General features: G+C 40.1%; 1 protein-coding gene across 2 annotated transcripts; it reads right to left on the bottom strand.

Annotated features, from left to right (window-relative positions):
- Positions 1–26,513: 26,513 nt before the first annotated feature.
- Positions 26,514–69,271, bottom strand: LOC103826618 (cytochrome c oxidase assembly protein COX16 homolog, mitochondrial). Of its 2 annotated transcripts, XM_009102009.4 has the most exons (4): positions 69,170–69,271; positions 56,722–56,799; positions 40,896–40,958; positions 26,514–26,885 (listed from the first exon to the last, which is right to left on the bottom strand). In XM_009102009.4, the coding sequence occupies exons 1-4, from the start codon at positions 69,227–69,229 to the stop codon at positions 26,769–26,771; spliced, it is 318 nt and encodes a 105-aa protein (XP_009100257.1). In that variant the 5' UTR covers positions 69,230–69,271; the 3' UTR covers positions 26,514–26,768. The 2 variants fall into 2 exon arrangements, with proteins under 2 accessions (XP_009100257.1, XP_018763115.1); XM_018907570.3 differs by lacking the exon at positions 40,896–40,958.
- Between the last annotated feature and the right edge of the window lie 2,818 nt (positions 69,272–72,089).

Raw genomic sequence — 72,089 nt, 5'->3', positions numbered from 1 at the left:
CTGCTTCCTGCACCACATGCTGGCTAATAGCATGAAAAGAAAAAAAATACAATATGTGTTTCTTAAACTAAGCCAGTGCTTCATGGAGAGGACGATTCACAATGATTCTAGAGCAGTAGCTGGTGCTTCAGCCATGCACTGCACACAGGCTGGTTTTCTTACACCTCTTTCAAACCCTTCCTTCTGCATCCTGTGCCTTCACATTCTGGGTAAATTACTCCTGGGCCAGCATGTTTGCTAACAGGTTAAAACTGTGCTGTAATGAAATACATTTGGGGTTATGTTATATTGTGGATAGCACATCAGTAGCAGGAGCATGTAAACCCTGTATTGGCTTTCAGTTCCTAAGGGTCTTCCACAGCAATTCAGACTCTCCCATAGCCACCCTGTAGCTGCCCACTTTCACATGCAGTGGGGTTGTGGGTGCTCAGCTCATGGGCTGCAAGTGCTGGTGTGGCTGAGGGTGCCTCTCCCTTCACCTCACAAACAGCTTCTGTCAGGCTGGCAAACAAGGCTTCACACTCATCATTTGTCTCCACTTTTGAGTATGCAACATGGCAGAGATGAAGGTCCCGAACTTCGGGGGATGTTACCTGACAGCACTGTCCAGTGGGGATAACAATAACTGCTGGGTGAAGATTGAATAAAATTTTACAATCCCCCTAAGGTCAGTGTAATAATTTTCTTAGCAAAACAGCTGAGACCTACTTAAAAAAAAAGTCTCCTATGGAATGGTGTCTCTTCCTTTACAAATCTGGGACAAAGTGAAGAATGCCAGATTGTCCCTTCCCCCTGAGCAGTTAGAAGAAAGACGTGCTTCCCTCCAGGAGAATCTGATCCAGGTTTATAAAAACTTTGGGGGGGGGAGGTGTATGTGTAAAAGAGCTATGAAGTAAATTAAGATTAGCTGTTAATGAAAGTTAGCAGCTTAATTAAAAGAGTGAGCAGCTTGTGCACTGAGAGACCCATCCATCTCTAGGATATGTGGCTTCTGTCCAGATTGGCAGGATCAAGGAGACACTTATGGGATGAGTGCTTCTGGTGCAAAGTCTGACCCCAGACTGCTCTGATGATGGTGGTAAGACAGAGTTTCTCTGGGAAGAGGCTTGTCATCATGACACCACACAAGGCCTGCTACCTCCCTCAGCAATGAAGACTTGACTTTAAATATCTAGTTGAGTTGCAAAATCATGCTTCTGATAATGTGTCATGTTTTGGGATTAAGTGGATGATAAAACACTAGTTATCCCTTTAAATATTAATTTTTTCAGGTTCTCCTGAAAGTTGAACTTACAAGAATACTATCTCTTGTTTTAAAAAAAAGTGCACAGCCAGAAAAGCACTTTGGCACATGCAACATATACCTACCCCAGAATGGGTCAGATTGGAAGGGACCACACTGGGTCATTGGGTCTAACCTCCCTGCTCAAGCAGGGTCACTCTAGAGCACCTATATACCCATACATGCTTAGATCCGGCTGAACACAGTCCACATGCCCTAGACATGCCATCACAACCTGAAGCAGTCCCACAGGATTGCTCCAACAACAGGATCCCACCCTCAGAGCAGTCAAAATAATTCAGATAGAAGTTAATTTGTGGAGAAAGACACACCTGTGTGCAAAAAAATAGGGTGATCTTTCATAGCCTGGAATTTCTTTCTAAAGGGGTTTCTTCTACGCACAATGTGTATTTTGTGTGTACAGAGTCCTACATTCATCCTCTGCCCTCTCCTCTGTCCCATTCTGTGCGCTGTCTCCCACCTACATGTATTTCTTGCTCTTGCTCCTCTCATCACACACCCTCTTTAAGACCCTCTTCATGTCATTCCTGTGGGGACATGAGTTTAGCTCTTGCTCTTCTCAACACTTCGCATAAACTCCAAACTTGGATTAACTCTCCCTGAGAACTGATTGTATCCCAGAATGTGCAGAACAAGTTTTTCTCTGGAGATAACAGGGGGAATAATTTGGAATGGCTGAAGCACTTCAGCGAGGAGAGTCTTGGGCTGCCTACCTGGCTCCCTCCTGGCAGAGGGATGCTATGGCCATTTTGCACAGGCTCTGGTCTGTGTGGTTTCTGACATTCATTTTTGCACTGCTGACCATCTTGCAGCTACAGAGCAGTAGCTTCCAGAAATCCTAGTCACACAAGTTGCTCACAGCATTGTTTACCAAATACACCAACCTCACCCCAAAGGCCAAGAGCAGAAACAATGTAGAAAAAACCTCATCTCCACATGTCACTAAGAGATTTGCCAGGGCTCACCACTGTACCAGCCACCTGAGCCACACACACAGGAGTGACCCAGCATCACTCAGCAAAGCTGACAGCAGACAAGACCCAGCTGGCAGCACTGTCTTACAGCAGAGCTCTAATATCCCACATACTTCCCACAGACTGGGAATTCCAAGCCTCTCCTTCCACCTGCCTAACTGCTCACAACTGGGAAATTAGGATTTTGGAAACTGCTACCTGGCTACCAAATTTCCCTGCAGTAGGTTAGCAAGTCCCAGAGCAATGGGAGGGACAGACGTGCTGGTCCCAGCCCTGCCCTGGCTTACTCCAGGAGCTTCAGCAGCGCCAGGCAACTCCTCAAGTGCAAGGGGGGCATTACTAATGTTCTCCTAAAGCCACTACAAGGGCTAATTGCTTGACTTTTGTTGTAATGCTGCCCACAAGATGAAGGTGCAATTCAGCACACTCATTATGCAGCTTATTCCAGAAGCAGTATTTACTGAGCAAGGGAAATGGCATCCCAGGAGTGGCAGCATTACCAAGCAGCCTCCTCCCCCAGCATCATGTGGTTTTGCTCACACTGAAAGAGCAGTAAACCCTACAGTGATTCCCTTTCAGTTGGTTCTGCTATGAACCACTGCACTCCCCTTTCAGCTGCTGACCCTACTGCCATCATCTCACTGGTTTCAGCTGCATCTAGAAGTGGACTGAGCCCTCACTTACTCTATATGGTTACATCCATATGGTATTCTATTTAACATCTTTCTAGCCCCTCCCCCCCCCCCCCCAAGTACTTTCTTGAGAAGGAGAGTGTAGGGATGGCTCCATGTCCAACAGGGTACAGACAGCACTGTGACTGCAGCTGGGGATCTAGGGAAAGAAAAGCCATCAGCTGCCACAGTAATCCCTGGGAAAAGACCACTGCTCCCCTCTTCTCCACTGGCTGGGAGAGCATCTTCCTCTTGGCATCTGGATCACCATACCTCTAGGCATCCAGGCTGCCACCTGTCACCTGCTACCCTCAGAAGCCTGGCAGGATCTCCCTGGCTCAGGTCAGTGACAGACTCACTGTGCTCCCACAGGAGGTGAAGGGCATAGCCTCCACTTCCCATGCTGTAAGGATTCTAATCCCCTCCTTGTAATGGCAAGCAGTGACAAAAACATGCAACAGAGCCATGAGATGAGGCTTATTTCATCATGCCTTCAGAAAGGCAAAAACCAGAAGACACCTTTTTTCTAGCCCCTGAATAGAAAACTTCTTTCATATCTCTTTATTAGTGCTTTTACGGTTTTTTATACTGCTTTGATGAGACAGTGCTGTTGCCATGTGGTTTGGACAGGCTGCAAGAGCAGCTCCCTTGTTGGACTTGTTTTGTAGGTATATTGTGATTGAGTCAGTTTCCATGAACAATGAATGTGTGTTCAGAAAAAGGGAAAAAAATAAAAGATAAGAGAAGATATTATTAGAAGGAGCAAAGCATCAATGAGTCCCATCACTTCCCCAGCTGCTGCTGTGTCTAATCATTTTCATAGTATATCAGGAAGTGTGAAATCACCGATTAATTTCATGACAGAGGTTTTCATCGCAGAAGGTGGGGATGTAAAACCACCTTCTGAATGCAATTGCAGCTGTGGGTTCATTCTCAGCTACTGAGTCTTCCCCTTTACCCTGGGTACCACTGGGGAAGGATGAGACACAGCTGTCCAAACCAGGTCACCGTTTTTCTTTGATGAAAACAGGCAGACAAGTGCCAGTCTTTGCTATAGAAACGTCTCAGAGTGCTTGAGATACTGAGATGGGGATGTTTCCTTCATAGATTTCTCAACAGCATGGAGTAAATAAGACACATTCACATTTCCTCTGGCTCTTGCACCTCTCAGCAGCAGTGAGGGCAGAGCTCTGAGCCCGGGTGCTCCAGCTGCAGAGCAATAAGCACCCAGACTCAGCCTCCAAGCATTGTCTGAATTGTCTGAGCATTCACTGCTCTTGGCTAGGTCAAGGGTCCCCACATCTTGTAAGACCAATTCAGGAAATGCAAACTCATGAACTTTGGACAGCCAGAGGACCTGCAGATAATCTTTCCTCACCCACATCCACAGCTGCCAATGTGAGATCTCCCTGTCACCCTCTGCATTCACAGGGATGAGTGCAACAAGGTTACAACCAGCTTGGTGCTACTGCGCTGCATGGAGGATGGTGCTGGGAGTTTCCAGACCCTGGAGTAGAGTACATGGGATCAAGCCAAATCCTGAACCCATGGAAATCAGCTGGAACTTTTCACTGTGAGAAATATAGTCCAAACCACTCTATGAGAGCTGATGAAGAGCCAGGAGAAACAGTGCAGAACATTGAAGGGCAGAAAGGAAAGCATGCTGCATCCAACTCCTTCCAAGAGAAACTTGCAGAAGCAGAATGAAATCTGTACTCTGATCAGAATGTCACAGCTACCAGTTCCCTCATGGAGCACAACAGACCTTTAATAACAACTGCTTACTTGATACCTACTACTAAAAGGCAAGATGACAGACAAAAAGGTCATTGGTTTGCTGCTGGCCTTGAAGTGGACTGGAAGCTACTGCAGTCCCACTAGCACTGCCTGACCATCTCAGCAAGGAGAGGGCAACATACATGGACACTTACTGACACAGCCTGTATCCCCCTTGTATGCTGCAGGTCCTTCTCCTTCACACACCAGCCTGGCACAAGGTCACCATCCTCCCTGGCATTACCCTCTGACAGTTTGTTATTTAATAAACCTGGAGGGGAAGGGGCACAAACCTGGGGCAGCACCAATGAACATGCTTCCCTGGCATGCAATGGTGTTAGTGTTAGCCAGCATGAGTCAAGTGACAGTCCCCCAGGGCACTTGCATTGGGCCAGGCTTACACACACCAGTACAGGTACTGCTTGGTTTTCACCAGAGTCCAAATCAGACTGATTAGATCAGAACACTGGGACAGACAGAAACCCTTGAGCCAGGATACAAAACTAAATCAAAGTTTTATGGGCTAGGATGAAAGGGGAAGTACTTCAAAGTCTGTAACACATTAATTTTCCTTTCTGCTGTGGTTTTTCCTTCCCCCTTGTTTTAATATGATGGATCACTTGATAATGGCAGGAGGTCGCTCTGACTGACATGTTCACCCAGGATAAAGGGGACCAGGAAATTGGATCTGAGGCTCTGTGCTGTATTTCTGTGAGTTCTGGAGCCACCAGAAGGAGACCCTTGGTTGGGCTGCTAATGCCATCACATTCCCCACAGCTGCAGACATGCAGTCCTGTGTTCAATTTCCTGCAATCACTCCTTGTGTCTAGTGCACAGCCAAAGAACAGAAGTATAAAGTGTATCTGATTTTAAGATGTGCACTCATCAGGCACAAGCTCTGACTACAGTAGGAAATTGAACTCTTGATGAAAATGGTTTTCACCAGGGAGCCTCCTTGTCTCTCATGGCCTTCCCTATTCTGTATTGTCTGGGGCTTAAGGTCACAACTATTGCCTCTTTCACCAAGAGAACTGCTCTAGTATTTGCTTTTCTAGCCCCAGTTTTTCAGTCATCTATGAGCAAAGCTCTTTCAGTGCACTGAGCCCTTTTCCCTCCTGTCCCAGCTGCTTTGGGCCACCATGGAGGTAATACACCAAGCACACCACCTCAGCCACCTTTCCTCTGCTGCCTCCTGCATCCTTCAGCAAAAGCTGGTTTATCTGCTGAAGGCAGTGGACCACAACAGAGCAGGGGAAGATCTTGCAATACAAGAAAAAAAAATCTCCTTTGGATTCAGATCTGGCTTTGGAGGAGATATCAGAACACTGGGAATCTGTTCCTGTTGTGGGCTTTGCTGGATCCTCACAGTTAAATCCCCTCCCTTGCTTCCTCAGTTGTTGGGCAGTCAGGAGGACACTTTTCTACAAGGACCACGAGACTCGCCGGTGCAAAGACAGCCATGACATGGCACTGGGCACCAAGTTCTGGATGCTGCCCTACTGGTACTTCGAAGGAGATAAAGCCTGTGAATCCCACACTGGGGAAAGGCATTGCTACTGATGCATGTTTCTGAACTGGATTCAAACAGCTTCACATTCTAGAGGCTTTAAACTGCAAAGCTGGACTCACAGCCTTCACTCATCCCTTGCTATGGACAGTTTTTTGTACTTCTAGACCACAGCTGAACAAAGACAGCTGTAGTAAAATACTTAGGCAAGGGTTTTGCTCGAGTACAGCCAGGCAGTCCTAAGCAAAACAATCCAAATATTTCATTAAAACACTGCATTTTTATTTTATGTCTATGAGCTGGACAAGCATAGGAACATGCCTGAGTTTAAATTGCTTCCCAGCTTTGGGTGATCAGCCCTACATCCCCCAGGAGAGCTACTTTAATTGCCACACCACCTGGAAAACTACCCAGCAACAATATTCTTTGCCTTGCTGCCCCACCAGGCTGGACTGTACAGACAAGATATTGATGCAGCAACCTGATGTAATCAAAAGCTATAAAAGGCAAAGCAGTAAATCATTTTGGATGAAACAGTCTGTCTGTGCACTTAGTTGTTTTTATGTTTTCCAAGACATCCACTAAACAAAATTGCATTTAACCATTAACAGCCACACAGCAATATTCCTTGCAAAGTTTGTGCTCTCACAGTGGGTGGTGGTGGGGAAGGAACATGGCTTGGAAGTAGGTCAAGAAGTGTCCAGAATTAGGAATTACTTTACTTTTTTTTCTTTCCAGCAGGTGAGTCATCTGAAACTTCTCACTGTTGAGCACAGCTTTTGGAAAAGGTGGCTCTCACTTCTCCTAGCATTAAAGAGACAACCATATTCTTTACTGATCTTTCCCACAGTGCTCTTATGAGTGACCATCAAGCCCACTTAAAAGACCTAAAATGAGAGATACAGCTCTGAGGGAAGCTTGTGCAAAACTAACTTTGCAGAAGGAAAGAGAGTGAAGGGTTAGGTCTGTCTCCTACACCACAGAACCATCAACCCTAAAGGGCAAGAGCTGCCTGGGCAGAGGCAGAAATGCTGCTGCAACCTTCCACCTTTTCTCCTAGCAGAAAATGCCATTCCCCAGAGATGCAGGTTCAGGGAAGATGAGGAAAAGCACACAGGGGCAGTAGCAAAAGAGCCTCTGTCTAGAGGACCAGGAGGCCAGAATCCTCTCCACAGCACAGTAGTAGGTCATGGTCCCCTTGCTTCTTGGGACTCGGTATTTCAACAAAACCCACAGAAACACAAAGCCACCTGACTGATTTCAGATACTCTAAAGTGCATTTTTGTTCCAGTCCACGAGATGAGCTTTGCTTTTTATTTGTATCTCAAGACTCCAGTTTTCAAATAAAGAATCAGTCAAGCTATAAGGAGAGCAAATGAGATCAATAATTCCTATCAGCTTTTAAAGGGACTAAAATACAGCTGAGAACCCGGAAAGAAGCATACATTAGGCAAAAACAGAAGCATTTTCTCATTTTACCTTTGTCCACCTTCCTGAGGAGGGGAAAAGGCAGCCTCTTTCTTAACCTACCTGGCCTCAAAAATAAGACAAACTGTTGCTTCAGGAGAGAGATAACCATAGCTGCATCTCAGACTTTCCTTAAAAATTGTGGCCCACCTGGACCAGCCTCCTCCCAGCAGATTCATGGCTGAGGAGTGCTATTGAACCAGCCACATCTACAGGTTGGTGGTTGGTGGCCAAGCGTCCCTCACAGCTGCAGAGCTAGTTTAACTTACCCCAGCTGAATTTCCCCCCATTGGCTGACATTTAACTGCCCTGTTTTTCCCAGGATTTATCAAGAAGTCAGGCACTCAAGGTGACTCATCGCCAGCTAAGCCGGAGCCAGCAAGAGCAGTCACACTGCGCAGAGCTCCGGCTGCCCAGGGGGGCTGTCAGTAAAGCAGTGACCGGATCGGATCCTCCCCTGCCTTAACAACTCGGGCATCGGCGGCAGCGTGTGGCAGGGCATCGCTCGGCTTGGATAAACTCCTCCTGTGCACTACAAGTGTGGATGATGAGGAGCTTCTCCCTCTGTATTGCAATGGGGCAATACAGCAAAATTCCGTTTCGCCAGGGCACGTAGTGAACATTCCAACTGGCTTGCATGCAGCTACATCCGGATAAATAGGAAGAAAATCCCTAACCATAATCACCTGTCAAATAGCTTGCCCCTTCCCCCACTCCCTGATTTTCAAAGGGTTTGCAGTGTGTTTAGCCCGAGGATAAAGCTGAGCAGGTGACCCGGAGGCAGCAGTGCCCACAAAGCCTGGGGCAGGAGGCGGCAGGTTCACCCAAAGGAGCCGGGCGGCAGGAGGCCCCTCCGCAGCCACCTGCGGCCCCACGGGCCCTGCTCCTCCCGGGCCCGGCCCGCGGGCAGCCCTCTCCAGAGGGCAGCCGGATGCATTGATGGGTGCGTGCTGCAGAGCCAGCTGGGCCAAAAGGCGCCCGGGCCTGCGGGTGCCCGAGAGCAACAAACGGGGCAACACATTGGCCGTGTGTGGGACGGTGGCACCGCTACAGCCCACACAGGGACCTGGGGAGCAGCCGGCCCACCGAAACTCTGGCCGTGAGGGCAAAGGGAGGGCTTTGCATTTGGAATTGTGCCGAGGGATCCAGGACAGCTCTGCCTGGCATTAATATGTTTGGCACGGCATTAAAAAAGAGGAGCAAATGGAATAGGAGGCCAAAGTAGCAGCCTTGATGTAGGACATGAAAGGAGACATTTGCTATCAGATCAGAGACAAGGAGGCGCCTCTGGAAAAAAAAAAAAAAAAAAAAAAAAAAACACAACAAAAAACAGCTTGAATGGCTGCTGAACAGCTGTGTGATGGGCAGGAATTTGGAAAGAGCTGCTTCTCATTCAAAGACACAAAAACCTGCCTTTCCTGGCTTATTGCACGGAGGAGTTGTGCAGGAAGGAGATGTGGGGTGAAGCAGTGTTCAAACAGTGCTGCTAAGAGCTGTGGAAGACTGAATTGAGTGCATAGGATGAACAATAACAATGAAGCAACACAAAACTTGTCACCCTGTATTGAAAAAAAAGTGGATATTACTCAGCATGGGCAGGTAATCCTCTATTTGAATAGTGGAAACTGCATTTTTAGGTTTACTTTGAGAACCAGATTAGTCATTTTTGTGGGACAGGATCTTTCCTTCCAGTTTAGGCTGTAGCAAGAGCCTGCTTCAAAGACATTCTTAGATACATGGTTTGATTCTCCTTAGATACTAGACATACTGTAAATGACACCATTTAATTATTGTTCAAGCTGGTTAGCACTTTAGTACAGAGAAAATAAACTGTAAACAGCTTGTTGCTGCAGAAACGAGGATATGTACCAGCCATGATGCAGTCCAAGAATCAAAAATCTTCATAAAACTACACCAACCACCACAATCAGACCTTGCAGCACGGAAATGAAAAGCTTTGAAAGAGCAACAAAATAGCAAAGCAAAGATTTCATTAGCCATAGCCATGCCACCATGGAGAAGGCAGCATCCAAATGCCATGGGGGAATACATTTCTGCAGATAAAGGGAAGTCACCAGCACTGGAGTTACCTAGGGGAAAACTCCTAGGGGACATGGGATTTTAAACCTGGAAGCACCTGCATAGACAAGTGACATTTGACAGCAAGAACTGGATGGAGCCAGGTCCCAAATGTTGAGTTATGGGAGCAACCAGCCTGTGGTACAATGCATTCTGGAACACAGCTAGCTTTCAGTAACTTAAGATGTTAAAATTAATATCTTATATTTTTAACTGATCTACAGTATTTCAAGCAGAAGTTTTTGAGCCTGAGGCAGGGATTACTCAATGTGTTTAGACAGTGTGGCTTGTGTAAGAAGGCAGCCTGGAGGAGGTACAACACTTTTCCAAGGTTTTGTGACAATGCCAATATCAGAAGAGAGGACTTCTGACAACCACTGCTATTTGTTTGCACAGCACATACACAGGAAGATCTCTCAGCTCTGCTCAGGTGGCTGCACATCTTTCTGCCCCTGTAATGTGGGCAGAGGAAGAACTGCCCCCAGGAACCAGTCCTTGCCTACCACCACATCCCACCTGCAGTAACACCTTGAGGAGCCCAAAGGGGAAGATGGTGGTGCAAGAGGCACCACAAAGCATCAGGTCCAGTCTGGGCAAGGAAGAAAAAAGCAGAGAGCAAGCAAATATAATTAAAGGGGTTTAAAACCCAAAACCAAATCTACAAACAAACAAAAACAAAGTGCAAAGCAGACTTTTTGAGCTGTGGCAAATTGTTCCTGGAAAAGCAGTGCAAATGATTAGAAAATAAGGAAAACTACTCCCCAAACTGCCTCTTGTATTTAAAAATCACGTAAACACTAGATGGGTTTTCACTCCATCTTTACAAATACAGATCATGCAAATAAAACAACGAAGGAGAGTGGTGGGCATCGCCAAAGTACATTCCTTTCTTTTGGAGGCAATACAGCTTTCTTCTGACTGCTCTCATGCCATACCCAAAGCTTTCCAAAATCAGAGGGACTAGGGAACCTCTCCCTCTGAATAGCACTATTGGGAGACACCAGCATGTAGGAGCTGATGGATACAGGGCATTGCATGTGACTGTTACTGGTTCAGACCTATTCCTTGCTTGCTGCTGTCTGGATATCCAAGCAAAATGGCCTTCCTGGGCTCATTCTGCAGATGGGTGTCTCCAGGAGGAGGCTGTGCTCACACTGTGCAGTCAGCCCTCTTTGTTCTGAGCCTTCAGTGCTGGTTTAACCACAAGGGAGGCGCAGCTTGCCCTGCCCTAGTGCTGTCCCCTGGGATAAACCACTGGCAGGGGAGGTGCACAAGGGCTTTGGTCTGCAAAGCTGAGTTTGCTGAACACCACGGAGTCCTTGGCCAGGTGGCAGTTCTGGGATACAACCCTGCCAGCAGCTTGGCTGAGGACAACCATGGCCACCAGTTCCTTCCCAACCCACCCACAGAGGGAAAGATGCCTCAAATAAAGACTTTGAGTTGGAGGACAGCCAGGATTTGGCTCTGTGCAACATTTAAATAAACTTCTTCAGCTATATTTGAACCTCTGAAATACTCCTATGGTTTAAGGTGGTTTCCCAGAACAGTGAAGTGTTCCTATGGGTCTGTATGTTCTGTCTTTCCTCCTGTCTCCCTAACACTGATCCCAGCTAGAAATATTGCCCAAGCAGAAAAAGACAAGAACACAAGTAACTTGCCTGTGGTTTTAGGGAAGTGGAAGCAGGACAGCAAGCCCCAACCCTACAAATGGTTATCTTTGAGTGCATAATTCTTAATTATATACTTAAGCAAAACCTAGAGTAATTTAGTAAGCTAAGCATGTAATTCCACTTTAACTGATGGGTGAGTCCCTAAAGCAAATGCTTATGTGTACACAGGGCTTCTCCCTAACTCAGCCAAGACTCATTGGGGAGCCAGAGAGGCCTCGTTTGCGTGGCACTGGGGATGCTTTAGCAAGGCACCATACTGATGTGCACACAAGTGGATGACAAAGACATGCCCCAGATTTGTACTATGAGTGCAAGTCACCAAGAGAGCAACTCTGAGTGAAAATAACCCACGTTTACGGGAAGAAGAGAGGTGGGTAGACAGATGCAGGCTGAGGAAGGCTGTCCAGTCCCATTCATACACTGCAGTGGGCAGCCCTAAAGCCTCCCCAACAACTCTGCACCTCTCTACCTGATAGCATGGCTCCAGCAGCAGCTCCGGGGGCAGCACAGAGATTGGGGGACCATGCTGCTGCCCAGCCCAGCTTCCTCCACTGGTGCCTGCTTGCTGGATTCACATCCTGGCTGCTCTCAGGGAGTCTCATACTCTTAGCATGAAGTTTCCATTTCTACCTTCAGTCAAGTCATGAAGCAGTATATCAAGTGAAAAAAAGAGGATAAAGCCAGCACCATGGCTTCATTAATCTTATGGGTGGCTGCCATGCAGCAGGAGGGTAAACATGAGACCAACGTCCTGGCACACTGCAGAAACAACACGCTTCTGCTGCCAGTATAGTGGAGAAGGGATTTAATACAATACACAAGGGAAGAAGTAGAGTGAGGAAGGGGAAGAGATGAGGATTGCCTGACACTTTTGGGCACCTAAAGGAAGCTCTGTGAAAACGGAGCCTGTTAAAAAGGATTACAGCACTAATTGCACATCCACATTGTTCAGTAAGGAAGGTCACCTGAGCCCAGATAACATCTCCACCGAAGGTCAGAGAAGTGCAGTGAACGGATACATCCCTGGGCATGTGGCAGCCACCCTCCTCAAGCACTTATATCCCTCACGCTTCTTTACCTTGCAGGGGCAAATACCCAGCACTGAATAACGTGCTCAAAGCAAGTGCCAACCACTCCTCTAATTCTCACAGCTGGTGCCCCCATCTCCCTGCCACAGGTGAGCCAGGGGGCAGAGTGAACAGCTACAAGAGACCTCTGAGCACTTGAGCTGCCCACTAACAGCACCCAGGAATTTATCCACTGCAGGGGATTGTTGCTCTGGGTAGCGTGAATTAGGTTTTGTCTTCTAACCAGTGTATGAAGGCTAGACAAAGATTAGGAATAAGAAGGAAATACTCCCTTTTCCTGGATGTAGCAAAGACATGATGTGTCTAATTACAAATTGAGACACTGACAGACTTGTTCTACCTCCTTAGAAAGCAAAGAGTTTCATTCAAGAGCAACATCAGTAATTTCTCCAAGGCCAACAGTCAGTTCAAACTAGACAGCACAAATGCTCATTGGCATTTCAGAGGTGAACAGCAAGTAAACATTCACAGCTGAACAAATACCCTGCTCTCTTCTTTGCATTAGATATGATTTTTTCATAGGCAAAATAAAATATAAGAGTAGTTGCTAAGTAGCTTCCATCAAGGCTTGTAACATCATCTTGCTAGGGCTGCCAACCCTCTGGGCAGGAAACTGAGTGAAAATCCCTAAGTATGTTTCATGTGCTGGATTTTATTCCAGCTGGATACAGTTTGCAGGGTAGAATCACCTAGGAAGAGATGCATGAGGAGACAACCAGCAGAGATGCATGATAGAGGAACCCACGTAAAACTGAGGAGCTGGAAGGGGGAGGAAGCGTGCAGCAAGGAGGAGATGGGTCTGTCCTGGCCCGCACAAATATCACTCAGTCAATGTGTGACTCAGTCAATCCACCCTGAGCTTGACATTTCTCTTGGTAGAGGATGTCCTCTCCCCTCTTTCTCCGGTCTAATGCACTGATGCTTTCATTTCAAAAGGTGACATGATTACAAGGAATGCTAAAAATACACATGGGCTTTCATTCCACTCCCCCATCCTGGCAGAACAAAATTTCCAGCTTTCCTGTTAGCCACAAACAGTGATTTAATCTGAAAGGCATGTGGGGGAACAAGACCTCTGCTTTATTTTTATTATCTCCTCCTTTTATGCAACACCATCAACCAAGGCTCAGACTTAGGAGTCCAGTCTAGTTGTTTGGATGACCATTAGTCAGCACTCTCTTAGAACAGCCAAAGGTTCTCTCCCCTTTCTCCTGCCCATCCTTCAGTCTTCCTGCCCTTCAGCATGATTAAATGGTACTCTAGCCCAGTAGCATCCAAATTTCCCTTGCTATTGCCCACTTCTGCTACTCTCCGAGGTCCTGACAGCACCTTCCTTGCTGTGAGGCTGAGGATCCAGCAGACACACAGAGTCCAGCTTCATCACATGTGCAGCAGCCAGACACTCCCCCAGAACACAAGCCTCCCAGTAGCTGGGCACCACAGAGGTCCTGCCAGCTGCCTGACATCCCTAGGAAGCCCAGTAACGGGCTAGGGTAAGTAGTCCTTTCTGAGGAAATAGGGCACATGAATGCATAGATCAGGTGCTCCAAGATTCATTCCAGACTAGAGATGAATGCCCAGTCAGTCTCTCCTGCACACAGCTGAGCATTTAAGAAAACAAAGAGTTAACTACACAAACATTAAACTTTCCTTGCTGCAAGTGCTTAATGCACTTGCAATTCTTTGGGGGAAAAAAAATTTAAAAATCGGCCTATGGATGATATCAGACAGACTTTTTGCAGAGGAAATCTTCTAAAGGATGGGAGACGATTGAATAAAACTAGAGTTTATTCATATAACATTAGGTCACTATAAACTTTATCTAGCTTTAAATGCTTTTATGCTATATCTGAAACATGTAATTTTTTTTTTTGCTGTGGTTTGAAAGACATATCAAAATACTAAGTTATGGTAATTCCTGCTTATGCATTAGGTATTCAAAATAGAAGCCTTAATTGCAAGCTGTGAATGCTATAAATGGCAGACGATAAATCTCAACAACAGGGGATCAAAAGGAAAGAATACCCAGTAAAAACAACCCAAACGCAGTTGTTTCGTCTAAAACCAGGACACATTAGTCTGGTACAAGACCTCAGTTGTTAGAGGGAAAAATTTCCCCTCAAGTGACAGATTCTATGAAATACTTCTGTATTAGGACAATTAAGAAAATACAAACATTTCTACTCAGGATCACTGTCAGTATCCCACAACTCAGAAATTGACACGGGCTTTTCTTTGTCTTTTCAAAAGAAATGTCTTTATGTCTCTGATTTGTACAGACAAAAGCACAGGACTATTGAAAGGTACTTGCTTAAATACACACTCCAAAATTTTCAAAATGTCAGAGAAGAAAAGGGCAACTGAAAGCATTTTTTGTTGTCCCTAAATTTTTGATTCTCTTAAAATCAGACATTTACTCTTACACATGAGAAAAGCTTTTTGAGGTGGAAATTTTGCGGCAGCACATAACAACTTGATAGTGAAGACACCTTTATGTACAAACCCAGCACGTTACTTTATGTTGCAGCTATCGATCAAGAGATCATTTAAGTATAGAATTTGTATTAAGGGCTAAGGAATCGCTCCTTTGGGAACACACAGAAGCAAGTTCCTTAAAGTCAGAAACAAGAATTCTCTCTACAGAAAAATTAAGCAGAGAGAAGATGACCTCCTGCTTCAACTACAGGCTATAAGAATTCATTTAAGAGATTATTTTATTCAAAGAACTTTCACATGTGCTTGAACCAGCTGAAACAGTTTTTCAGCTCCTATGAAACAAAGTCAAAAGTGAACAAACTGTATAATATGTGTGTGTGTATGTGTACATACATAAATAAAAACTAAGAGAGTTTGAAAAAGCTCCAAAGCCATTCTCCGGGGCTGCTGCCACAAGGATGGCACAGCTGCACCCCCGCCCCCTGACCAGCCTGCTTGTCTGAGTGCTGCCAGGAGCCAGGCACCGAGCTGCAGCATCTGTGAGATTGACAGCAGCGCTGCCAGGCCCTTCCTGCACGGCATATTCATTCCATTTCTACAGAAATGCAGGGCTCCCCACCACCGAGCAGCGGGCAGTGCCCTCCCAGCGCACAGGGTCACTGCTCTGCCTCCACCAGAACACGACCCCGTCCGGCCCAAGGCTCTACACCGAGCCAGCAGTGCAGGGCAGCAGTTTTCCCAGCTCGGCTCTATTTCCTGTCATAGAGATATCCCCTGGCCCCGACATCAGGCGGGCAAGCGGCCGCAGGCTAGTGTGACACTTCTCTATTCAGCTTCTAATGGGATAATGAAGTGCGATTTCAGGTAGTAACAGCTCCTACTCCACATCGCAGGCCTGAGGCCATGTACTTACAGAAGAAACAAGCTGTCCTGGGTAAACAGATTTCACTTGGACTGAAAATTTTCAGTGTTTATTCACCGATTTCTTTTGGGAAAGCTGTTTTATTGGCTTCCCTGCCATTATGGATTCAAATACTTTTGCTAATTATTTGGAACACAGCTAAGATTTGCCCAGATGCTGCAGTTATCTGGGACTCACCGACTGGTAAGTGAGGTTCTTCCATCAAAGAACTCGTCGGATTACTTACACTGGAGCAAGGCTCACTGCCAAGTACAGAAATGAGGGCTTTCCTATCCCCTAAGGAGAGCCCAAATGCTCATAGGTCTGTTCAAAGCTCTTCAAAGAGACAGAGATTGCCTTCAAATTAACTGTGGCTTATTAGTTGTTTCTACCTTTTCCTTTTTTAGGAACAAACCAGTCATAATTATTAATCATGATTGTTTTGAGTGAATCTAATTGCAGTGTTCCCTAAAGCATAGCAACACTCCCTCCACACCAGCCAACCAAAATAGAAAAATCACATCCCAAAAATAGCAGCAAGAGACAGTGAACAAAACCTGGCCTCCAACAATTTGTGTCATTAGACCAGACAGATCTTTGAGACAAAAATCAGCTGAGAGACTAACACTCTGGAAGATTTTGCAGCCTTCCTATAAAAGCCAGCCAGAGGGTTTTTGCAGCAGAAATCCCCTACATCGTTTTCTGTGCAAATGGCTGGCTGGTGCTGACCCAGAAAGTGGCTTTGGAGGGCACATGGCCAGCCCTCCCTAGGTGAAAGGCAAATTCTCAGCATCCTACATGTACCACCTCTACAAAGGCCAGCTGCAGAGACAAAGGTGGAGTGTCTCTCCCAACACAAAGACTGGAAGAGATCCTATAGTTACTATGTTTGATGTAGGAATGCTGGGGTGAAATGCCTTTAATTGAGTTACACACAAGGTTCCACTGTATCATTTTATGGTCTCTTCTAGAGATAATATATATTATTTCTGGTTCCACAAGTGAGGTGGGGAAAAACACAAAACATAACAAACCACCCAGATCAAGTTAATAGACCTGTGTATAAAAGCCAGGATTAGAAAAGGTTTTCAGGCACTAAGTCTGGCTGGCAATTACTGTGTCCCTTGCAAAAACTTAGCTCTGGATTTAGGAAGTTTACAAACCTAGACAGATACAAACATAATATCACAGTATTTTAAGATCTTCCTACATCAGAGATGTTTTTGCCTGGCCTCAGAACCCCATTCATGCAAGGGTAAAAAGCTCTCAAAAGACTTACCTGTGGTTATCTTCCAAAAATATTGGGGTTATGTAGCCTCAAGGCATTAATGCAGTCTTAAAAAAAGTAAAGACTGACTCTTCAGTTGCAGATCAATGGTTTTAGTGGCTTTCAACAGAAGGAAATCAAGCTACACTACAATTTCTCCTACTCCAGAGCACCGAGAGCCACCTGCCTTTTGAAACAGAAGTAATTCAGGGCAATGCATTTCAGCTGTATTTGCAAGGCACGTTAAACGAAACTTGACTTCTAAAAGCTGCCAGGTCTCTTAAAGAGCAGGAACGATAGCAGTTATAGATGGGTAAAAGTTAGGAGGTCACTGAGCCCAGCCTGCTGCCAGGCCAGGCAGAGCCCCCAAAGGCAGTACAAGCCAAGACTTCAACTGATACCACAATTGATCTTAGCCAAAAGGTCATAAAGTAATCACAGGGAGGGGGCTGAGGACAAAAGTGACTTACAGCTGCCTCTGTGTCCTCTGCAGAGGAGATGCAGGCAAACCTCTCTGGAATAATACTTAGAATTTATCATGGTAGGCAGATGGCATTTGACTTGCTGCTCTTAATACATAATCCTGAAAGGTCTGTTGCAGTTATCTACTGTAATAATAATGCTGTTTTGCATGTTGCAAGACACCTGAAGCAGCATCAATAAAGTAGTCTCAAAGGGCGAGTTTGCTGACACTCTGTTTGTGCCCTTGCTTCACACAAGGTTATCTTTAATGGCAGAAAGTATTTTTTATTGCTCCCTGGTGACTTAGAGGAGGCTGTGGATCCTCTGATCTTATTGTCCATACAACATGAGCTTTGGCTGAAGGATGGTCTAAGCAAAACTTTGCTTTTGAAGTAGGAAAGATATATTTCCTTATTTCATCCAGCAGACAGGACTGCATTCAGTCCTGCCTATAATATGACTTACCCTAGTCCATGCCATGATTTTCCAGATTTTGTCAGAAAGGTAGCTTACATATATTGCCTCTGTACTAGGCAATGCTAGGATTGCAATTTCTATCTAAACACCAGTGTGACACACTAAGATATTTATTGATCATTGTAGTAAGAATTTACTGAGAGAATCTTCTTTTAAGCTGTCAAAAAACATATCAAATTTTCAAGAGAAAGAAGAAATAATAATTTTTTCAAAAATGGCAATATCAGAGCTGCCCAACTTTTCAAACTCATTCATAGCTGGTAATCCTGTTACCAGAGAGTCAAGGGAGACAAGCCAAAAGCACTTGCAGAGGTACACAGGCCTTTGCTGGTTTTGCAAGCACTCATCCCAAAGTTTGGCCTTAACATCCATGAAAGCCAAACAAGGAGACTTCTTGGGATCCAGCTCACCCAAAACAAGACTTATAAAGGCAAAGTGATCAAAACTCATCATTCAAGTGCTTTCCAAGATCAGTGGAAGGGGAGAAGCAGCAGAACACAGTTCAACACCACCCTGGCAGGCATCTATCCTAAATGATATGATCACTGCACATGACAACGTAAATGTTTGCACAGACACTTGACTTCTATGAAGCTACCATATGTCACTGGGAAAATGAAGACTCTTCTGTGCAGCCTGGGCAGGCAACCACTGCACAGAGCCAGCTCCTGCTAAGGCAACCATCCTCATCCCTCAGAGGTGATCCCTGCAAGTCCCCACCTTAGCCAGGGGAAGGGACGCTATTCTCCAGATCTCCACTGTATGTGTGCACAGAGGAAAATACATTCTTTGGGGCTGCCTAAATATGGGTGTTTCTGTCGACACATATATTTGATATATAATGGAGGCCCTCTAAAAAACAGCTTTACAGTCATATGACAACCCATAAGAGATTATGGATTTACGGCATTATGCATTTTCCAAATTTCAGATCTTCTGTTACACCCCTTATGCAAAGAAAGCAGAGCTGTCAATCCTCCAAGGGCAAAAGAAACTTCTCCAAGGGCAAAAGAACAAGGCACAGAGACACCTTCATCAACTGCTGCAGCAGTTCCTAGGTTACAGCATCTCCAGGCAGAGAGTACAGAACTAACACCTGTTTTCCTCCTTGTTTCTTGGCACTACCTGAACACACAGAAAGGGAAATACACAAAGACTGTATGGAATATGTGGCTGTTAAAGTGGATAGTGCACACCAGTGACAGAACTTCTAAGATCATGAGCAATGTGTGTGAGAAAAATGGACCTGTCAGGTAACACTGCACAACCCTGTGTAGCTTCAAGGGACAAAGACTGCTCAATTTTTAATTTCTGATGTGAATAATTCATTACAGGGCAAAGAAATCTTCTTGAATAGATGAAAGATAGGAGATAAAGGTCTCCTTCTCCTATTCATATTCCAAATCCCTGCCCAGCCAACTGGGTCTGTCCATACAAAGTACAAGCTTCCATATCCAGTTTTTTCTTGCAAAGTCAGAAACTTCAGCCTACTTAAAAATGGACGTATTCTATGCTGGTCCTGGAAGATACACTAAAATTCAAACATTCGAAGAAATACTTAAGACATTTCAATTTCTGATTATTTAAAATAAAGGGGGTTTACATTAACAAAAGCATACTGTGAATATTCTCAGCAGTTTCTCTGCAATGACTTCTCTAAGCCAAGTTGCAAAACACTGTCTGTCACAACTCTCTTTTAAATCTTCCCAAAAAAACCATATCAGGGCTAGGGTGAACTTTTAAAAATTTGATCAAACTGTATTCAAGTTCATCTTGATTTAAGGGATGATAAAAACAAGACCTACAATTTTTGCTATTATTCCAGCATAGCCAATTAAGATGTTTGTACTTCTCAGGGAGCACTCAGCCCAAAAGGCCTGTTATGGGGAATGTGTAATCTCAGATTTTTGTGCTGAAAATATGTGTTTAATCACATCTTTAATTGCATCTGAGTCAGGATGTTTGCAAGGCAAAAGAGCATCCGTGGTGGTGGGGTGGATAGCCAAATAATGGTAAGACATGAGTTCTGAACTGCACACATGAACATGAGTAGGACTGCAGCACTTCCATCTTTGATTGCCAATTTGTTGCTAGACAGGTAACTTAAAATTATGGAAGCCCTGAAGCATGTAAGCAACAGTGATATCTTTTTTTACACTGGGAAAAATCTTGGGTTTCTTCTTAATGTATCGTGACATATGAGCATGCTGTTTGAATATCTAAAAGTGATATAATTTAACAGAAACTGGACAAATAAATTTAGGCTGTGGATTAGCAAAAGCAGGGAGGAAAATGAACTAGTTTTCGAGGAAACTTCATCAGTTGGTGTAAAACTTACATTGTCATTACCTGGCACAGCAGAATATTGAATGCAGTATGGGGTAGGTCTTTTCTTACAAGTTACTGAGCAGTGAAGAGCTCTGTTGAGTTGCAAGAGTGCCACTTTCTGAATGCAGGTGTGCGTATCTGGTGACGAGAAGGCTGGCAGGCACACCCACAAGGGTGTGCAGTCATATCCTCATCAGTAAACAGAATCAGCACTCACCAACTAACAAAGAAACTGACTGGTGAACCCTAAAAAATCATAATTTACATTTTTTTTTTCAAATCTGCTTGATTGACATTTTGCAATCTGTTCATTGAGAAAGACCTATTTTTGATAGATTTACTCTTATTGAGAACACTTTCTGTGAAAAGTTTTGAAAACTGTTGAAGCATTTTGTGCCGTCAATCTTTTAAGTCAAAACTACATTTTTAAGGTCACTGGTGGTTTTTCATTTCCAGAGTTAAGGTTTCTGATGAAGAAGAATCAAGAATGGAAAAACATGAAAAACAAAATAAAACATTGTAATTCATCCAAATAAAAGTATTTCTAAAACCACTAACTTGCAAAATATCATACCTGACTTTTCATTTGGACCTGAGTATTTTTTGAGCTCAGACATTTTTTCTGAGACAAAAATAGTTTTCTTTTCTATTCTATCCAGAGGGACCAGTCAGAACAAAAATACTGTTTTCTATTACTATTTTTGTCCCTAAGCGTTTTTGCTTTCCGTATTTCTTTTCTTTTTTTCTACTTTCTTTCCTTTCCTTTCTCAAAAAGCCCTATCTACTGAAAAGCAGAAGAAAATTGAGTATGGAACTCAAGATTCTTTGCTCTTGCTCTCCTCTTTTCCTCTGTTTATTCAGAAGGAGTAAGAAAAGAGCTATATTAAGCTGAAATTTTATTCTGCTGTTTTCTGTTGAACAAAAGATAGTCCACTAAAGCCACTAAATCACAGATAACACTTCTCTGGGCAACATTATTAGGAACTGACAGCTGGAGATAGATGAAGATCTCATCTTTTAAAGAAAAAAGTACATTTAATTTCCTTTGTACATAAAATAGAGAGCAGAGCATTGTGTATCTGAAGATAAAAAGAGATCCCGGTGTATGCTGGGTGCCATCCTTACAGAGATGTAATACTGGTCTCTGTTCTGAGCTTACATTGAGCTTTAAATTCAAATTCATTTAGAAACAACTATTCTTCAATTCATGGTAGACCATGAACTTTAAAAAAAGAAGGTGACATTTTACAGCCAGCTCCATTAGAAAACTACAGCTCACTGAATGAATTGTTACCTTTTGGGAGGAACACAGGAAGACAGGACAGAAAGAGGAGGGAGAATGGATCTGTAAGGCAGAGAGATGGCTTTGTCCCTGGTCCTCAAGGGATCATCCTGGGAGCCACAAGGCCTCCTTGAGGTTTTTACCATAATGGATTTGACACTGAACACACACAATGGAGTTGGTATTGAACATCAAGGATCTCATCAAGGAACCTGTGACTATGACACATACACTATTCACATTTGCAATGTATAAATATATTTCATATGTCCTTTCTGCAGCACTACCCCCTGTTGCTTTGGTTGCATTTGATTTTAACACATCCCAGGCAGCATGGAAACAGTGAGGGTGAAACTTTGTTTGCCTGGGTTAAGCAAGACAGTTACATGTGTAGTTAAACACATGCTTAACAAGAAACTATGGTCAGTCTGATTCCAGTGGTATGAAAGACTGCTTTTGGCTCCTGGGGAAGAGTACAAATTTTAAGAAAAACATCTGTATGGAGGTTTGTTTCTAAGTCTAGAGACTATTTGTGTGTTGGCTGAGTCTGGTTGTAAGACCTTGTAAGAAATGAAGGCCTAACACTAAGCAATTACCTTCCTTCGATTAAAGGCTTCTACTCAGCTAGTCTAAAATAAGAGTGGAAATTTTTTTGTGAACCTTACTCCACTGAAGGATGAAAAGTGGTTTTCCACTGAAAACACTGGCAATAAGCAGCCCTTCTAACCATAAAAGCTTTAAGGAAAATTCTTTGACCATCTTAATGTAAAAATAGCTATTCTGCTTTCCTAAGACTTCAAATCATGCCTTTTTTTTTTTTTTTTTCCCATGTGGACATAGTTTGTAGCAAAGGATAATATTAGGCTTTCCCATTTCTTGCAGAAATGAGTACCTCTGGAAAATACATAAAATGAAACTTGCCCTAGATTCAAGCTGGAAATGCAAACATAGCAAGTCAGAGCAAATGCAAGATCATCAAGAAGTACAAGGGTCTGTGTAGGTATTTCACAGGGTGAAAAGTACTGTTTTGAGTTTCACCCATACACAGGCAAGCACAGTGAAACATGAAGGGTCCATGTAAAACATTCACCTTCAAATTTCTCTAAATTCCTGCTTCTCTGTGAAGAAATGGATTTCTTCCTCTGCTTTTTGGGACTGGTGCCCAGCTGATGATGGGATAGACTTAAGTTGCTTTTCAGAAGTTTCTGCATTCTATACTCTCATCTAAAACTCCTATCACTCATGTCTAATTACACCATGACCTATCTTTTTTGGGTACTGGACCCTTTTTCAAGACCTTGGAAGATCACTATGAGAAAGATTGCTCTCTGCATTCTGATTCTCTAAGTTTTTAACATCCAACTGCTCCTCCAGATGTATCTAGGAACTTCAAAATTTAACTGCTGTGCTATTCAGCAGTTTTGAAAGCTTTTTTGCACCACAGCAGCTACAGCTTTTACTAAGGCTCTCCTTCATCTGTTACAGCTGAACTGAGATGTTGAGCATTTTGAGTCACCCACGCATCTGCACGTTCCAGGTACAGTAGGAAAACAACTCTCAATAAGCAGGATCCACAGGGCAGATCTCACTCAGAGGTCTGGGCAGCATTTTGAGCTGCAGACAGCTGCCACCAGGAACCATCCAGGCAGATACCCACATATCTGTGGTGCTATGCTGACCTCTCCCTGACCCTGGAGACAGGTGCCTCAGATTTCTTCCAATTCTAAGTCCTGCTGCTTTTCTTGTTACAGAAGATCCCAAAGACCAACCTTGCTGCAGTTTTTATGAGAGAGATAAACACCTTCTCCTTTACTGTCAGAACAGGGATTTTGAAACTGAATTTTCAGCCCACATACACACAGACACCTAGCCAGGCTTGCTTCTTTTATTTCTAATTTCAGCAACACTGATTAGAAGATCTGGCTTCTTCAGTCCTCTCTTTTACCTTACTGAACACCTCTGACTAAAGCCTTGTTTTCATTCTCCTCAGACCTGTGGATGGCAGTTACCAAAGAAGATGCAAAAATGTCAATCAGTGTCCCAGACTGACAATTTTACTTAGTTATCTCTGACCCCCTCCACTCACAGATGTTTAGAATTATGATTCAGGAGCTGAACAAAGTTGTCTTCAGGAGCCTTAACGATAACTAGAAGTGCTCTAACTGGCTTTCAAAAGGGTAGTTTAAATAAGCAACCAAACTGAGCATGAATTCAGAACTTGCCTCTCTTGCTACTGTTATGAACTATAATTCTTCATATTTCTGGAGTGCCTTCTACTCTAGGTTGCATGACAACTTAAGAGACTTAATTGGCTCTCAACATGCCTTTCAAAAGTATTATTTCCAATTCAATGGGTAAGAAAAGCACAGCATAAAACATCAAGCTATTGTTCAAGTGCATGGCAATAAAGATGAATTGCTGGAATAGCCCTTCCCTTTTTATCAAAAGTACAGCTTCTGTACCAGCTATTGTTGGTTTGGCATTTTTTAAAAGTCATAAATGAGTCAACATTAAAAAAGTTATTTTAATAAGTCATCATTAAAAAACATGGCGGGTTTTTATTTTAGTGGACAAGGCTGTCTTCTAAAAATGTAAGTGGAAGAGAAGGGCAAGTTGGAAAGTTTTCCAACTGCATATCATTTTTTCTCAGAGATGCTAAGATAAATCCATTGCTTTCCAGAGAGGTCACTTCAAAGGTAGATACCCATATGCCCTCAGAAGCATTTAGTGCCTAAGAAAAAGGAAAGGCAGGGGAACCCCACAACCAGCAAACAATCCACAAAGATTGGGTCCTAAGTTGGGACATAAGAAATGGCTCCATATAAGTAATTATTTACAACTACATTCCAAACCTGCTGAAATAAGATTTCAATTCATTGGGAATTTCATTCCCAAAACAGTCTTTGCAGAATATCAAGTTACTAAAATACACAGGATATTTCAGTGAGTGTTTTGTTCACCAAGAAAATGGATAAGGGCTTCCTTCATGTAAGAGCAGTATCTTTGCTTCTTCCCGTGGAGAAAGGGGCTGCTTCTCCTCCACATGCTGTTCTTAGAAAGCCATGTGTTTATTTCAGGAGCAGTGCTGGTCCATATTGTGAGCCACCATGCAAGCCTGGGAGCTGAGCACGCCTCTCCATATGCAAAGCAGTGGCAGCTTCCCATCTCCTTCAATCAAAGCAGGGAAAAGATGTGCATCCTCTCAAAAAGGCAGTGAATTTGCAGAGTTCACACCAATGGGGAATGTAAAGATACATTTTCAATGGTCTAGCTCTGACTATAACAGTAGCAGTGTGCAGCAAGAATCCTGAGAGAACACTGCCAGTATAACCAAAGCTCTGATGTCCCTTGAATGATCAATCTTACAGTCAGTGGAACTGCACCTGACCTTGAATTTAAGTGTTGAAAAAGTTCTTAACAAGTTATGCAGTATTAATTACTCCTTATTTGTCATATTTATATTTTATGTGCCTAATGACAAAACAATTAAACCAATTTCCTCCCTGTCTAGGTCTAGCACAGCTTAATGCCTCTGTATTCTAGCTTTTTACTGGTTTCCCTATAGCATTTGTTGTTACCTCTTGCATTGTTTCTCTTACTCCTCTCCTGAGTCTTTATTTTGTTCACACTTTGATTTAGAAGTAGAGATATCCATGACATTGAACAGGGAAATACACAAAAACACAGCTCCAACTTTGTTCCAGATTTCATCCACCACTTTTTGATGGTTTTCACAACTCTATCAGAAGAAAACATGCACAAAATATTCCTAAGATATTTAATGTGATGCTTTATGAATTCCTTTGTAACTCCCTACAAATCAATGTTAATTCTTCCTCCTGAGTGAAAGACTGGGCCTCACCACTGACAGTCTAAAGAAAATGAAGTGCTGAAAGAAGATCTACATGAGGAGGCTACCGTAAAAAAAGTGTCCGAAAGGACATTCAGATTACAGTTGACACATCCTGCAGGGGGGAGTAAGGCCACACCTTTTCCAACAGCAGTTCCAAAAGGATTTACAAATAGGTGCCACTGAGAGTTTTGAAATTAGACTCTCCTGTTAATGTGTTCTACTGCTCCATTCTTCTGATGAGGAGCTTCACAAGTCTGTTGCAACACCTTATCAAAAGCTTCATTTCATTTGAAAACTTGAGTAGGTGCTGCTTCATTGAGCTCTCTCGGCAGAAGGGTCCTGAAGGTTAACACAACATCCTCTAACATTAAAGATTTAGCACACAAAGACAAATATAAAAAGACAAACATTTCAGAAGAATTGATTGGAACATAAAAAATTTCTATGCACATGCACAAATAGGCATGTAATATGAGCTTTGCCACTATGTAGTGGTTCAGGAAGATTCTGCTACAATATTTATTCACAGAGAAGCAGCACAGCTCTTTCCAAGGAAGTTCTTCCAATTTAAACTGAGAGGTTCCAGAGCAGGGGTCCAGCCTGCATGAAGGTATTGATAAACTAATCACATAAATTTAACCACAGCTAAACAAATGTTATTTGACCAATTATAGCTGACACTCAGTACGTGCCTTTATGCAGTCCTTGGAAATGAAACACAAGAGTATTATTTAGCCAGAATTGGACTCACTGTTCTGAACAGCTCATATGCCTGTAGAGTCCCTTCCAAGCTAAAGAGCCTGAAGTCATACAGGGGCTCCCTGAAGCAGCACTTATCTGGTCACACACATCTAGATGACAGCACTGTTGTTCTCATTAGGATGACAACTTCTGGTACTGACAAGTGACTCTTGAAATGTTATTCCTTGCTGAAGCAGTTTTGAATGTTAGAGACTGAAAAACAATGGGATATTCTCAGTAGAATAATCAGCTTTTTTTAATTGAAAATTCACAAATACAGCCTATGGTACTCTGCACAAATGGATGCAAACAAAGAGCTTCATATAATACAATCCTTTTTGGACTGATCTCACAGTTACTTATATATACACCAACTGAATTGTTCAGTGCAAATGCTCCCATGTCTGTTCCTGACACTGGATTAAAAATTAAGACAGTCCAGCCTGAGACTTTTTTTCCCAGAGGCACCAAAGGCAGCTTTCTCAGTCACTCTGTCTTGAGACGGAGAGCCTCCCGCCGTTGTTTCTGAACCGTCCTGGAATCTTCCCACAGACTGGGTCCTCTGATGTTCTCCCAGTTATCCAAGTTAGATTTTTCCAGCTTCTGCAGACAAACAGCAAAAATAACAGGGTCACCTTGATGGATCCATGATTTAAAGTACATATGATTCCAAATTGATTTTTTTTTCACAAGAAACTCAGTATCACCATTGGGTTGATGAACTTTCATCTATTCTGCATGAGAAGTTCAACAAGAAAGAAAAAACCTAGTAGTTATCCATATAGCTACATAAATTACTAAGATAGGCATTACTGCATCTGCTTGTCAGCAGGTAAGTAAGATTTAAGGACAGGAAGCACTGCAGCATCTGAGCAAGACTGAAAATACCTTGTATTCATTTTTTCTCCTCTCACATTGTTTTCCAGATCTGTTCTTCAATTGCAAGTCTGCCAAACACTGAAGCAGTAGGAGTGACAAGTATTGGTACAGCTCAAACAGAAGGATTAGTAATAAATGAGCTGAAGTACCCTGTCAGCAAAAATACAAAGCATGCTGGAAAAGATTCATTATCAAGCATAAAGGGAGACAGCAATGGTGCAAACCCTTTCAATCCATGTGTTTTTAACTTCAGAGGAGTATGCAATGCTTTCTGCTGACTAGTTTCCCATGGCACCCAGCCACCACAGACAGGCCTCTTACTGAGTCAAACATGAGATATGCTACCTGACTGAACTGTCAGGTATTGAAAAACCAGATTTAATTACTTTTTTTTTTTTTTTGCCTACTCCTCATCATCCCCCCATAGAACTACCAGTGACTTAGAGGCAAAACAGGTGCCTTTCTGACCTCACCTACCATGTGCTGTCAAAGAACACAAACGTGTATTGCATCTCCACAGTCCCATTGGCAGAGGCTTATCTGTCCGTTCCCAGGACACAGACCTCAAGTCTCACATGCCAACTGTGGAACAGCACATTGGACATGGTGGGGAGACTGAGGAGAGGGTCTGCACCACTGCCAGAATCAGCGCTGTCCTGGGTGCTGCTAAACAGGGCAACGCTGCATTCCTGTAATGAATGATACTTAACTGCAGTGGGACTCAAACCTGACCTGTGATCAAGGCCTCATCTCAGCAAATGCCGTAAAAATACACCAGAAAATGCTTCACCCTGCCCTGAGCCTGTGGCCTAATTTGTCTACTATCAATCATTCAAATAAATGGCAAACACCCAGGGACTTGAATAATAGTTGCAGAAAAATTCAACAGCTATAACAGAATAGACCTACTGCTTAGTTCATGTAATGTGAAAGTTCCCTGACACTTCTATAATTGAGGAAATTGCAATGAGGTTAGTCAGATATCAAAAGAAATTAGGCAACACTCTACAGAAGATATATGAGAACACAGGCACAAACATAGCAGACTTTCACAAGGTAAGAGCAACTGAACTTTTTGAAGAGTTGGCATAGGTCTTTCTGAAGAATTGTCTTTACTGCTTTATACATCTTATGCTTAGCTGGTACTTCATTTCCCCAGAAGGGATCTGAACTGACATGAAAGGAGAGAGAAGGAGGAAAGGTACACATCATCCATCAGTGACTATCTCCTCTGATTGCAAATTCGGAATTTAACATCTGATTCTAATGGAAGCTTCAAGGAAACTACACTTAAAATAACCTTGTGCTTTAACTGAAGGGATGCATGCCGATTTAATTCAACACAAAGGTATCACACACCCGTGAGGATCTCAATTATTCCAAAGCTGTTTGTCTCTCAAAGCCTGAACATTAATCAACTTTTTAAATAAGTACAACAAAACCTGTGGTATCTAAAGATAGGCTACATAAAGAAGTCTATCAAAAAGAGACATGCGTACTGAAGATCTTTACCAAAAAGTTCATATTAATTTGTCCCTGAAACTTCACAGAGGCTTTATAGAGAGCAGGTTTGTCAAAACCAGGAAGCATTTCAAAACTATAGCATCCAAACAAATCAGTACCAGAAAGTATCTTGGCAGTTTCCAATAGAAATCATAAAGGTACCTAGAAAACACACTGGGATACACTGACAGAATAAAACAACCAAGGGTTACAATGTGCAGTGCAATGAATGGCATTGCCTGAGATGACAAATAAGATCTGTCAATCAATTAAGAAACAGAAGTTCTAATGCATACATAGGAAGACAATATTTTTTATTATCACTGTATTTTTAGAGATCATTAACATTTTGTGTCATGTATAAAGACTTTGTAGTATCTTACTGTAATTCAAGAAGAAAGCACCTTCCTTATTACCATGGGGCAGTATCTGCAAAAATTTAGTTTATGGGATAGTTATCAGTCATCAGAAGGCAGAATGATTGGACATTCCAACTTTCTGAACTGATGCTATCCAATTTTGGAATAACAGAGTACAACTGTTGCATGTGGATAAGCATAAGAAGGAGTATCACTGCTGAAAGGAGATGTGAGAATCTATTCAGCAATGCTTTCCTATTAAATAGCTACTTTCATATATCTCTGTGCTGGCTCTGGATGGGGTAGAGTTACATTTTTTTATAGTAGCAAGTATAGGGATATGTTTTGGATTTGTGTTGAAAACAATGTTGGAAACACAGGGATGTTTTCATTACGGCTGAGGAGCTCACACAGTGCCAAGGCTCTGCTTCTCACTCCACCCCACCTGCCAGTGAGCTGAGGGTGCACAGGAGGGGACACAGCTGGGGCAGGTGACCCCAACTGACCACAAGGATATCCCATACCACATGACACCATGCTCAGCATGTAAAGCTGGGGGAAGAAGGAGGAACAGGGGGACATTCAGAAAGATGGAGTCTGTCTTTCAAAGAAACCTTTAGATGTGATGGAGCCCAGCTTTCCTGGGAATGGCTGAACACCTGCTGCTCATGGGAATTGGTAAATGAATTCCTTGTTACAACTGAGTAAAACCCTACCCTTTTTGCTTGGTCACTGACATGAAAATTCTTACAACACAATCATCCCAGAATAAATAGCTACATTAGATGTAGGCTAAAGACAGGCTACACTTCAAATTCATTTTAGTGATGAGAATAAGACCAGATTGACAGTCCTCTTAATTAGGTGCAGCACAAGCTGCAAAGTTACACAGCTCCTTCAGATTGCCTGTGCTGTACAGTGAGAATTCAGGAGAGCAGCTAGTTCTGGTCTCAGATGAAGCTGAAGTCAATATCTTTCATTTTATCTGGCTAGGTCTTCTTAATTTCCTATTTCTTTTTTTTATTTGAGCCACTTGGACTCTGCCTACCTAACTTTATGAAGTCATCACTTCACATGTTAAGTTACTTCCAGCTTTTACTAAACTGAAATTCATACGAACTGGAAGGCTAAAACCTGAAATACTTCTTCTCCCAATTCAAATGTACTAAACACTCAATCATTGGAGACTACAATGAAATGTAATCAGATCAGATCAGCAGCACTTTTCCTGCTTGTCTCAAATAGCCCAAAGGATATTGAAAATTAGCTGTTTAAAGTAAGATCAGTATAGTCCATTAAATCTACTGATTCACTCCCTAAATCAGCTAAACTGCCTCTTAAGAGTACAGGACTGACAGAAGCTGTAAATTCAAGGGAAAAAATGCAGTTATTCAGACAGGCACAGTGAAAAAGAAAAATATGCTCAACTGTTTGCCACACTTGACTTTTAAGACTTATTAAATGGCTTGACTGGTGCAAAGGTACCAAAAAGACTTTCACTTCTTAATTGCTGGTTCAAATGCCTGGCTTAAGTACAAATTATAAGCCTCTGACAGCCTTAAAAGAAATAAAATTTAAAAAAAAGTTTGAATTCTACTCTTGCAGGATAGTCTTCATGGCACAATACACAAACTGAAGTCGGCAGAAATTCATTTAGAGCTATTAGTGTTCAGGCTGAGTAAATTCAAGGTGGCCACTTGTAAAAATGCTTGGCTTTAGTCTCAGTTTCTCACATGTGAAAGGAGGGATAAGAGAATCCTGTTTACTTTACAGCTTGATGAAATAAATTCTGTGATGAACACCACAGAAAGAAATAGCTCTGATACAGAAAGCCAATTATTTCCCATCATTATAGTAAGCAAACCCATTTGCAGACAAAAGATGAGCCAGGGAAAAATATCCTCATGACTGTAAGAGGCAGTGAAAAAATTAAACCAGTTGAACAGTATGTTTTTTAAAGGTGTCAAAAAAGCTTGAAGAAACAAAAGGTATATTGAGGAGCTCTGTAATGATATATAGATGAAGAGGTACAGAATTATAGCTAACACTGAATCTGCTGTCTTGTGTATAACTGAAAATTTTAACTTCATCATCGCACTAAGGCTTTAGTGGGGTTTTTTATATAACTCTTTCACAGAGCCATCTTTTTGACATCTCATTTTCTTAATATAAACTGGGTGTTGCTTTGCCTAGGAAGTGACATAATTTAATATCTGCAATTAGTGATTTAATAATCTGGGATTTAATAGCCCATGATTAGTGATTGAATCCTCAATTTAAAAAGAAGGGTTTTTTCCCCAATTAGAGAATGTTTAGTTTTTATAATATTAGAAAACAAGCAAGTTAGTAAGCAGCAAAATATGGCCAGAATAAGATTGGGTTTTGTTCATTAAGGGAAGAATTGCAGGGGGTGAGGGGGGACTGGCGTGTAAGCGTCCAGAGAGCTACTTCTCTTTTTGGCTTTACTGAAGACTGGCCAAAACCAATGGAAGATTTCTTGCTTAATTCACTGGGATCCAATAGCATTCATCTATGGCACAATTAATTAACCTATGGTGAACTGGTTTAAAAGACTCTTTCCCCATGCGTTATATTCCCTTTGATTATGCCAATTCAATGATGTGGGGCTGTGCTCCAACCAGAAACAACAAAATAGTTTAGGAAAATAATTCCATACTGCTTATGAACAAATCCTATAGAAGCATAGGACTATGGAAACACTTGAACTGGCTGAAAGAAAAATTGGGTGAAGAGAGAAGAGAAACATCTTTGAGTGACTATGTCACAGAAGATGTGTACTGAGGAACTGCACCACCAGTTTGTCTGTGAGACCTTTTCCCTATGTAAAGCATGCAAACAGGACTTGCCTCCCCCTCAGAGGCGGCACAGAGTTTAATTAATGTTCACAGAGAACTCTCATAGCTTTATGTGAAGGTGTTATAGTGATACAAAGGGCTCAGTAAACTAAACAATTATATCACTCAGTTAAAACTACATGATTACACAACCTTGAATTTTTAACATAAGAAAAAATAACATGAGACTAACTTCCATCTGGAATTAGGCCTTGCCATGATTTCATCCTAATTTACAAGCAGTTTTCTTTCTTAAAATTCAGAATCTCTTAAAAACCACAATAAATCTCAGAGGATAATCCAGTGCTATTTATGCATTACAGCTGCAGATCATCCAAGATGGACTTCTCAGTCCAAAAGATGCAGAAACTTTATGAAAAAGTCAAAAGAATGCATGCATGGGTCATTTACTTTCAGAGTATCTTCTTCGCCTAAGCAGAAACAAAACTCAGAAAGGTCCAACATAAATAATAGCATGATTGCAGTAGTACAACTTCAAGATCAAACATCCCAAATTCAGCAAATTTCACTTTTAATTAAGGAATTAAGTACATTTAGGATAGTTTTAATTTCTCTCATATAGAAAAGTTTTATCAAGCTATGGTTATTCTGCCCCAGAAAGAGAGGTGCTGCTTACTAAGATTTATCCCTAAATTCACTACTGGAGACCTAGCCAAGTCAACAGCACCAGGGAATTTCCCAAATCTGACTCCTAGGTCTTGCTAAGTTTATACCATACTAAACTTTGTAAAGGGGTGTCCTAGTTACTGCAGCACAAGTCTCTAAAATAGAAGCAGCCAGGGACAGACATTTGGGATGTTTGCAGCATCTTTTTCAACTAAATAAAGGTGAACTTGACCAAGGGGATGTGTGATCTTTAAGAGAGCAGGAGACCAGTAAGAGTGAAAAATGACATTTCTTTTGCTGCTAACAAGACCATACAGATTTCTACAGCATATCCCTATCTGGAGTCCAGAAAGCCCTCCTGACACCAATGAAATGGTTTATTTCAAACAACTTCCTAAGACTCTGAATACTTGGAAGTGTGGACAATTTTTTACCTTCTGTATATAAAATCTGGCACAGTCTGTCCTTCTAATACAGATAAAAAGATACTCTAATAAAAAAAGGATGAGGTGTACCAGGATAAAAAAATATGAGACCCATGAGTCACACATGGTGTTTTTCCTTCTGAAGAGATATGAAAAACAAGGCTTCTTATGTGAGAGGGAAAAGCTGCAATGAACACCACAGCAAAGGGCTAAGAGATTACCACAACAAGAAATGATCAGTTACCACCATGAAACAACTAACAGAAGTGTGTGGGCATAAGAAAAGAAACAACTCGAGAAGGTTTACAACAACAGTGTCAAATTAAACTTAAATCCAGGCCATTAAGAAACTACTTTAAAGTAACCACACTCCTTTACATCAACAGTCAACCTTACCAAGTAGTTGACCCTTCTGAATTGGTGGACTCAATCTCCTGTGTCTCACATGCTCCCCCTACCCTGGTCAGCTAACACTCAGTTGGTTCAGGTAACATTCACACAGTTACTGTAGTTTAGGACTTCTGCTTCTCATCTACACTTCCCTGCTGATTTCCCACTCACCTCTCTTCCAGAATTTGCTTATCAATTTATATACTGAAACAGAAGGCTTTTTCCCTTTTTCCTGTTGAGAAACTATGATTTGGGCTAAACATTAACAGGGCAATTTCAAATCTTTCAGTCATAAATAGTTTTTTCAGTAACATCAATGGCTACTGTTTGATTTGTGCTGTTGGGCAATTTCTCATAGGGTAAAAAAATCCTATTTCTTCTCTGCAGCTAACATCCCCTTTCTAATTGATGAGGACAGTAATAGAAGCATTATTCCCATACTGTAGTGCCAGTAACAGTAAAGCTACTTCTCAGCAAAACTGCTCAATGTACAGTTCACAAATAATATCTGAATAACTCTACCTGCCATTCTACTAGAACCAACAGGTCTTCAAATCAAGTCAGACTTCTGTCTTAGAAAGATCAAGGCATCTTTTAAAATTTTTACAAGCATGAAGTTTTAGAAGGTAAGATCTGGGGTCTAGAGCTGGAAGGTATTTTGGTTTCAAAGTGCATTGTGATTAAAGACTCTTTATGTTAGAGCTGTAAGATGGCACTGGTGGACACTGGCTCTCCAATGACCTTAGGGGAAGATGCTTGGACCAAGATGGATTATTACATATTGACTTACCAAAACCATTTCCCTCAGCCTGTGACGTTCTCAGTGATGCCTCCCAGCTATAACAGGGCAAATACCAAGTTTTACCAGACATACAATGAAGTCAGGGATTAAACTTGGGAACTTCTTCATTCAATTTTTAGAAATTTGATTATTTAGCTAAGAAATGTGCAAACTCCATTCTCAGCTTCCACCAGAATCTTGCATATAATGTTTCTGCTTGATCAGTAAGTCTGTTAGAACAAGCAGTAATCCATTCTCTGACAGAAACTTGCTAAAGCACAGTACATTTTTATAGTATACTTTGAACATTAAATTATGATGGGTAACAATAATTTGAGAAGCAAAGAACATACAAGAATTGTATAATAATTTTTTTTAGCATTTCACAGTTAGACTTGATTGTCCTTGTGGACATCACCTGGAAGTACACCGTTTTTTCCAAAAACAGAGGAAAAAAAATCTAAGAAAAACAAACAGGAGGATATTCCTGCAAAAAGCCACTTTGCCTGGTTGTTGAGACAAGAATTTCCTTTAAAATTATCTGTTCTGCTCTATCGTCTTCAGAAGGAGAAAATGAGAGAAACATACACAGCCTCAGCTGTGTAGCTGAATTCCCACACACTACACTAAAGTTACTTCAGAGATATTTCATAGCAAAGATCCAATAATTCTCCACTGGAGGCCCATTAACAAGGCAGAAGTGCTTAACATTTTCACCTAGCCAGTTGCACAAGTTCCCCACACTGGCTGCCTGGCAGAAGCTAGAAGCATTCCTTAACACAATAAATGAAAGAATTCAGCCATGATGAGTGCATACAACTTGCTCTACTCAAACTTATGGGCTTTTTTGAGACTGAGACAACACACAGTGTCAGCCCTACCATGGTAAGAGGTGGTCAATTCATGTGGCATTAAAAACCAAGAAAACACACATGGAATGCAAGTTGATACAAAGGATTCTATTTTGGAGAGAGGAGAAAGGGGGATGAGAAGAGATAATTTGTAACAGTCCCAACCACATTTGCTGTCTGACTGATAATCACTCACCTTGTTTTCCATCTTTTAGACACCAGTGTCTTCTCATTGGATAAGAAAGGTCAAATGAAACATATATGAAAGAAACAGCTCTCAGTTAAGGAAAAATCCTATGCTAAGAGATGACCATGAAAGAACTTACAGGACTATTAAATATAGATGCATTCCAGAAATAACACCACTAAGAAGTGACATCCTATGAACTTTACTCTGGAGGCTTTCTTCCTGCAAGACACTTTTCCACCAGAATTCTTCCTGTGCCATACCCATTACCAAATTCCACCTTCTTGTGTTTCTCTATGAAAAACTATGAACATAGTTTATAGCTTGAACACATTGAACTATGGTACAAGAAACTATTGAGATGTCAAGAAGAAAGGGTCAAAAACTATAGGTTGGCTATGGACTGCACATCCACTCAGAATAAAATGCCTAACACAAAGTACTTGAATTAAAATCCTTTCCCAAGGCAGTTTCTATTGATGATAAAATAACAGAACTTTGTACTTCTCTACAAAACACTGCGTTGAAGACTCACCATGAAATAAAAACATAAAAAAACACGTCACACGTGAATAAACTGAAATGCAAGAAATTCAGCTTGTCCCAGACACAACCTGGAGAGCAGCTGGAATCTAATGGCTAGGCTGGACAATACACCAAGAAAGAAGAGTGCATGGAAGGAACAGAGTGATGAAGGGAAGAAGAAAAGTATCTCAACCTCTTCATTTATCTAAACCTATTTATTGTCATGACAGTCCCTAAGGAGGGATATTTTTCCAACATCTCCATCAGCTCTCAAACAGCTCAGGGCATTTAGCCACAAATATATTCACAGACATTGAAGCAAATCAATTCAGTACACTAATCTGTTAATTCTTGAACAGCAACAAAATCAGTAATTCTCTGGTACTGATAAAGACAGCAACAAGACACTTGCAGATGTCAATGACTGGCATCCAGGTATCCAGGAATTTCTTTCTAGGGCACTCCTGTTGTCCACACACTTGGATGCAATTACTGTGTTCCTACACTGTCACAACTTGAAAAAAAGTTTCATCCATTCTGCTGGCACCACAATCCCTGAAGTTATGTCAAATGAGTAATAAGTGACCTCAGTCTTTTTCAGAAGAGCTCATTCAAATTCTTCTTTTAAGACAGTAAATATATAGTTTATATTCCCAAAACACCTCTCCATATAACTACTTTTAATTTTTAAAATGTCCTCAGTATACATTTTAATACTGCAATTATGAGTCTTTTGCTGTAATTCCCAGGACAAACAATTAAAAAACTTCTGTCCAGAGCTATTGTTGACTTTTTGTGATTTATCAAGTTATTAGGCATGAACCTTCTCAACATTCATACTCTTTAAGTCAAGAAAGCAGCATTCTCTAGTCTGACCATTACATCCATTATGCATCCTTGCAAGTTGAAGGAAAATTTTTTAAAGTTTCACAGTTTTGATATTCTGAAACACAGAAGACTCATTTTTCTTGCTCTTGTGTTCAAATGATCTTTCTAGCTATTAAGAACAGATCTTACTTTTAATTTATTTTCTGCAGTAAAAAATGTTCAATTCCTATCATGTTCTTCCTATGGAAGTATTTATATGAAAACACCATTCTTCTCAGTACCTTTAATATTATTTAAATCTTTAACTTTCTTTTAAGGAATTTTTAGAGCCCTAAGTTAGTACAATCAGCCTGTTCTGCAATCTGTTCTTAAAGCCCTGTTCAAAACCCAGATACCAAAAGGAGAACCAGAATTTCAGTCCCAGCCTAATCAGTGCCACACTCAGAAGTAAAATCACTGGCTCCTACATCTACCATTCCTATTCATATTCATATATTGAATTAGCTTTTGTGCCACAAGATCACACTAGAAGATCAAGCTGAATTATTTATACACGGACTCCTAAATCTTTTTCAGAATGCATTTTCAGTTTTTTAAATAAATAACTTCAGCTACTCTACAAGGTACTTAGCATTTTTAATGGGCCTATGTTAGGAAGTAATATGAACAGCTCTCCCTCCCTGCCTTGCCATAGTTTTACTATTGCAATACTTTTGTATCACTTGCACATTAGTAGTGATTTCACAATTTCTTTCACATCACTGAAAAAAGTACCCAATAGTGTCTGTATGTCCCAAATTTCCCAGAACTCTTTTAACAATATCACCTTCCTGCCTAGTGATGATTCCCAGAGAACCATCATTCCCAGACTGAAATTTTCAGCAGCCATTGAAGTCTTCCAAGCCCATTCTTAGTACATAGCTATAAACCATCAGAGTTTAGTAGGTATTTAACATCTTGTTTGATTATTAAGGGATTTGGAAGCACATCTGATTCTAATACAAACAACTTTTTTCTTTTAAAAAATGGATATGTTTTTGAATGTTGCTACTTTGCCAACATGGTTACTCATTATTTTACATCCTTATTATTTTATTCTTGGTTTGCTGCAACACTATCCTCTTACCCCTATCCTTGTCAGATTACTTATCAGACAGCTCTGATGCCCTTAGCATCTTTTATCAGTCGTCCCTGCTTTATGACTCCTGCTTTATGACTAACTCATTTACTGTTTCCATAGCAATCCTTCACAATTTTATTTATTGGAATATTTTTTCCTCTACTTTCAATTGCTATTGATTCCCATTGAATATCACATATTTGATTCAAACAAATTATGTTTTCCATGGAAAAATGTTAGTAAATTCTTAAGGAAGCTTTTATTTTCTAGAAGAACCCTCAACAACAATTCTATATTTTGGGGTCTGATGTAACTGAGGCCAGATTTTTTAGTGTTCATTAGACCATTAATTTCACAGAAGTACAGAAACCAAGTGCTAGAATAAGGAATGCTATTTTGAGACTGCACTAAACACATGAAGAGGAATGTACTATGACTGTTAAACAACCATGAGAATGGTTTTCACTCATCATATTAATCAGGTTTTTTATCTCCCTTTTTCAAACAAATTTTTGACATTTCAAATAAAATACTCAGGCTTTTGTCAGAGGTCAAACACTCAACATTTTTTACAGTGTGTTCTACAGTGTGTTCTACAGCTCAGCAGCAGAACTACACTCACATTAGTACCAGCATCACTAGTGGATAGAGCTGTGATTTATTAGGCAAAGGGGAGCAGCAGGGACTAATTGGTCATATGAGGACACAAAAGTGTGTGAGAGGAATGCATAAACAATGGAGAGTGTATGCAAAGGGAGCTTGCTCCTCTGGCATGTCCCAAGAGACAAGATAAATGCCATTATTAACAGATCTGAGATACAAGAAATGCAGCATGAATTACACATGTAAATTCTTCCTTCCTCAAAATAGTATCCTGACCAGAAACATTCCTGTATGGAATAAACCTCTTATAGTTTGAGAAGATATAATTTAGTAAATGAGAAGGTAAGGAAATGTCTTCATGTTAATTTCCTCACAATAAATTAGGTCTGTGATTACATCTTTTTACATCACCACGACCATCACATCAGAGACAAAATGCAGACTTCAACATGTTTGAAATATTGGAAATGCCTTTACTTCTTGCAATATGCCCCTAAGGGCATATATGGATGCTTTTAGAAGAATATACATTCTAGAAGAATTCAATATGTACACTTCTGTAAGGACAGTAAGATATTTTTAAAAGTCTTGGGGAGGGCCAAAGGACATTTTCATTTATCAGGCAACCACGCTTCAAAAGAGCTGGCATGGTATCCTCAGTAACAGCTGCAGATATAATGCTAATAATATTGTAAAATAAGGCTTTACATATCAAAACAGCAACTTTTTTTTACTGCCCTTGATCTCTTATCACACCATATTTAGTAACAGCCACCAGTGTAATCCTTCCATGTGACCTACATATTGAATTAGAAGGTGTTCCTAAGAGCTGCGTTTTGGACAAGTCAAAAATAAAGAAAGGAGAAAACATCCATCCAAACCCCTCTAGTCTAGAAAAGATGGGGTCCACAGAAAACTACTCTCCTAAATGTCAGCTGTAACTGGGTGATTTGTTAGATTTTATCCAACAGAATACAGAGGTAACAGTGACTTAATATTGTCACACACTGAGTGTGGAGCCTGCAAACTATGTGCATGACTTTTGGTAGTTTCACAAGTTCCACTGAAGCAAGAAATTACAGTGTGCTTGCAAGTTGGTGCCCATAATAAAGTATATTTGATATTAGATTTCAAAACAATAATCCAAATCTATTTTCATTATGCAAATCCATTTGTTTTGTTGAGCCGATCTGCCCTCTATAACACCCAAGCACTACTCTGGAAGAATTTCAGTCTGGGAATTCTCTACAGTTTAGATTTAAAAAAAATAAGATTGCTTCTGTCATTTCTGCCCATCAGAAAAGAGTCTCATTACCTAAGAAGGCTTGTAATCTATTGTTATGCCAGATGTATTTTATTAGCATTGATTTATCCATAAAGATAATGGAATTATGGCTATTTAAATATTATCCTTAACCTATTTACTCATCTTCTGAAGAAAGAGTATGGTATATCTGAATACAGATCTGTTGATTTTGAGGTTAGGTATTGAGTTTGAGATGTGGTTCTTTTTACTGCTTGTGGTTCTTTTTATTTTTTCTTCGACATAAATAAATCAGAGCAGCCCTTACAATATATTGAATGGAAACTGAGGAACAATAATCCCAGAAGTAATCAGAACTTAATGGATTTGTAAGTTTTGAGTCTCCATTGGGACTTTCCATCTTGTTATTCCCTGCACCAGAAATCACAATTCTTTATAGCAGGAAGGAGCCCAAAACCATTTGCAATAATGGTAAAAACTAGTAAATATTTTGTGAAATTAGGCCTGTGAAAGTAAAAAAAAGTAAGTTTTATTTTTATTTCAGACAAATGATATAAGAGTAATAATATATTACAATTTTATTATCAAGATCAGGTTCTGCCATTCGGACACCTAAGTATGAGAGCAATGGGTGCAATCGAGATCTTCAAAGGCTTGTGACAGAAACGTGATATGGGAGGAAAACAAAAATCTGTGTTCACCATAAAGGCCACAGAGATAGATAGAGTGTTAGTTGGACACTTGATTCAATTAATTTAAAAACATTAAGAATAATCTTAAATAGCTTTAGCCTTTGTTTCTGGTCACAGGAAGACGTTTTTCAGTTTTTCTAACATGGCTTTTTGTGGGCCTGAAAATTTATCAGACTCTGGATACTGAACTGGTCAAAACACACATTTTAGAACTCAGTAATATTTGAACAAAATGCAATGTTGACAGAAGAGTGAATTATTTTTCTATAAAATCTTCTGAAATCTTGTAAAAGGAATGATAGTTTCAAAGATACACGTAAATTTCAGAAGCAAGAAATAAGATAAAGCACATCATGCACATTGTTCTGTAATTTGGTCTAAAGATCATCCAAACTCATACAGTAGAAGTGCTGACTTACACACACTCCCTCTAAGGCCAACATCAGCTCTACATTTATAAGCTCTACATTTATAACCACAGAAATAGTGAATTTATTTGTACCACTGTACTTGATGCTTGGAAATCAAAGTAAAGCTGTGTTCAGAAAGAAGCACTACATGTTCAAAAACCTTCCTTTACATAAAACCTTGTTTTTATTGGACATCAGTGAGTCAAAGGCAGATGGTTGATCTAATTTTAGTTAGGGACAGATACGACCCACCAGCGGCCAGGGTAATCAAGGGTAGCCAAGGTTATGGGCCCCAGGCAACAAATTTATTTTACCTCATATTCAGATTCCAGTGTCACAGGGTTCTGTTTTAATTTTTCTTTCAAAGCTGGATCAATCTGAAAGACAAATAAAAATACAGCAAAAATGTTTGCTTTTAAGAATATATATTTTTAAGAAATCTTAACCTCAAATAAACTGAATATTGGTACATGCAAACCCTCCTCTTCTCTAAAAGAGTTTATGTGCCATTTGTTCCAATACGAGGATGATGAACACAGCACAAGAATCGGGCTGAAAAGAAACAGTCAACTGCCAAATTACTAAATTCCAAAGGAAAGCAGATTTTTAACTATAGCTCTACACTTGCCTTACCTTAGATACTTAAACCCATACCTGTTCAGTTTAAAATTGTTAAACGAAATAATGCTTGAATAAATGAAACGAGCACAAGAAAGATAAAATTAGGATCGTCAAATAGATTATACTCCTGACTGATGAGTTCAGGGAATAGGTATACAATATTTCCTGGTTTTCAAAGTCTAAGCATGAGTTGAATTTCCAATTTCTGGTGAACACACAGCTCTTTCCCAGTTTTGATTCTGTACTGACAGTGCTGGTGTTTCCTGACACCTTTCAGAGATGCTTATTGAAAGAACAAATCTAAGAACAGACATGTCAATGAACCACAGCAGACACATTTCACATTTTAACTTCTACTGAGCCTGGAAGAAGTGATGTTCATCCCTACCCTTTGCTAAATAATGTCTGTCTCCCACAGGTCTAAGAGCAGAAGCTAAGGGGAAAAAGATAATTAACATTCTTCATGCTTAGAGAAAGCGTTTTACCTTCTTCTCAAATAGCCACATACACAGTACTCAGACATAGTCTTTAGGCAATATAATTAAAATACCAAATAAATTCACCATGAGAGAACAATCTCATTTTTAGAGCTTAAAAACCAAAATAAATGTGTAAGGAGACTGGTAATGTGTGTAATTCTACATCCCTCATACACTAGTCCAACTACATCTAATCCAGTGAAGAAAAGCTGTTACTCTTAATTTGCTGTTTCTTGATCAGAACGCAAAGGGCCCAGTAACCCTCATCACAACCAACACCCAACATCTACAAGTAGTCTAGAAAACAAAAAGGAGGGCATACACATAACAGAACTTGCCTGGCCAGCAAGAAGATCCACCTTCAGATTCTCTTCTAACAAAAGCTCCTATTATCAGAGGTACTTAAAATACACAAGTACTATGTGAATTGATGGGAATTGCTCTGAAGAATTTCCCTAGGCCATAATGTTCCCCTTGATTACAGACACTGTCTGCTAGTTAGCATGCAGCCTGTGAGACCTCAGTTCCTAAGGATGGATGCTCAGACAGGCAAGTCTAACACCATCTGTGCATGGCCAGAGGTTTGATTTCCCTACCTCATCAGCGATCTGGCCATAGAAATACACACATTTGCAACTTCCAGATTCATTACACTTGGGACCTAAGCCAAAATATCTAAAATGGTTAATGTTTGTACCGGACACAGCTCCCACCTTCTCAGTAATTAAAAAAAAAGATTGTAAAACAAGATAGTGTCTCAGCACTGGCCCTCTACATCAAATAAAAAATGAAATGCTCCATCTCTGTCTTGGCATCCAAGGCCTTTGTAGAACTGCCCCTCATTAAAGATGGATTGCATTTCTCCTGTGACCACGACCTCCAACAACAGCCATGCTTTATTAGAGCAACGAACCCATCCATCACATGTGCAGAAATGCAAAGTCTTTGGGCAGCCAGACAGGCTTTGAAGCTTGCTTTCACAGAGAGAAGAGTGATCGTGGACCTCACTGTATTCAGAACTATGTGCAAACACTATTTGTTATGCTTTGTGTTCTCACAATACACATATGGACAAGGGGAAATAAAAGCTCCACTAAGTAAGGCACTAACAGTTTTATTTTATCCTACATTTTCCTTTCATTTAATAATAAGGCAAAGTATCATGGTTGAAACATCATTTTTACTTAATTAAATACAGCCAGAATTTAACTTACAAAGACAGTTCAATATACCGCTATCAAGTTTTATTTTATCAATTTTTAGTGTGTTTGTTTAATGTGTGGTGTTTGCATGGCCACATTTGTGTAAGGCCAAGGCAAACCATCAGTTAAGCTACTGCTGCTTCTCCTTCCTTCCAGCCTTTCTGTCTTCAGACTTTCTCCTGTCTTCATTCTGCTCTGCCTCCACAAAGACAACTAAAACTGAGACATAGCATTCCAATTTGATGCTATAACTTTAATATTAACAAAAAGGCAGAAATGAGGGACCCTAGTTGAAATTTCCTTTTATATAATACCCTGTAAATGCAAAATGAACAGAGTGCTGCTTCTTCAGAAGCAGAAATTTTATTTGGGAAAATTAAGTTACTCAAAAAGACAAGTTAAACCCTGACTTGAGGGCAAACTTCATATACACCTTAAGCTCACTCCACAAAACTAATTCTTTTGCCCCAAGTCCCACCAAAAAAAAAAATTAAAAAAGAGGAAAAAGAGGAGCAAGTATGCATTTCCTCTTCTCTATCTTTTTTGTCCCCTACATACATACTTACTCACACAGAATAATTTAGCATACTTGAGTGTGCATAGTAATTTGGTCACCTGCACTTTCTAATGCCTTGACTGCAAACCCCGACTTTTCAGCTACCAAATGAGATAGGTGTGTTACAATTTGTTTTAGGAACCCATATAGAAGTTGAGAAAAAGTGTATTAAAAAGTTTTGTCTCCACTGTGTTTGTACGATGCTGTGCTACCTTTGAAACATCACAACAACAACAAAGCAAAAAAAAAAAAAAAGGAAAAGAGAATGATGCTATTTTCATTCTGAAAAGGCAGATAAACATCAATATGAGCCACAATTACAGATCATAACCAGGGAACACTTCAAATAGGGGTAGAGCCAGGAAAGTGCTAATGCCAAAGCAGTAGCTCCGTTGTATTACACATCTGCCACAAGATCGAAATACAAACATACATTTTGCTTCCATGATGACTGCTATGCCAAAACATACTGCCAAATGAGCTAGAAGTCTTCAGCTATGCACTGGCAAATAGATCTTCAGCTAAATTATGGATACGAATCTGTATTAGTAAATATGACGATGGCAGCAGACAAAGCCCAAATGCCATAAAAGCCTGACAGTGTCCTCTCCACCACTATTTAGGAGGCAGGAAGGAACAGAAAAGATATTCCTTTACACTACAGGACTCTTCCCGTTCGGCAAAATCTCAGCTGCTCCTCTAAGATCCATTTAAATTCAGAGTTTATCTCTAAATGTAGAAATCAAAGACGTGTGCATGTATAATTACAGCATAACTTCACATTAAATTCTTACTGAAAGACTACTGAAATACTTGATGCAAGTATTTAGACAACCTTCATGAAATGCTGTCTGCAAGGCTTTGAAATCAATACTATAAATTTTTAAAGTATTTTTAAAGGCTTTACTTATTTTCTTTTTCTGGGGTGTTTTTTTTTTCCTTTTTACCACTTGCAGCAAAAATGAATAAAACATTCTCCATATTTTGCATTATACAGGCTTATCTCATATTACATCAACTGAAAGGGCAAGGGCAAGTGCAATATAGAAAAATCTCAGACAAGGTTTAAGAATCCAGGTTTCAAATTAGAATTTTGTCCCATTTCACACTCCCACCATTCCTTCAGATTTACCCTTCCTTAACTTCAAAAGGTTCCCAAAGAAACAGACTTTAAAAAGATTCTTAACAGCTAAGAGTAATAGAGGTTAAGCACAGAAACATTCTTAGAAATCTTAGTAGGCAGCTACTTGAGGCTATAATAGAAACTTTTGAAATGAGGTTGACGCTTCTCATTTTAAGACTGACATTTCAGTTTTTCAATTACACCCTGGACAGCATTTCCAGGTGTTAAAAACGTGCACCTCGGGGTGCAGACAAGAGGCATCATTACACAGCAAAGCAGGAATAACTGGTGTTTGCAGCCCCTGCCAAACCAGGGACTCCTGTAGTGCCCTGTGAAAAACATACACTCATCTCATTAAAGAGGATTTTTTGATTGTGACACGAGTATTTTTAGTACAGTATAAACCTAAAAGTGCTGTTACTAAAAAAATTCCCCACTAACAATTTTGTATCAATACTCATTGACCACAATTCATTTTGGCTCAGAAACAAATAATACTGGTAGAGAGGAACTGAGAAATTTGTGAATGTCACTAACTTTAGCTCCAGAATAAGGAACGGATTAATCTTCCACAAGGGAACCCAAAGAATACTATCACTACCCATTTTGAAGTTTAGAGGCGTGGAACACCTCTCCATATGGGGACAGGCTAAGAACACTTGGTTTGCTCATTCTGGAGAAGAGAAGGCTTTGGGGAAACATGATTGTAGCCTTCCATTAAGGGGGACTAACAAGAAAGACAGACAAACTTTTTAGTAAAGTGTGTAGTAACAGGACAAGGGCTGACAGTTTTAAAATAAAAGAGGGTAGAATTAGACCAGGTAAAAGAAACAAGCTTTTTATAATGAGCATGGTGAGACACTGGCCCAGGTTGCCCAGAGATGTGGTGAATGCCCCATCCTTGGGAGCATTCTAGGTCAGTCTGGATGGGGCTCCGAGCAATGTGACCTACTTGAAAATCTCCCTGCTCCTTGCAGGACTGTTGGACTAAGAGACTTTTGAAAGTTTCTTCCAACCCAAATTATTATATGGTTCTGTTAAATACAGGAATGCAAAGCAGAATAGCAGTGTCATTCCTGTTGAGCATTCAGAGAGGACCACCAAGTTGACTCACATTCTCATTTTCAGGGTAACATCCCAGCTGTCCACAGAACAAATATGCCTGGATCCATAACTCAAACAGCCCATCTTCACAAGCAGTCTTTCTATGCTATAAACATTACTGTTTATTTGTCCATGTACTATTTGTGGCCATGGGCTTTAGAGCAAACCAAGACTTGAATATATTACATCTTCTAAAATGATGGTTTCAGTTACTACACAAGGAAACTGTCAGGAGACAACCACATCATGAGAAGAGGATTGTGCTTTTAACAGACTCCTCTCACATCAGTCAGTCAGCACACTGTATACTTGTGTCCTGGCATGTACTGACCAAATATTTGTATGCCAAAGTTTTACAGAGCTTTCCCTTTAGCAAGCATTTCCAGAAAAACAGGAGAAGATATTTCTACCCTAAAACTAGTTGATTTTACTAAAACATGGGTTTCTGTTCTGACCCTGTCCTCCACAAAATAATATCCCACTGAAAAAGATTTCAGCTTTGGAAATGGGAGAAGACAGTGGCCTGAATTTAATGAACATGAATTAGGATTGAGATTTTCATTTTTCCATCTACCCTTCCCAGCATGAATAGACGGGACACAATTTTTCTGCAGTATCCAGAGTACAGACAGTCCACAAAATTACTGTTTATATGAAATTTTTCAATTTGTTCTCCCCACCCATTTCTTAAATTTAAGAGTAAACCATAATCACCAATTCTAGCTCTCCCACAGCGTATCTTCTTTGAAAACATTTATCATATGCCTAACTCCTCTAAATGGAAAATCAGCAATCTTGAGTGGATCAGTCAACTTCAATCTTTCTTGAGAAGACTCCCATAAATTGCTACAGAAATCTGTGTCATAAATATTCTAAGTTGTGGTTTATGAGCAGAGTGAGAAGCAGTAGAGGGAGAGGATAAATCCCAGGACTCAGGAAATGCAGTGTAAACTACAGCCAAGCTGAGTGCTGTTCTACTTAAGAAATTAAAGGAACAAAGCTTGTAGAGGTTGTAAGGTACAACAAGGGTTGTACTTATGCCAAGCTCTTTGGCATACAGTCTTAGGTAACAGAGAAGGGCAAGGCAAAACATACCATTTTTGTGCAACTTCATTCACAACAATCCTTTAGCTACATTACTTAAATATTTAATACACAAAAAACACTTACATAAGGCTACCTTTTTCCCTGTGAGGTTGGTGAGGCACTGGAACAGGTTGCCCAGAGAAGCTGTCGATGCCCCATCCCTGTAATTGCTTGAAGCCAGGTTGGATGGAGCTTTGAGCAATCTGGTCTGGAGGAAGGTGCCCCTGCCCATGGCAGGGGGCTGAAACTAGGTGATCTTTAAGGTCCCTTCCAACCCAAACAACTCCATGACTCTGTGATTCTATACTGCATAGGATACAATCCAAGAATATTGACTGGATGGGAATACTTACAAACAGTGGGGAGACAGCTGAGACTAGATGTAAACTCTAGCTTTGTGTCCTTTGACTTTTTCCTATGATCTGCATAGAATACAGACATCTAAACAAACAAAAAAAACCATCATTTCATCCTGCCACTGTCAGAAATTGATGCAGACATTTCCAAAGGAGCAATATAAATTGTTGTTACAGCAGCAGTTTCCAAACTTACAGTACATAGTGCACAAGTGATCTCTCAAAATCCAAACCTTGTACTTGCTTCCAGACTGATCAAAAAAAAGACCTACAATCCCAAACTCTGGACCAGACTTTTTATGTGATAATGTCATGGGAAATGCAATAAAATCCTAATATGATGGCCAAACTATCCCATACTTCAACAAATATTTAAGCATATCTAGATTTCTCCCATATAAGGTCAATAAAACTAACAAGGACTCTAGAATTTTCAAATCTGAGCAGGAAGTACTCATAATTTAATTAATTTTGGTATGCTTTCACATCCAGTTTGATTTTCAGTTGCACATTTATTTATATGATTTATACCAAATTAGTGCTGTAAATCTTGGCTCTGAGTATGCTAGCATAAATTTAATTTCACAGCAAAATTCAGTACAAAAAATGTTCCATTTGGTATTAAAAAAAAATGGTGTAAATTTGTGATGCCAGTATTTAGGAAAAAAATCCCCATCCTTTTGCCTCTAAATAGAATATACTTAACAGCTAGAAACAATCCAAAATGCAACTTTGGATGCAACTCCAGCAGAGTCAATTTTTTTTCGGTCATATTTTTTGAAGATTCCTTTTTAATGATTACATACCTACTATGCAAGTTCAGGCTGGAAAACTAGTGTAAATATAGTTTATAAGGGTTTTTTTTCCCTTATGCCTTCCTTAGTCATATCCTAACTTTGCACAGAATCAGTCTCTTTGTGGTAGCTCTGAAAAACATGAGGGTCACTTAAGTTTCTGTTCAAAGCAAGCAACTTCAAGAGAGAAATGGTGACTTGGCAGCTGAAGGCAGCATGGAAGCAGTCTGTGCTCATCTCCTCTGAATCTTTCCAGTGCTGTTCTAGCAGACAGAAGAGGACTGGAGAGGGTGTCCTCGTTAGTTCTGTACATCATAGGAATACCTGTGTCCAGGTGCTCACTGGCTGTTCAATTAGGCTCACCTGTAAACTGTTCCTGGCAGCAGGAACAGTTCAACCAAAGTGAAACCAAAGGCACCATGCAATAGCCAAACCACTATTTTTCACTTGGTGAGTCAGTTCAGAAACACAAAGGAATTAATTTAAAGGGAAAAGTCTACCCCATAGGAGACTAAACATTCAATAAAAGCACTGAAGCTTCAATAAAATAACACCAAAAATGTTCAAAAAAACCCAGCTCCCAAAGAACTCCAAAGAATCAACCTTCTCATGTAGGAACAGAGATAGTCTGATGCCTCAAATATAATATAAAAACATAACACAGTTAAAATAATGCACAAGCACACTAACAGATTAGGAATGCTTTCCCTAATCAGAGTTAAACATCTATGAATATATAAGCATTTTTTTTCTTCTCTGTGTTAGTGCCTAAGCCCTATCTTGAACTATGTGAAAATATGCTTGCTACCTCCATACAAAAAACTCCAGTTCCCAGAAACCAACAGCAAGAAAATATACATTTTTTTCTCACTGAAAATATGCAGGAATATAAAACAAAACCAAAAAGTCTGCCATTTTTAACCCTAAAAATGGTTCGAATTATGTTTTAAAACATAATTTTCATTTACAATACACATCTGGTTTTTTACAGAAATTTATTGAATAATGAAACAAATCTTGACTTTTTAATGTCTCTTTGAACAGAAATAATTTTTAGGATCTAGTGTGAACTCATCAAAATTGTTTTCAGTGGTCTGAAAATGCACTTCTACAAATAAATTACCACCAAATTCTAATAACTGTCATCTTAAAATCTGCATGTGTTGAAGAAATAAACACTTCTTATTCTACAGTTCCCATTTCATTTAAGGGAAAATACTTTCTACACTGACATCTAGTGAAGTTTTATAGTAAGAAGAAAAATCATATTCTAATACTTTGTACTTACAAAAAGATTTTAATTTCCCAAATCATTATACTTTAAATACCTAGTCTTTGCAACACACTTGTACATCACACACTATTTTGTTTTGAAAGATACTTTGCCACTATTTTTAATAAATAACATGTTTACCTGTCAGAGGATCAGACATTCTGATGGGTAATTTAGAGAAAGTTAGAATGGTAAAATCTGGTGTAATTAAGTTTAAAACATGAACAGCAAAGGGTTTTTTTTTTTAAGGGCTTAACACACAACATTAACAAAACAATTCTACTAAAATCAGCCAGAATTATGAATGCAAAATATTTTAATTAATACATTTTAGATATTAATAAGACAAGTCATCTCTCTTCTCTAAGCAGTATCCAAAAAGCCTGTATTCCTACATCCTCTCCATAATCGAGTTTGGGCTCTGCTTGTGTAGATTGCCATATAGCTGAAGTTTGCAACAGCACCATTTGGCTTCAAGCCTCAAACACAAAGGAGAAGAAAGGGAAGGTCCATTTAGACAGAAATTGCGCTTAAAATGGACACATGCCTGGGCAAAAGGTTTTCAACATTTCCTTTGTAAAAATGGCAGTGATCTAGAGCTCTAGAAAATCCTAGGGACTGGGATCTGCTGACATCTTGATTACTGGCTTCTCAAGATGAGTCTGGAAAGCTAGATATTTTCTGGTGCTTGAGGGCCTCGTTGGGAAAAACAGCTGGATATTAAATTATGTTTTGGCTAAAAACTGCCTGAAGCTAAGTTACACACTTGTAATCACTTCAATTGCAAGGCAAAAATACCAGTAATTAATTTTGGCAATATGACAGGATTTAAATAAACCAAACAGAATTCTTGGTAGTATATAAAATGTAAATATCTAAAAGCTATCAACATTTTATGTATTGAAATTAGTTCCACTTGCAATGGCATCAGAATGAGTTTCTCCAGTTAATAATCTTCTCTTCATCTGAATCTAAATTTGACAACAAAACTACCATCAAGTAAAAAATGGAAAAATTGCTTCTGTTTAAAACAAAGAACTCTTAGTACTTGCAGTGTATATTGTATTTCATCACAGAGAGGCTCAATAATGTGAGGTAATATCTTAACTCAAAGTCATCCTACAGTTCTGTAAGCTGTCTTTGGTGACAATAAGCACCTGGTCTAGCCAGATCCAATCACTGGAAACCATTCAAAAGTATGCACACAGAGTCAGCCTCAGAATGTGGCAACAAAAATCTTACTGAATCCCAGAGCTGACTCTGGTTTTGCCTTTTACAGAAAAATGGTGGTTTATATGCTAAACTGAAAGGAGGTCTGAAAAAATGAAACATACACCTCTGTCTGGTATCATAGCAAATTCAGCAGACAGCCTTTCACAGACAATGTAGAGAAGTCATCTGAGCTCGAGTAAAATGGATTAGCTTTTGCTGAAATCAATGCAAAAACATGAACTGAACACTAGCAGCTGAACCTCAAAATCTTCAAGAATAACGTGGACAAAGAGCGCATTTCCATACAATCCTTCTGGACTGAACTGAACTGAGAGAGAAAACATCTGAACATTTGGTACCACCACAATACTGGGTATGAAAAGCTCTTGCTACCCTGTTCATTTTGTGCCACATGGCAGGACTGAAATTACTACCTTGGATAGTTCTGAACCATGACCAAAAAAAATAACAAGGTCCAACTAGAAACAAAGTCACTGTAAGGGGACTTGTTTAGCCATCAACAAGGAGCCAATCTGTCTGACTAAATATACAATTCCAAACCCCTCCCACTAAGCACGCCATGCCTGAAAGCAAGGTCTGCTTTAATTTAGTAAAATATGCTTCATGATATAAAGGTAACTGACAAAGACTTTTTTTTCTCACCTATAAGCAATCCTAAATGTATGCCTCTCACATTCTCTATGGCACCAAACATTTCAGTGTATTATTTTCTTAATTTTTGGATGACCTAGGGCCAAGCTCAGTAATGCATTTAGTCTTTGAAAATCAAATAAGTCTACTTACACCAGGAAATTACCCAGTTTATCATTAGACTTGAGATCCAGGCCAACCTGACCTGCTTAAGGAAAAGAAAAAGAAGAAAACAATAATCACCAACATCAATTCCTTGCCATGCTGCGCTTGTGTAATTAACTTACTGAAACCAATTAAACCCAGGAAGATGTAGTTATAAATAAATAAATGCTAAAATGCTAGATGAGAAGACTTGATTATTCTGCCAAGTTCAGTGACAGATGCTAAAATGATTCCACATTCCTTGGCTGACAGGTTAAGAAAGGATACCTTTCCCATCCAAAATATTCCACCAAACACCAACTGAAGATACTCTGATTTTGTTCACACTTCAATCAAGCAGGATGTTTTAAAGACAAACTCCTATGGAATCAGATTCTTCAGAATACAGGAATGCCTCAGGCACAAACAACAGATTAAATGAGTTCCTCTACCTTCAAGACATCTGCTAGGTTGCCAATGAAGCTCCAGCAAATGAGTATCTAGGGCAGGCTTCATGCCACCTAATTTTATTCACCTCATATGAAACATATTATTTAAAGGAAAAAAAGACGCAACATCTAGAATTATAACAATTATAACAACATTATTCATAAACCATACTAACATTACACTAAACATTGAAATTATATTTTATTCTATAATGCTTCTTTTTTCTGAAACAAACAAACTGAAGAAACAAACCAAACTTCTCCTGGGGCCCAGAAGTCCTGTCCAGATGGACTTTATAGGCAAGTAAAATGGAAGCAATAACCAACAGACAATTTCTACTGCACTACTCCAGGACATGCCCATATGTGCAACTCCCATAGACATACCTGAGGCAGTTTACATAAGGACAGCAGTAGGAATGTGCCAGCCAGCAACAAGGCACAGCCTTGTCCAGTCACTCGCAGATGTACTCCCTTTTGGATGGATGCTGAACCTCATTTAAACACTGTGCTGCTGCAGTTGCACCCATCTGGACTCAAAAGTGTGAAACTTATTGTGGTACATGTGTGAACAGAGCAATGTTTTGACAGCAACACGAAAGCATGCTAATAGGCAGATACCACCTCTTAACTATGCACTTATAGCAATAAGAAAATGCTGGACTGACTTCCTACACTCTTCTGAGGCAAATGTCTGATACATTCTTGCTTGACATAAAGTCTGATGGAAACCCGTCAGCTCCCTGCTCCTATTTCTTCCTAGCTATTTTACCCTGACCCAGAACACTTGAAGAAATGGATCTCACATGAGGAAATTTTTTAATGCATATGAATTTAAATAATTCCTTTTATTTGAATTAATTAACTTTCCTATTTCCTGTGTAAAGTGGAGCAGCATTAATTACCTATATTCCACAGACTAAAAAAAGTGAGATAGGCAGAGAGGAGCTCTGTGGTGCAGGAGGTAGCTAAAGAGAGAACCTGAACAAGATGGGTATAAAAATTTCTAGTGAGATCAATGGGTGTTATTTAAATCACATGCTGCTGTGGGTCTCCTGACACTCACTCATGAGATTAAAGACACAATGTTAAAGAACAGCACTAGGGACCAACTAGCAATATTCTAAACCTGTAATACTGATATAACCAACCAGACAGTCAACACGCTTCCACCACCATCAAGCCCTCCTATGCAAACTGCTGTAAACCAGAAAAGTCAGAGTGCCAAGGTGATCCTCTTAACTTTCTTTTCTCTTTCATTTTTCAAAGGACAGCAAGGTTTCCAGAATAATCTTCTACACACCACCTGCACTCTTTTTTCTCAAATCAAGTCCAGGATTGGAAAATGAAAGCTGAGATCCTCACAGTTACATAATTTCTTGAACTTGTACCTTAAAGCAAGTATACAATAAATGAAGATTCACAATAGCAACACTAACACTCTGCAGGAGTCAATAAGCAACACCTCATGGATAGCTACATGCCAGTCAATTGGTCAAAAACACTAGCTAAGAAATTTTAAAGGCAATCTTCAGTCTGCATAAAGCAGGCTTTACACTCCTAGTGTGCTTACTGAGTATGCTCCCAACCACCACCACCATTCTTTTATTGCCCTTTCTGGGTTTACAGGTTTATTGCTCATAGAGAATGGTGAAAGAACAGGTCAGGAACCTTAATTTTCATCTGGATTTTAACTCCTGAAACACATGTCATGCATATTTAAATGCACAATAATCAATTTGAGGGTAAAACTCATGGAGGAGAAATTAAAATTCTATCATTTTGACTCTTTACTGCCTCTACCTTCTACCTCACTAAGACAGAAAACATTAGTAGTATTTCTTAGCATTCTACTTTCGGGGTGCACTCACTTTGTACAGGACAAAGAAAAAGTGAACAGCTTGTAAAGAGATAAGTATGTAATACTATTGTACATAACCCACAGCAGGAAACATTAGCAGACTTCAAAAGCTAATTGATGTTTTGTTTCCTAACAAAATGGTATAGAGATTACAGCTTTCTTAGAAGCACTTCTGCTGCACATCACCCTGGAGGAACTCATTCAGTCCTATCCTATCCCAAAAGTCTGAGAACCAGCCTTGCAATGATACTTCTTCAAGAGAGTCAATTTGGAGCTTAAAAATTCTCTTACTCTAAAAGGTTTGCTGATGGGAGGAAAGCAGTTCCAGAAAGTTAATATATATCATTTCCCTTCAATTCTCTACAGTAGCTATTAGCCAGCATTTATTAGACCACACCCCATGTTCCAAGATTCTTATACCCAAAGCTAAATCTGAATCAGTAAGTATATACAACACCTGGAATGACAACAATGGGTGCACAGTATATAAAAATAATTGATTGTTATATAGTTGGAAAAAGATTTTTTGTATATTTAATATAAGTAAAAAAATATAAATTAAATAAACCTCCAATTACATACATAACAACAAAGAAAAAGAAAGAGCCTGGTCTTCCATTTAGGAATAAAGGCATCTGGAACAATGCCCATACAAACCTACTAATTTCTTCTCTGTTAATTGTACATGGTTTTCCCATAAGCATACCTGGTTTTCTGTAAGCAATTTTGATTTGCATAAATTCTTCCCAGAAAGTGAAGAATTACCTAACCTAATGATTTCTTCATTAATGGGCATTTTGGCAACAACATATAATGGTGAAATCCTCAATTAGTTTCAGGAGAATTCTGAGCAGCATGAACAAGCATTACATCAGTAAGAGCCTCAGCAAGCTTCCTTTAAATGCAGGACATTCATTGTGCTGAGGGAATAGGACTGATCTAGGTATCCTGAGAAGGTAAAAGTGTTTTTTCGCTTTTGCAAGAGATAGCCATATCTGAGGTCCTGATATTCAAAGATGAACTAAATGGGTGAACTATCTACTCTTTAGATTCCAATAGCCCCTCTTCAACTGCAGCTCTAGGCTCTGTCTCTATCCTCAGCATTGGCCGAGCTGCAGTCCAAGATCCCAAAACACAGGCAACATGACCAAGAGGACACAATTCTTTTTGCAGCCCCTTCTCAGCCCCACTCCACCTACAGCTGTAGGCTCTTTCTCCCTCCCAACCCTAATGCTACCCCAGCCCAATGCATCACAACCAAATCACACTCCCTCTAAGGTCCGAACCACCATTTTCTCTTGCATTTTAATACCTTTATCAGGGTATGTTCTTCAAAAGTCAGTTTGACATTATTAACATAGTCTTTATTACTAATGCAGCTTTTTTCACTAAGGCATAAGAATCCAAAGTGGAAGCTAGCCCCTCAGTCACTGAAACACAGACTACATAGCAGCAGTTCCACTGCAGTGCTCCCTTTGAATAACCCTGTGACTGAGAAGTTGCTTACTAATGTGGTTTCCCTCTAACCACAGTGTGAAGTTAAGAGTGAAAAAGGAAAAGAACAGGTACTTTTGAAGGCAAAGGATCATAGTTTGGCGTCTGAAATGTATTAGAGATTTACCACAAAAGGATTGTTTAATTTTTGTCTTTTTAGCAGTTGAATTAGCAAGAAAACGTTCAGGAATCATGCTTACAAAAGGTGACATACTGGGGTCTGTACATCCTTAAAATATAATCAAAAAAGACAGGCACTTGGGTGTTATGAATCCTAGGCTGCTTTAAGATTTGTGCAACCTCCATTTTTTTAGCAGTAAAATGTAAATAATAATCCTACATTTTCTGACAGTAGGACTATCAAGTTTAATTCATTTAAATTCTGTGAAAGTCTTCAGAGCTCCTTGCATTAAAACTGCTATTTAATTAAATTATTTTATTATTTTAAAGGAGAAGCTGTAACAAAAAAAAATCTTTTTTTATTGTTTATTGCTTTTTGCATGTAACTGTCCAACCACCCAATAAGAGCACTAGTCCATCTGTCCCTGTTCTGATAAGGATTTACAATACTGCAACTGTGTTATAAGAGAAAAGCATCAGGATTTTAACAGCACTTTTAAATTACTCATATTAATGTTCTTTTCCTGAGTTCCACATACATTTTAAACTAGTTTTTTTATCCATTAAAATACATTCAAGTCTCATTGGCTGTCTTATTTAGTGAATTAGAATGGCTTTCAACTCTGTTTTTATGGACATAGAAACAGAAATGAATGAAACACATTGCTTTGATTTGTCCATCTACAAGGAAGCCCAAAGTTGGTGTTGCTAGTTTTGAGCCAATACTGCACTGTTCTTTACTTCAATGTTTTACTGTTCTTTACTTCAATGTCAATTGACTTCTGAATAAAACTGCAAGGAAAAGAAAACACAAAAGATATGTTGCAGGCTTAAGTAATACTGGTTAGAGCATAAACCTGAAGGCCTCTTTTAGCTTTTAGGAGTTTAAGAACTCCAGGGTGAAGTAGCTTCCACTCAGAGCTTTCATGTACAACTGAATAATTCAGTAATGCTTCCCTTGATTATAAATGCTGGAAGAAAGATTCACATAGACCTTAAATAGCACAACTATTAACAGTGTTTTTCCCTGAGTTGCTATCACAATGCAGATCATGGGGGTCAAATGCAATACACTGAGTATGAATCTGACCCAAAAACTAACAGAAACAAAACAGGCAAATTCGTGCCCCATTGAGCACTAGAGAAAAGATTTGTAAGATTACTCTCCCTGATCTATAGGTTCTGTCTTATACAGTTCTGAGCAGGAGTGGGCCACATGGTGCTTGGAAGGCCATAGCCAGGTATGCAACACAGAGAACAATGAGAAATTATTTAAGTAATTTACATGGTCCACAAGTGTCTAAGACAAAACAAAGGGTTTTTTCCTCCTGACTCTCAACAGCTCAGGATCTCAGAACTGCCACTTGTAATCAACCAAACAACGAAAATGTTTCTATCATTTATGTTGATTTTTTCACAGATGGCAAAGGATTCATCATCATGTCGGCCCCTTTATTGTCACCTACTCTGCCTACAGCCTGTGAGACTCAGCTGTAGCTCAGGGCCAAGCAGTAAAAGGCAAATCCCCTACTCCAAGTTTGCTTGTCCTATCAATTCTTTAGAAAGCAGCATGTAGGCATAAGGAAATGAAAAGCAAGAAAATAATTTAAACTACCTTGCCATGTAGTTGGTGAACATCGTATCTTATCTGAGCAAATTCACGGAGCCCAAAAGATCCTCCAATGAGATAGAGCTGAAAACAGAATGAAAACAGATGTGTTAGGACTGTTACAGAAAAGAATGCTTTGCACACTACAAAAAATACTGTGCATACCGACCCAATTCATTTACCAAGGGACTCTACTATTTTTCCAACAGAAACACCAGGAGCTGAAAAAAATATTACTTTAGAAAATAAGTACCAGTGCCTTCTTCCACTCTCTGTGCCTGGATTTCACACATTTCCTCCTTCATACAAAGACAGCTGCTGCATGACTCAGACTTTCCAGGGACTTCCTCTTCTCTTACCCCTTCTTTTCCCTCCCCATGTGGTTTCCTGACATAATGGCAGCAAAGGAACCTTTACCTCACTGCCACAGGTTTTATTCTCATAAATTTTCAAACTCTGTGGGGAAGTAACAATGCCACGCTGACTTACTCTGATGTCAGTGGGTAACAGATCTAATTAAGCTTCTGAACAGACCATGACTCTAGCTATAGTTCAATAACATATTATCACCCAGGCTAAGAAATCACATCCAGCACACCTATCCTTTTATTACTCCTTAGTTATCCTGCAATTTCCTCCACGCCTGTGAAGCTTAAGAATAACAAAGGGAGAAAGGGGAGAACATCATATCCACATAAGAAATCATTACATTATTCTTTCTTATGAGAGAGTGCTATCACAAAACTGTGTATGTATTTTTACCATTAGAAATGGATAGACCATCCAAAGATCAAGTATTGTTTGAAAAGAGAAGAGACTTGAAAATTAGCTTAGAAATATAGCTTTGTGTAAGAGTCAGGTCCCTTGCTACTGCTCTGACCTCACAGTGTCTGCAGCTCTCTGTTAATGAAAATGCATAGGAGGCCAAAAGGCTTCACATCTAGAAACACACGTCTAAGGAAGGTGGAAGCACAAGGAAGCTCTAAGGACCTGAGTGAAGGTAGGAAAAAAATACAAACAAAACCCACCACCACCACCCTCTTTCATCATGCAACTTTGCTGTTACAGTCCTTCATTACAGGCTGTAGCTGAACTGCTGTTTTCTACACACTGCTGGCTGATTTCTTACTACATATTAGGTTTGCAGCAATGGCCTGTGTCCAAGAATTGTTATAATTATGCTGTGCAGGTAGTCAAAGTGCATGGTCGTTCCAGAAAGTGGAAGTTCATGTCACTGTGGCCACAAAGAATTAGAAATTAGAAACAAAAACCTGCCTTCTACACTCATTCATTCTCCAAGTTGCAGGACTGCATTACTTCCCACCAAGCAGGTTAAATTACTCACAACCACATGAACACACTTCCATGCTGGTAAGGTACAGACTGGTACCCCAGAACTGATGTATTCTAACCAAAGAAGAAGAAACCCTTCATCAACAAGCCAGGAGTCAAAGCCTCCAGAGCCTCTTTCTGGCTCTTTCAAAAAGCCTCAAAATCTATCAGATAACAAAAACAAATAGACACAAATTTTGCAACATGAACACCCAGTTGCTAGGCCACAGACCACTAGTATCAGAAAGCCAATCAGAAAATCATCATATGGTATCAAGTCCAGCAACTAGAAATATGAATGACCAAAAACTGGATGGCATCATACTTGTGCCATAAATGTTTCAAGGGATTAATGATGATCTTGCAGATATTGAATTATCAAAATACTCAGTAGGAAAAAAAAAAGAAAGAAAACTCTTCCTTGTGTCAGTATTTTGGTAGGAAAAAAAATAACAGAAAACAGAAAATAAAGTGTTCAAAATGGTTAAAAAGAACTTGGACATTATTCAAGATTTATTCAATCAAATCAGAAGATTTGTCAGATGAAGATATGGTAGCACATAATGCTAAAAATCTCAAGGATCAGACTGTAATTGAATTCTAACATGATTGATGCCTCTGCATAAATTTTCATTAGCTGATCTTCTTTAATTCCTAACAAGTATTATATTAATTTACAGCCACTGTGTTAATAAACTTTAAGTCCTAATAAACACAAATCTGAAATGCTATAGACAAGTTTGTGGCTGTTACAAACCAGAGCTTATTGCCTTTTTTTCATATTAGCATGTTGTCAAATAACGTCTATGGCAAGGCAAAAGCAACTGCACTATAAATGGTTCAGTTATTAAACCAGGCAAAAAGCAGCAATCACATGTGACATCAATTAAAAATTAATCTGCCCAACAATAAACTCTCCTGTTATGAGATGCAACATGAACAACTGGAAGACTTTGGCTTACAAAGCCATGCTGCAAGCTAAAGAGCAAATATTACTTTCTTTAGCTTGAAAACTCTGTAATGTACACTGCAACTACGAAAAGTCAAGTTTTTGCAAGGTTGTTGTATGAAGTGAGTCACGTGCTACTCACTTTGTCTCATCATATCCTATTGCTTGTTTGACAGCAACCATCCATGACACAGTGCGCAGCAGAGAAGTTGATACACACACCCCTCCCTTCCTGTTTTGGAATTCAGGTTTTGGCCTGACACTGCAGTTTTACTCACAACACCTTGGTACTACTAAGAGGAAAAAACCCACTTGGTTTGTGATGTACCTTTGCTCTTCATACAGTAGAAACAGCATAACAAGTTGACACATTTACCTTATCAGGAATTACCAGTACAGATGCCTTTACACTTCCAGTACTGCAATGGCTGATTTATCTTACCGTGAAAATCAGTTAAGCACCATCAGAGACAAAGCACACTGATGCTGTAAGAAAGTACAAATGCTGCTGAAATATTACACAGTGTAATGCTGGAAGATTAGGAATAAGATTAAACAGTTTTGCAAAATACAGGATACACACAAAGAATATAAATAATGTTTACAAACTCACTTGATCAATGTTCTAAAGAACCAAAGATGATGTCTGACTTTACTGCAAAACCAGACCAGTATCAGACATATTCAGCACTTATTTAATCAACCAACAGCATGTCAATATAGTCAGCTGACAGCCCTGAGCATGAATTGCGTTCATCTACACAAGCCAGAGCAGCAATGGACAGCTATTCAGTCAATTATCTTTTTGAAAACTGTGTTCAAAAGCCAATAAAAGAAGGTATTAATGAATTTATGCAACTTTAATACTATTAAAGGTAGCAAAGGACCCAGTGACTGACAATGTATGGAGTAGAACTACTAGTCATGGCTTTAACTGTTTCCCTTCTCATCTGTGGCACTGAGAAGGAAGATGCCCTCACTACCTTGATTTCACTTGGCTGTATTTACAGACAACAGTGAACCAGCAGGAATCACCAGTCAAAATAATTAGTAGCAGAATAATACTCAAAATTTCCAGCACCATTATTGGCTTGTTGACTTTGCATATTCTGTATGTCTCACATACTTTTCTAATTCCCCAAACTGTAAAACAGAGATAATCTCTACATTCTTTGCAAAACACTCTTCAGTTAAAAAAACACTGCAATGTACAAATTTGCCCAATGTAACCCAAAAGCAACAGTGAAGTCCAGTATGTTCCATCCATTCGTCCAGGCATAAAAAGACAGTAGAAGCTATTCAGGATGCAATATAAATATAAGTTAGGTTGGCACCATTCTAATGAAGTCAGGATCAAGTTCACTCTCCTGTTAACTGAAGAGAGAAAAATAATGTCACATTTAATAAAAATTAATTTTTTTCATTACAGTTTTAGAATCATATAGATACTTAATGTACATGATAAAATATTAAGGCACCGGCATCTCAAGGATACTCAAGCTGCAAAGCTCATAAATAACTGCATTCTTTGATTGTGAGGGAACTATTCATTTTATTTGTTCCACAATGCAGAGAAAAAAGCATTATGTAGTGAACATCATCTATCTCATGACTTGAATGCTCTCAGCAGATTGATAAAATGATAGTAACTTCTGATTTTTCCTTTACACCTGAAGTTTAACTTAGGGAGGCAAAGATCATTAACCACCCTAGTTAGCCAGCACTTAACACCAAAGCAAATAGCTTAATAGCACTACTAGCACAACCCCCGTTAAAGATCCCACATTGGATTATTCCTTTATGTTCCAGTGAGTACACAAAAAACCCCTTCAATGTTGTAATGCAATTATGCATGCATGGAAGACTTGCATGTTCCAAAACAAAATGAAAGATAGGATGTGACATAAGAGCACCATCTGTCACATACACTCAGCAACCTCAATAAACATTTTATGTAAAAAAATGACATAAAATTCTCTTTAATAACATTCTTTTAAAAATTCTATTTGTTCATGTCTCCATTGGGAAGTATGTTATGCAATCAGTTATAGATGGCATCAGACTGATCCCCTGAACCACATCTTATGATGGCAAATATTTGTATTTGTCACCAACTACAGTGGGTGGTCATTGAGGGCTCATAACAGCAGAACTTAGGACTAACAACAGATCCCTTTTTTAGATTCCTGCATAATCTAAAGCACCCAACTTCACTTCACTGGGTTAAACAAAATAATAAGAAACTGCTTCTTTGGGAGTACCAGCAAAATGCCATGTAACAGACATCCCTGTTGTTAGAGAAAGCCATTCCTTCTACAGTACCAGTCGTGAAAGATAATTACAAAGTCATAAATCCCTAAATTAACCAAATCACAATGTTTAGTGCTGCCAACGCAAATCATGCGGTGCTAGAAAATGTTATGATATGTATAAAAAGAAGGAACATGGTAATTTTCTAACCTCTTCTTCAAGACTACTGCTACAGAATTCTCTAGCTATTCATCAAGATCTTCAAAACTAGAGCAGTAGTGAATTATTTTAGTATAGTTTGCAGTGATCACAGCAAAGAGAGTTTTGGGGGTTCCTTTCTAAAGAACTGTCAGATGTGCAGTGTAAGACCAGTGAAAGATGGCAATTTGACAGTCCAGAAGACTGAAGTTTCTTTTCTTTTCCCTAAATAAAGTAGCAGGGCAAATTGCCAGTCCCAGAAAAGACCGGGCAGGTCATCTTAACCTGAAGCGCCCCCCTCTGCCAGCTCTTACTCTCAAAAGTTAATTTCCCACAGCCATTCCTGCACCTGGCTCTAACACTGAAACTGCAAAGAAGAGAGAAAAACAGAACAAAGTCTTCTCAGAAACTTACTAAATCCTCTCCTTACCCTCAATGGAAGAAAAACAGGGCCTACCTTTACTTCTTGTCTACAAAAAATGGAAATAACTTTAGGTTCACACAAGAGGTCTCCTTTGGGGGAAAACAGAAACCGAACCCATGCACCCATCAGGAGTTATTTCATTCAAAGGTACATCAAGTAAGTGAATACTCTGACTTAATGCATATTCTAGAATCACACACTGTAGAAAGGCTGAAGTGCACTCCAAAGGGATGAAATGCAGCAGTAGTTGACCACATGGACACCATGCTGGCCTTCAGGACACAGCTGCTGGTATAAACTGAAGCCAGTTGTTACTGACTGATAAAGCATGAGTGTAGTTTGCACAGCAGGTAGAACATGTGCAGAATATTAAACTTGGCCCAAGGTATCAGGTTAATTGGCTCAGTAAGAGAATGTTCAAAGCCATGATTTTAAAGATTGCAAATATTAATGGCTACAGGCCAGAGAACACAAAAAAAAAAAAAATCCTGCCCATATTCAATGTCTTATGAGAAAACAAAACTTTTGTTATTCTGTTATTCTTATTTTATTATTCACAATTTTGTGTGAAATGTCCAACTCATAATAAGTTTTAAACCAAAGAAAATGTATGTAATAGAAACCAATCTAAGAATAATGCAGAAGAGATAGAAACCCATATGTTCCTCAATGTGAACATGAGCAAAAAAGGGCATTTTTAGCCACAGCATTGTCATTTTGCATTACACACATTGCTTGGGCTGGTCAGACAGCAAAGGAATTTCACTCTGCAGCTCCAGCTGTTTGAAATCCAAGTCTGTCCTGGAGGTTGAGCTGCAGTTTCTGAACACCACCGTCATTTTCGCCTGAGCTTCTAAAAAACAAAATTTAAATTCCTTATTAAAATTATCATTTCCACAGCTCACAAGTTCAAATCTAGCCAAGGTAAACTACAATGAGAAAGTGTTCACATCTTGTGGCAAGCTGGTACTCTTGTGATGTGCTAGGCCCTGATCAAAACTGCAATAAACTGAAACCTGCATGAAAGAACATAAAAAGAAACCACGGTAAGTATTATTTCCCTATTGCTAATCCTGAACAAGGAATGAAGATTAAACATTCTGTAGAATAAACATGAATCTTACACTTCTACCATCACAACCCCTTGAAGAAGTGGGAGACCTAGGGCAGGACTAAACACAGACTTGCCTGTTCTGAGGCTCAACAGAGAACCTCAAACCCCTCCAAGTGCCAGATTAGTCCATTCTAACAGCATTAAACGATGCAAATGCACCCTTTATGTTTTGAAAAGAAACAGAGGGAAACTCTGAAGTACTAAAGAGTGCCTGTTTGTTTGCCACATATATCTGGAAAACAGTTCTCAAAGATTGAAAATGTAAAATTTTAGGCATTGATTCAAAAGGAGAACTCAGAAGTTTTAAGACCTAACAGTCAACTAAAAGATGGAAGTCAGCTAATTCAGACTGCACAAACTGGACTCCAGAGAAGCCCATTCAGCCTGAACACTCTGGCTTCCACACAAGCACTAACAGTTGCAGGGCTGGTTTTGTCTGGAACAGCTCCACACTGTGGATTCAAACACACACAGATGAAGAGGAGATGCAAAGCAAAAGCACAGCTGAAGTCAAAGACAAATCTCATCATAGGCCTAGAGACCCAACATGTACAATCCCAGTCACTGAAGCACAAAAGCAACACTCTGTTATTCACTGATTGACAGCAACAACTTTTAAATTCTAAAGACAGTTTTGTATTTATTGCTCCTCTAGGCTGCAAATGTAATACTTGTGACTTTTACAGGTAATCACAATTTATCTACAAATACTAGAAGTCAGAATTATCTTCTCGTGGCTGAATGTTAATTTCTATTCATCTCTCAAAAATGTATTAACATTTAAATAAACTGTTCCACATATGTCAAAATCTATTGTGAAGTTCCATGAAGTAATTGATATTAATAAAAGTCCTGCAACTCAGTATTATGAATTCTTCTAGGCAATAATGTACAAGATGTTAGCAATAACACTGACATATCTAAAAATGAAAAATACCGATTGCAGTAATCCTTCTTTAAACAATATCAGAAGATAATGTAATACAGTTTCTACTCATAGACACTGATGGCAACAGTAAGATCTCAGAATCATGATTACTCCCAAGAAAAATTGTCCATATTTCCAGTGTTTATACCATCTTTTTACAGGCAGATCCTCCAGAATCTGTGGGGAAAAGTGTGCCTTGTATTTAACACACTCCAGGACTCCAAATAGAGCAGTTTTTTATGAAATTAACCAGAAATGTTGAATTTTTTAAAAATCCATTAAAATTTAACCCATTAACCCTGCAAACTTTTACTTTAAGTAACTCACAGGACAGCAAAATAGAATTTCATATATCTGCAAAATATTTCTGGGCATCAGTCCTTGCTCCCAGATGACCCTGACTTCACACCAGTGAACAAAACTAATCAACAGGCATGTAATTTCACATCCTGGTGTCTGGAAAAGTTGTTTTGCTTTTGTTTGTCAAAACAACTAGCTCATTAACGAGAGCCCGAGATGCCACTGACCTTCTCTAATGGTGCCTAAAAGCACCGACCACATTGCTGCAGCATTGTTAGGGACTTGTTCTAACCTGACCTTTTTTCCTAGTCCTGTACATGACATGCATTCTTGGCATCCTTTGACAAAGTGTTTATCAAAGTAAACTTGCACTGTCCAAGGCAGCAGCGTAGATGGCATTGTAGTACAGTCTGTGCTAATAATCACTACTGGAAATAGATTTTAGAATCATATTTATTCATAGTGAAATCTTTCACTGCCCAAGCTACTGGTATCTTCTCCTTTGGCAATACTAGGCATGACATGCAAAACACCAAAGACGAGATCCAGAAGGAGAAGCAAAGTACTTGCAAAAGCAGACATTATAGGATGAGGGGAAAAACCCCACAAAACCCCAGAAAAATGAAAGGAAGTCAAAATCTACAGCAATCGGTATGGAGAATGTTGCAACATAGTGCAAATCTGAAAATCTGCATTACTATACACACAGTGTGATATTATTTTAGGTGTGCAATAAAAATCATCAAATGAACCATAGACCATATTTTCTTTCTGCTAGAATGTCACTTCAGATACTCAGAACACAATTTTTTTCTTGTAATATACTGACACAACTGGAACTGCATCTATACTTTCATTCTGCAGCTTGGAGAGTTTGAAAAATCCTTGCCTAGAATCAGGTGGAGACACAACCACAAAGGCAAGTCTTGGAAGTGCTGGGAGCATATGAAACAATAAGGGGTGTTTAACATGTGTTTTACATTTGTTACTACTTTGCAATTTTGAAATCCAAACTTGTTTCCTTAATAATGTGGACCCATCATTTAAACCCATTGAAAAAAAAAGTAATTTCCAGCAGACTTCAAATATTCCAAGTGTGCCAGAGAGGTGACCTTACATGTTTGGCGTCCCATAAGGAAGCTCTGGTGCTGGGTGCACCAGCAGCAAGCCAAGGAGCCTTTCTCTCTCATGATTTTACAGAAGCATCACAGCAGCAATATGACATTGACAGACACATCCCTTTTGCTCAGGTAGAGGTGCTTGTGGAATATAAAGCAGCAGAAGCTGAAGCTCCTTTTATAATAGAGCCATGAATGCTGAAGACTTGTAAGTTAAGCTTTATGTGACAAGGAAAGTGCTCCCGGAATCAAAATGGCAAACAGAGATGTCAATATAGGTGACAAAGATGCTTAAGCTACCACAGAGGTGGCACAGCCCTCGACTGCAACAGCAAATTTCAGATACACCTGTAAGGTTGCTGGAGTTTATCCCAACATCTACACAGATATTGATACCATAGTCAGAAATGCTTTGGAACTACTCACTTGATCACATTGCAGCCACTGAGACAATCCATACCAGGTTACATCACTATCTCCTCCATGCCTACTGTTCATACCACATAGAGATACTGTATCCACAAAGTTTACAAAGTTACAGAAAAATTCACACCTCAAGGTTTCCTTCAAGTTTAAATCCTAGCCCCTACAGTTTCATTGTTGCTCACAAAGAAACACTTTTTTCAGCCAGTGAGAGAGTAAGACTGAAAACTGTGTTTCACACATCTTACTCGGAGAGCTGTTGCCAGTATGAGGTTTAAAGATCAACCACGAAAATTCCTTCTCGACTGAAATATTCTAGCAGCCCCAAGATCAAATGAACAAATAAAAAAAACTATCAGAATAATTTACATTAAAAAGTAAGAAATATTTTACAGATATATTTTGGGGGGTGCGGGGTGGGGGGGGTGTAATGAGACATCCATTTCTTTGAATTACTATCTCTTTGACCGTGGAGCCTCAGAGATTTTGGCACAGGGACTTTTCCTTCAAATATACAGTATAAAATGACAAGATATGAAAGCCATTTGATTTTTTTCCTGCCAAAAAAGCAAACATGGTACTGATGAAAATTTAAGCAGTACTGAAGAATAGTCCTGCATCAGTCTAGAGAGAAAAAAAATTATGTACAGAATATAATAATCTAACAGAAACCTTTGGTTTCAGTATTATTAACAAATTCATCAGAATTAAAAGGAGTGCAAAGGCATGCTCCTTCTGATTCTTTGCCTAAATTGACTGTCATTTTTTCTGTAATTGATCTTTTAGCACCATTCCATTCAGCTTCAGAGGTGCCTTCAGAGCTCCATAGACAGCTGGGTAACTGACAATTGCACGAATTTTCCTTTTTCTTACTCCCTGGGAAGCCTTTGGGCAGCAAGTCAGAAACATTCTGAAGTATTCACAAGGGAGAATAATTTTAAGGCAGGGAGACATGAAACCCTGGAAAGAAATATAATAGAATATTTCTCTATATAATATTGTGTCTGGAGGAAAAAGCTCTGTCACAACAGGAACAGAATGAAATAAGCAGTTCAAAGTCAAAGAAATCAGTCTTAAAAATTCCTGCTACGATCTATGGAAAATTTTGCAAAAACACTGGGGATGACCAAAAGTACAGCCACAGGCCTGGCCTGGGATGTTGAAGTCCTGGTTCCAGCACTGAAGCAGAACTGGGACAATCTATGCCATTGCTGGCAGTTGGATGGTCAAGCTCATCTTAAAACCCCTCATTACACAACAGAGTGTTCTTTGCTAAAAACCAGCAGCACTTTCCTAACACACAATCATCTGTTTTGGGAGTACTCTCCCAAGTGATGAAAGGCAATCATCACTCTCAATGTACAGAACTTTGCAGACTCTTCTAAACTAAACTAAGTCAATTCCTTCAAGCATCCTTAAAGGTGGAATGCCAGCTTTACCTTTTATGTTGCTTTCCTCTAGACTTTACAGTTCATCTTCATCACCTCCACGTGGCACAGTGGCAGAATGGCATCACAGAGCTAAAAAGTTACTCCAGCTGAGGACTGAGTACACAGGAAGAATTCTGTTTCATGTGTTACTTCACTTTTGACAAGTTCCTCCATCTTGTAATAACATTTCTGTTTTTTCACAATAATACAGCCCACATTATTTCTACAGGACTTACCTTACCTCCAAAGATAACCTTTTCATTTGGCAAGTGTGTGGTAACTACATTTTATAACATCTTTTTAATCCTTTTGAGAACTAAAAAGGAAAGAAACATATCTTTGTCCTACTTCTTTGAAATGCAATCCTCACAGGGAAGATAATTTAGAAAGTTTTATCAAAATCAGAATCTTGTGTATCAGTTCAATCTCCTCACCTACCACACCAGTTAATCTGATACACTTCTTAATAAGCAGGGGGAATTTTTTTTCCTCCACTAGGTCACCACCTCTAAGTATCTATTATTTAATCACATAGTATTTTCCCCAGGCCTTCCAGAGGGTTAAAATTGCACCAGAGAATACTAAACTGCTTGATCTTCCCTGATTCTGGAAGAAAAGGAAGAAAAGCAGCAAGCTTCAAATAATTACATAAACAAAAGCACCATAAGCTAAAACTATATCCAACTTTTAACATCAAAGCAAGGTGTTATTAAACTGAAGAATATTGTCAGAGCATTCATACATTAAAAAAATCTGAAACCAAAATAAATTTGGTCTAAGCATGAAAGTAGCACTGTTCTGGACAGCCTCTCAGGTACACAGGCATGCAAGCAGGATTCCTGATGAGCTGTAACACTGTGCATGATCACTTCAAGAAAGGTGCTGTAGGCAAAGTTTGTGTGCAACAGCAAGGAGTGGAGCTGCTGATGCAAATGATTTCCTGTAGTTGTGGTATTATCACACTGTTTTGTTGGTCTGTTTGGTTTAACTGTTTCCATTTCTTACAAATGCCTTCACCAATATTTTGAGAAAAGATACTTCATTAATAACTTTAATGAATGTCCTTACTATAGAACATCAATAATATCCCTTTAAAATAATGGCCTTAAACTATTAACTCTAGTAAGTGTCAATGTCCTTCTTTGGTCCATTCCATTTTTCCAAGGCATGCTGCTGAATATTTGAGGAAGATGGCACTGATTTCTCTAGTAGCTTTATAAAAGGGTTGGAATTATCCTTTGCCTTATTCTTTATCCACCTTGAAATTTGCTTACTTTTTGCAAACCAATTGTATAGATGGATAAGGAGACCTGAATTGCACAAACAGAAACCACAATGGCCTTTGTGCTGCTTTTGTCTTCCTTCCTGAGTTTTTATCCATAAGTGCCTCTGCGTTTTTTTCATTTTCCCCCTAATGAACACAGGTACTAAGGACAGAGAAGTGCAACCGAATGTGTACTATACACAGAGGTGTGTAAGAGAGTCTTACAATTTTGTTTTAATCCTTCGACATTACTGATCTCTCCTAAGCTCAACTATAAAAAGTTATGCCTCACTCACCACTTTGAGCACAGCTCCTACCTATAACCTCAACTTACTTCACTCAAAATCTGTCCATTTATTTAGATATACAAATTATCACACCAACAGTGCCACTGCAGTTTAAAACCCAATGAAAAGCTAAAGAAAGTAAGACAAGAAACACAAGTGGTGTTTCACAGAAAAAAAAAAAACCCAAACCAAAACCAAGCCACCTGCAAAGTGCATTCTCCTCGGTTCCCAGTTAGGAATATCTTTAGGAGTATGTTTGATAACCGTGTCCCTGAGCTCCGGGCAGCACACGGCTCCCCCCGCCGGGCCGTGCCGAGGAGGGCACAGCAGAGCGCCCACCCTCGAGCCGCCTCCGCCCCGCAGCTCCGCCCGCCGCGGCCCCGGCCCTGCCCCGCCAGCGCCTCCCCGCGCTCTGCCGGCCCCGCCGCGCCGCTCACCAGCAGGGGCACCCCGAAGGTCATCGTGCGGCCCCTCCACAGCCGCCGCAGCTTCTCCATCGCCCGCTCCCGCCCCACGGGCCCGGCACCGCCCTCCCGCCTCCGGCCCGGCCCCGCCGCTTCCGGCGGGACGCGGCTCCCCCGCCAGAGCGGCCCCTCCGCCAGAGCGGCACCGCGGCCGGGCACGGCGGTTCCGCTGCGGCTCGGGAGGCCGGGGAGCGCCCGCGGCCTCGCTGGGCATCGGCCGCGGCTGGGCTCAGCCCCCTTCCCTCCCACATCGCCCCCATGCTCACATCGCCCATGCACCTCTCTCACGCTTTCCGTCACAGCTCGTCGGTGAACACCAACGAGCAGGCCTACTCTAGGAGCTGAACACTAGGTTGAGCAGGCCTAGTCAGGAGCTGTATCTTTTCGTTCTGCAGCCTGCTTTCCTAAGCAAAGAAGGTTGACGACCATGATCATCTGTTTTTCTGCAGTGTTATCCCTTGTCCCAACCAAAATGAACCAGAAAAACCTTTTCAAAACAAAGTTGGCCACAGCAGTGCTAGTGAACAGCCTTACGCTGTTATTTAGAGCCAACAGTCCTTGATATGTGCTAGGAATTAAATGTGCTGTGCCATCCACCCCAGCGCGTCTCAGCTACAGCCACACGCACGGTGCTGGAGCGCTGACCTGTTACAGACAAGAGCACCCATTCCCCAGGCACAGGCTGCAATGTTTTTACATATTATTGTAGCCCGAGGTTCTGCCCTGTTTTGATAGCTTGTGGCAATCACCAAATGGAAATAGGAGACTGTCAGGTCCTCTTTTACATACTTCTGAGTACTACACAGCTTTTTCATACACAGAAATGACATTCCAAGTCATTGCCGATGGCATGCAGGGCAGTGATGAAGTGGAACAAGGCACCTGCTGCCTCAACTCAAAGAGTAATTTAAAAACATTTGAAGATGGAACATTGATGATCCCTTCCTTTGGTTTTCTCCATTAATCAAGGAAGTGGTGGAGGTGCTTAATAAAGTTTTCTGAGTATGTTAATTAGATAGCACATATATACAAACTAAAATAAGAATAAAATCAAACACATATAGTAAGATAAGCTAATATTATTGCAATCCAATATCCACTAACTTGTTCTGAGAGCCCTACCAGTCTAGAGAGAAAGAAACAGAACTGAAGAATAAAAAACAACATAGCAGGAAATGACTATTTCTTGAGTACCTCAGTAACACAAAGGCAACATGGGTCTGAATTCGAGATGCGACATGCAAACACCCAGCTGGGAGCAGTGAGAGCAAGAGAACAGATCTGTCAGTGTCCATCCTCAAGCTGTGCTGAGCCTGGGATGAACTCGTCACAGAGCACAGGCTCACCAGGGCCTCTGAAAGCACAAGGGTCCCTTCTAAATAGTTTGAGAAAAATAGGCCTCAAATTACTGACCAGAAAGAAATCAGAAAGAATAATGTCAGGAAATTAAGGAAGTTGCTACTATAGATAAAGACATGCTGAGAAAAGAGGTTATTACCTGCTTCCCTCCTTTTCTATGCCTTCTCTAGCATCAGTTTGTTTTGTACCTTTAATATTCCAGTGTTAGGCTAACCTCACCTCCAGTCTTAGTGTCCCACCTGAATACTATTAGGTCACTGCTGGAGACGTAACCCACAGCTGCTGATGCCCATGTGCAGAGTTGGTGCCCTCTCATCCCAGCTTTTTAATGGACACCAAAAGTCCTGGCTGTAAGAAGAAGGGTTAAGAGTTTGTTCCACTGCTATGGGGTGCTCTTGTAAAGATTCATACAGTGTTCTTTTGTTTTCATTGATAACTGCTGTTGGTGTTTAAAATTTTCCACGTGGTGTTATACAGAGAAAGCAGCAAGAGAAAGTAAATGTGTAACTAAATACAAATATGATATAATTATGTAATAACAACAATTTTGTAGTAATTGGAAGGATAATAAAAATGCCTAAGACAAACATGCTGTGCCAGAGATGAACAGTAAATTAGGATTTTAAAATGTCTTAATGTTTAATAATCTAAAATGCTGTTAAATTACAGAGGTAAGTTGTCATCAATATATATTTTATTTCCACAGTGTCACTTTGTTCTGTTCATTATTGGTTGATCGGTCACCTTGAACAGAGAAGGATAGGGAGAAATAGTTTTGAAGATTAGAATATATTCTGGGTTTGATTTACAGCAGAGGTTTGATGCCTCCTTGATGTGACCCATACTGTCATAAAGAGATAGGCAAACATAAAAGTGGATAAACAAAAATCTGGGGGTTTTATGACATTCACAGCTTGCCCCAGATGTTGTTCCCAATATTTCAAGCACATGTTTATGTTACCAAATAGGCTAAGTGTGGTTTTCTTGTCCAGGTTTTCATCCAGTTAAGCATTTTTACTTTGTGAAGTACTGTGAGAGGGTTTTCTGTGTGAAATGTGCCTCTGGAGCCCATCTCCTAGGTGTATCCATGATGCTTCATCTGAAGGTGCAGAGCAGAAACACAAGGGTGATGGCTGGCTGGCTTTTGTCACAGCAAAGGGAACGAGGTGTTTCTGACTGCCCTGGCCTAGACAAACGGTCTGGGAAAGCCTCTTCTCACTTTCCCCCTGAGAAGGACCTTTAAAATTCATTGCACATAATGTGCTGCTGGCTGTTGGCAGAAACCTTGGGAACTTCAGACAAATGAAGCTTGCAATGCTGCAATGGTTTAGGCTGCAATGACCACGACTGCAGGGGAACACAGAGTGAAACAGTACATTGTGCAATACGGTCTCTGGACACTGGCATGGAGATCATGATGGAAATGGTGTTAAACATCCCTGGACAAGCCATGCTATACAAGAGTGGTATTGGACTGGTTACCAGGAGCTGCAGAATTGCTCACAATGCAGCATTGACTGTGGGTAGCCAAGGT

The sequence above is a fragment of the Serinus canaria genome, chromosome 5 (genome assembly GCF_022539315.1).
Source record: "Serinus canaria isolate serCan28SL12 chromosome 5, serCan2020, whole genome shotgun sequence".
NCBI lineage: Eukaryota > Metazoa > Chordata > Aves > Passeriformes > Fringillidae > Serinus > Serinus canaria.
Note: the sequence above shows the minus strand (reverse complement) of the source record. Positions and strands in the feature narration are given on the sequence as shown.

Bases quoted from the DNA above. Each gene is read 5' to 3' on its own strand.
- LOC103826618 (XM_009102009.4), bottom strand. From the start codon at position 69,229: ATGGAGAAGCTGCGGCGGCTGTGGAGGGGCCGCACGATGACCTTCGGG. The intron at 56,800-69,169 runs GTGAGCGGCGCG...TTCTGTTTTCAG, and splicing joins CCTTCGGGGTGCCCCTGCTG to CTCTATCTCATTGGAGGATC. The intron at 26,886-40,895 runs GTAAAATAAATT...GTTTGTCTGCAG, and splicing joins CACTGGAATCTGAATATGAG to AAGCTGGAAAAATCTAACTT.